Raw genomic sequence first — 66105 nt, 5'->3', positions numbered from 1 at the left:
ACAGAGCTTCTTTTCTCTTTTTTTCTGTTTATCAACTCCATTTCTACAGCCAAGGTGACTTCTTTTAAACACTCAGTGTCTCTCCTCTGAATTCTAGCACCATCCACCCCACCAGATGACCCTGTACAGTATCACCTGTTCAAAGATCCAGTCTAAGCACACCACACACAACACCACCCCATGTCGGCTATGTTTAAGATTATTGCCTGGCATGAGGAAATCTCACACTTCCTTCACTTAAGAATTATAAGGAGGCTGAGTGTGGTGGCACACGCCTGTAATCCCAGCACTTGGGGGGGGCAGAGACAGACGGATCACTGTGAGTTCGAGACCAGCCTGGTCTACGAATAGAGTCCAGGACAGTCTAGGCTACACAGAGAAAACAAAACCAACAAGGATGATGACAACATCACGAAGACAACGATCGTGATGATGATGATGATAATAAGGAGGCTGGAGAGACAGCTCGGTTGGTAAAGGACTTGCATTGCAAGCATAAGGTCAGTCCTCATAAAAGCCAACATGGTGGCCATGTGTTGTTGTAATCTCAGTTCTGGGGATTGGGTGATAGCCGGATCCCAGGGATCCCAGTCAGCCTAGCCAGTTGATGGAGCCTCGGGCCTTGGTGAGAGATCCTGTCCCCAAAGCCAAGATGGCTAGCTCTTCCGGTATGCCACTGAAGGACCAGAGCAAGCCTGACCAGATCTGTACTGTCCAACTCATGCTGTTGAATCCCCCCAACCTGAAGAACAGCTGGGACCAGGCCTGATCCCCAAAAGTCATCAGTTCCAGGAAAGACAATCCCCGCCCCCTCCCCCCACTCCCCACCCCCACCCTCAGAGGGGTAGCCAATCAGAGAAAAGGACAGCCAGGAGCAGGATAGCCACAGAAGCATGGAGAAATTGTACCCCAAGCCCGGCCATCTGTGCGTGGAACCCCTATGTGCTTTGGTATTTTATTTTGTGGTTAAACGACACAAGAATGCAGTGTGCTGGCCACCTGGACCCGGAGCAGGGGTCGGTTGACGCCTGTAACTGTCTTGCTGCCCTCCAATCAACATAAAGGTTACCTAGCTCTTGTTGGAATTCCCCTTTCTGGCTTTAAAAGGAGCCTGCAAGCTCCTCTGAGGGTAGCCATTTTGTAAGGGGGTGACCCCTGAATGCTGGAATTTTCTGTAGAGTAAGCAAACTTTGTTCTTGCATACTATGTGAGTCTGGGGTCTTTCTTCAGCAATTCTCAGACCCTTACAACATCTGAGACTGACCTCTGGCTGCCTCGTGCAAGTGCACATACATGTACGCACAGGCACATAAGTATTTGAGCACCCATGTACATGCAGGAGTACACGTGTGTGCGTGCTCGTTCATACACGTGCACATACATGCACATGCACGATGTACATGCACCGATTCTAAGATACCAGGGCAGGCTGAGCTCAGCGACCCTCAGGGCTGCTAATCATTTTTGGATATTTGCCAGGGACCAAACAGCCCGTGGCCGACCCCCACCCATTCAGCATCTGCAGCAAACATCCTGCTTGGCCACTCACACGCAAGGCATCCGGCTTAGCCCTGAGAAGAGAGCAATCCGATCCTGAGATAACCACAGAGACATCCTGCTTTGCCTCAACTAGGAAAACCCCTCCCCCTGCAGATGTTCCCGGGGCTCAACCCCAGAAGATTCTGTACTTTTCCATTACCCTCCTCGCTTACCCCCGCCCTCCCTAAAGCAGGTTTTAAAAAGCCTGCCCTCACCTTCAATAAACGGCTCTTGACAAGCTACGGTTTCCTAGAGCCCTGCGTCTCTCTCGCCCATTTTTTTATCCACAGGTTGCGACCCCCCTCGGCCCCCCAATAACTGACCAGCCGGACTGGTCGGATATTTAACGTTTACTAACCATAAATATTCTTTAAGCTGTCAGTGACTGAGTCCATATCTCCGTGTATGCCCACACTGTGTGTCTAATCATTGGATAATTTAAATGGTAATTATATTCACATAATTTATTCTTCCCTGGTTGGTTTATCAAACAACTTGAGAGCTTATTGATTGCCTAGTTTCTAATTTATCTTCCCTTTTTCATGAACTATGGCTTCTCTTCAATAGGGAAAAATTAGGGACTGCGAAGAGACTGATGAGATTCAGGAAACGCACTGAGAGTTGCATGTGTCTCGTGACTCTTTTAGGTCACCACGTCTGGGTACTTGACAGAGTGGATACTGAACATCTTCATAGACGCTACTTTACATCCCAGCAATATCTTAATACTTAAATCACATAAATCACAAGATTGTATCCTACCAAACACAAACAAAAGAGTCCACTGCTGTTTTCTTGCTTGCTCGAGCCCCAGAGCACTGGCCCACCTGGCGCCTCCTCCCCAGGAAAAGTTCCCTAGGAAAACTGAAGAGAAAGAGGTAGCAGTCTTAATCAATGGGGGCTGAAGTAACTTCGCACAACACACGGTCCTGTGAACACACTTCTAGAGAGGGCTGCCCCCTCAGTTTCCTATTGCCATGGTAACAACCCACCACAAACCCAACGTTAGAGCAATTGCATTAGTCATTTTACAGGTCAGGAGGCCAGAATCTATAGTGTTTTACCTGGCTAAAATCAAAGTGCTACATTCCTTTTAGAGGCTCCTCAGAGACTCCGTTTCCTTAACTTTTTCAGCTTCTAGAAGCAAGTTACATTAACCCAGCTTGCAGCCTTTCCTCTTTCGGGGATTTTGATGCCATCACTGCCGTAGAGGAATGTTAATTCAGAACATGGCTGCTCTGGCAAGAGATCACATCCAAAGATCTAGGTCTGTGTGATCCAGCTGGAATATAAACACACCTTTAATCCAGGAGACAAAGGCAAACAGATCTGAGTTCAAGGCCAGCCTGGTATAGAGCACATATCAGGTAAAGAAAAGCTTAGGTCCAGGGGTGGTGGTACATGCCTTCAATCCCAAACAAAGGTAAAGTTAGTTTGTAGAAGAAGCACCCATGTTTGAAAGTGATGTCTAATTGAGTGGCAGAAAAGGTGACGAATCAGAGAAGATTTGACAGAATAGGATTTGCCCAACTCTCAGGAGAACAGGAAAGGAAGCTACTTTTGGGGTAGTTTTACCAGGACAGTAATTGAGAGATGGATTGCAGAGAGAGAACTCAGGTGAAGACGGAATGAGCCAGAAAATGAGAAGAAGCCAGAAGATTAGAGCAGATGGCTGAGTTAGTTTGAGGCCAAGCAGAGCGATTCCAGACTAAGAGAGAAGTCAGATTGAGTAAGTCAGCTGGGAGAGGAGTTTGAGCCAGAACAGCTGAGTTGAACCAGCCAGGCAGAGCACAGAAAGAACAAGTAAGGATGAGCTCATTAAGCAGTAAGCCTCAGAGGCTGAGAACATTCTAGGCCTAGATTAGATTGTACAGAAGCTAGAAGCTTCCGGGACTAGGCCTAGGTTAGCAGAAGGAGGCAGTGAGCCTCCCAGGTAACAATTGGGCCGGGAGAATAAAAGCTACTTTTACAGGCCGCATCTTCTCTGACTTTGTCTGATGCCTCATAGCACCTGTGCTTACGGGGAACACACTTAGATGATCCAGATTGATCCCCACATCTCAAGACCTCTGTGCAGCCACGCTTGCAAAGCTCGCTTTCCTCTGAGTGAGGGCATTAGGTAGCATCTACAGTCACCCAGGAGGCAGGCCGCTGGGTCTGCCTGCAGAGGATTGTCCCCGCTACATTAGCTGAAGTGGGAAAATCCATCCACCCACTGTGGGTGGCACCTTTCCCAGTTTGTGACCTTGGCTTGTGTAGAGACAGAGACCTGAACAGAAGCAGGCATTTGCCCTCCACTTCCTGACCATGGGTGCCCCCTGACCAGTTGTCACACTCCTGCTGCTGCGACTTCCCTGCAAAGATGGCCTGTACTGTTGTACCATGAGCAAAAATAACCCCTTTATCTCCTACGTTTTCTTCCTCAGCTTATTTTATCACAGCGACAAAAGAAGCCAAGACACTATGCAAGGTGGCATGTTTGTAGGATCTGGGGACAGGGGGCATGCATGCATCTCCCAAAGACTGGCATCTTGTTTATTTTGAGGGGCTTGACTCTGTTTGTTTGTTGAGACAGGGTTTCTCTGTGTAGCCTTGGCTGTCCTGGACTCCCTTTGTAGACCAGGCTAGCTGCAAACTCACAGAGATCCGCCTGTCTCTGCCTCCCGAGTGCTGGGAATAAAGACGTGAGTCACCACGCCCGGCTGAGGGCCTTGAATCTTCTTTGTCTGTCTGTTTGTTTGTTTGTTTGTTTTTCAAGACAGGGCTTCTCTGTGTAGCCTTGCCTGTCCTGGAATCACTTTGTAGACCAGGCTGGCCTTTAACTCAAGGCGATCCACCTGCCTCTGCCTCTCTGAGTGCTCAGATGAAAAGGGTGTGCCACCATACCTGGCTTGGAGGCCTTAAATCTTAAATTTCACTCTAATCAGGAAAACATGCCTCTTTGTCTTCATTACTGACGATACATTTGGTTACAAATTCTGACTGGAAAAATTTTCTCTCAGAGGGATACCTGCAATTAGTTGCAACTGGAATAATGAAAACGAGGACCTTTTTCCACTGAGGGGGAAAAAAAAAGCAGTGATGCCTTTGGATAAATACTTATTCTGAGACTCAATATTTATTCTGAGGAGCGGGGGACCATGCGTGTATTCTGTGGGGGTGGCAAAGAACTGATCCATGTGGCCATCTTCGGCCTTGAGTTCCCAGCACTTCCACAGGAGTGCTGACCCACGGCTGTATCGCTTAGTGGTTCTCCACCTCAGGATCCTTAAAATCACCTGGGCCTAGGCAAGACCGACTCAAAGTTGCTCAGCAGCGGAGTATAGGCGGCTGTGGTTTTAGCTGCCCCAAGAATTCTAACCTGTAACCAGGGCTGGGTGGAGAACGCTGTGTTACACCTGAGCAAGGCAATGGGTAGAGGATTGCTCGGGGCGGGACTTCCGGTTTTCCTGAGCAAGGCAATGGGTAGAAGATTGCTCAGGGCGGGACTTCCGGTTTTCTCCTCAAGGAAAATTACAGTCTAGGCTGTGCTGACTAAGCCTTCCTACGTGGTCTCAGAAAAAGCAGAAGACTTTTTAAAATACTAGTTGGGGGGGGGGGGGACACTGCCCAGAAGAGCACAACCTAGTGGGAACCACTTCTCTGTGCAGAAAGAGATGTGTTCAGAGTGGGGGAGGTGTTGTAAAAACACTCAGGACTTGCAAATGAACAGACCCATCCTTAGCCAGGCACAGTGGCGCACACCTTTAATCCCAGCTCGCAGGAGGCAGAGGCAGGCGGATCTCTGTGAGTGTGAGGTCAGCCTGGTCCATACAGCGAGTTCCAGGACTGTGTCATTTTGTTGCTTGTAGTACTACAGAATGACCAGGAGGGGGAGACATGCTCCTGCAAAGCGTGCCTCCCACAGGCCTCACTTTCGTTAACCAGCTGTGAATCAATCAGGTTGTGTCAGGTATGAAGGTTTCTGGGTCCTCGGATATAAATAACCACTCGTCTGCACCCGAGCTGGACTCATCTCCATCCCCCAACACTGTGAAACACTTAAACCACAGGAAAACATATGTGCCAGGTAGCATCTTTTTGCAAAACTGGGGACAAATTCAAAGCCAAGAGAGTAGTGTTTTCTTCCAGGAACCAGGGCAAACTAGAAAGTGTCTCAAGCCAAAATTTCAAAATGAGAGCTATTTTCCTTGTTAATTACAAAATAAACATCTTGGAACTTGACTTTTTTTTTTTTTTTTTAATTTAGAACGATGCATGCGGCTGGAAGGCTGGGAAGGAGAGATTGTTTTCTTTGCCACCCAGAACATCCAGGCTTTCGCCCACAGTGGGAACGCCCACCCCACAGGAACGCAGCCAGCGCCTGGCACTAATTATCTTCCCTCCCATGGCCGCACGACAGCCTCGCTCTGCAAATCCTGCACAGGTGACTCAGGAGAAGCTGGGCTGTGGGGCGCACAACTACTGTACATGTTGATAACATAAAAGATCTGTTCTGGGGGCTTGCCTCCTGCAACAGCACCAGCTGCTCAGGAGGTAAGGAGCATCAACAACCAGCTACCTGCCACCCAAAATGCACCAGCCACAAACCTGCTGACCTGAATGCAATCCCCAGGACTTACCATGGCAGAAGGAAAGAATCGAGTCCAACATGTTCCTGAAAACTGGTGGTGCACTCATGCAATGCATGTGTATGCCTGTACGTACACACACACACACACACATACACGATGCAAAAATCATTTTGTTCATGTCACACACTGGTCCCTCTGAGGATTCTAGGAAGCCAAGCTCGGCTTGACTCTTCTCCATAGCTCCTGTCCTCGCTACTGTGTGGGCTGTGGATCTGGGTGTGGGGTGGCCTGGCAGGGGACAAGCTGGAGATGTGCCATGCCTCTGCCTATGCATGGTGTTTAATCCAACTGTGAAAAGACCTCTAGGGAGCAACGGCCTGTCCATCACTCTTCCCCACCTTACACACAAGAGCCTCTTTGGTTTAATTCTAAACTAGAGCCACTCTGGAGAGGAGATTCTGGAAAACACAGTTACCAACATAGCCAAACTGTCAAAAACACACGTGTGTTCTGACAGCTGATTTTTCAGATAAGAAAGCTGGGAGCATCCGGGTCAGAGAACTTGCCTAAAGTCCACAGGTAGCAGCCAGAAGCAGAAGCAGGTTCAGCATTCAGCTGAAGAAGCAATGAGGGTCAGAGCGGTTGCCTCCTGTCCTGCCACCCCCCATCCCTACCCCCCATGCACCCTCCCACCCCCTACCCCCTGTCCCCCACACCCCCAAACCCCTGCCCCTCTCCCCCTCCCCTGCACACTCACTTAGCCCCCCAAACCCCCACCCCTTACCCCCCACATCCCCTTATCCCCCACATCCATGCCTCCACCCCCAACTCCCCATCCCTGTCACCTTTGGTGGAACACGAATCTCCCCGGCGTTTCCAGCAGAAAATGTCGTCACACAGTACTTACAAAGCCCCTGCCCCGGCCTGAGGGGCTGCTGCACAAACCAGTGTTGCTCGATTCAGAAGCTCCCAGGGCCCGGCTGTAGGGGCCTTCCAGAAAGAACACAGAGACAGGAGCTCCTAGGCATCTGAAGTAGGCCCTTGCTGGGTATGTAGGTGTGTATAAACATGGATGTCTGAGCCCCTGAAGGAATGTTCTCCTGAAGAGGCCGTGTACCTCACTGAAAATGGTAACAAACCTTCTCACTGTAGAAGACGTTATCCTTCCTCCCTCCCTCCCTTCCCTCCTTCCTTCCTTCCTTCCCTCCTTAATAACTCATTAAGTACATTAGTACCTCAACAGCTCTGGGATACCAAGCATGGACCGTTATGGCTAGTTTCTGCGTGTGTGCCTGTGTGCGTGCACACGCGCGTGCACATTGATTCTGGAGTCACAGTCAGGTCCTTATGCTTGTGAAGCAAGCATTCCAGGTAAAGCCACCTACCCAGCACTTCTCTTCGATTTTATTTTCCAGATGTGCCCGAGAGCCAGGAGTGGCCTCGGCAAGTGGAAACAGGAAGGTGATGCACTTGAGTCCCACCTAAGCCAGGTCCTGAGACCCCGCCCCTTCTCAGAGTCCCAGCCTAGCTGAGGTGCTATTGGCATTGGATGACGGCTGGGAGAAAGTGTCCATTTGCTTAATAGTGTAATAGTGTGACTCCTGGGAAGCCAACCACCCTGCAGGGCAAGACCTAGATCCAAGACTAGTCCAGAAACACAAATCGGATGAGAGAGGGAAGAAGGGAGGGAGGGAGGGAGGGGGAGAGAGAGAGAGAGAGAGAGAGAGAGAGAGAGAGAGAGAGAGAGAGAGAGAGAAATACAAAGTTGGGTTTGCATATATAGAAGTGGGGTAGCTCTGAAAGGTAAATGTGACCAGAATATGTTGTATGAAATTTTCAAATATTTTTTATAAACTAACAACCACCGAAAGAAGACAAACTACTTCCCAGAAAGTCCGAACATCACTAGGCTTACACGTTATGAGAAACAGGCAAGAAAACATCATCAGAAAAGCTCGTGGTGAGGCTCCTCTCACCCCAAGTTTCCCTCTAACCCTTTAACCGTCCCCCTTCTTATGGTTGTGTTGGTTTGGGGCTTGTTACATCCAGGCACAGAAAAAGCTAAAGATTCCTGCTAGTGCCCCCCACCCCCACCCCCCACCAAAGTCCGCTCAGTCCACAGAGCAAGCAGCTGAGGAGAGTCCGACTGTCTGTGTTGTTAGAGAGTTTGCTTCATTCATCTCAGGGAGGAAGCTAGGCTCACCGTGAGGACTCCAACGGAACTGAAAATTTACCTCTCAACTCTCACCTTAACCTCAAAACAAACTCCTTGTAATTATTACACGGAAGCAGACACGCTTTCCCGTCTGGGCTGGCCTCAGCCCTGCTGCCCTGTGTTTCACTTCTATCCAGGCAGAACTGTGACCTCGCTGCCAGGGAGAAGTCTCGGTCTGTTCCCCTGAGACTCAGGACACACCGGACTCTCACCCCTATTTCTGCACGCACAAACCGACTGACACATCTTCAGAGCCCGTGTTCTGGGCCACAGAGAATGGGACTTCGGACTGTTTTATTGGGCAAGATGGGTCAGGAATGAGCATCCACTCTCAGCTTATGTATTTGTTGTAAGGCATCCAGAGTCAGAAGAGCCTTGCAGTGACTGCAGATGATTTTTAAAGAACCCCCCAAAGGAACACTGCACACCCACCTTCCAGCTCAGGAAGAACAATTAGCAAACATTCAAAAACTAATATTGTTTGGTTTGTATCATCCCCAATTCCATATCTTGCAATTTAATCACCAATGTGACAGGATCAAGGGTCAGGCGTTTAGGGAATGGTTAAGTCACATGGCAGAGGCCGGCTGAGTGAAATCATCAGAGCGTGAGGCGAGCAAGTCCCTTCGGAGGCGAGCAAGGCCCCCGGGAGAAGCAGCGAGCGCCCCACAACAGCTGCTGAAGTGTCAGGCCAGCTTCTAGAGCTGTGAAGAAGATGCACCCGAGTTTTATAGATTTTTTTCCAGCCTCTGGGATTTTCTTATATGAAAGAGAAACTTGTCAGCAAATTACAATTACAGTTCTATAAAGGTTGGGGCACTGCTGGGAGCAGTGGTGGGGCACGCCTTTAACCCCAGCACATGGGAGGCAGAGGCAGGTGGATCTCCGAATTTGAGGCCAGCCTGGTCTACAAAGTAAGTCCAGGATAGCCAGGGCTACCCAGAGAAACCCTGTCTTGAAAAATCAAAATAATAATAATAATAATAATAATAATAATAATAATAATAGTAGTAGTAGTAATAATAATAATAATGATAGTAAAAATAAAAGTTGGGGCACATGAGGCTGGAAGGCCATGGGTATGGAATAAATGGTTATAGTTTTTTCTAAGTTAACACAGCACATTTGGTTATTGTGCGAAAACACAACATACCCACCTTTTCCTTGACACTTCTTGCTCAAAGAGGACAGCAAGACTTGCTTCCTGCCCGGGGGCCCACTGGCTCAGACAACAGGGCTCCCCTCCACGGATGCCCACAATTGACTCAGTTCCCTTGCCCTTTTTTTATTCCAATTATACCTTTGTGAAATTTTCAAATTTAAGTTTACTAATGAGAGTTATTTTGGAATGTAAACCGAAGTTAAAAAAAAAAAATGCAGCTGGCCGTGGTGGCACACACCTTTAATTTCAGCACTAGGAGGCCGAGCAAGCAGACCTCTGTGAATGCCAGGCCAGTCTGATCTGTGTCGTGAGTCCCAGGTCAGTCAGGGCTACAAAGTGGGATTCAGTCTAAAGTTAAAAAAAAAAAGAAAAGAAAAGAAAAAGCCTAGCTTTAGAAATGCTATCTGTTGGGCAGTAGTGGTGCATGCTTTAAATCGCAGCTCTCACGAGGCAGGGTCAGGCAGCTCTCTGTGAGTTCGAGGACCGCGTGGTCTGCAGCGAGTTTCAGGACAGCCAGGGGTACAACAGTGAAACCCTATCTCAAAAACAAAACAACAAAAACAGAAGTGATGTTGGATAATGTAGTAATGTAGCTATGTCAGGAGAAAAAAAAAATGGCTGATGGCACCTTTTTTTTTTACCAGCTACAATTGTCCCTCAGGATCCATGGGGGCTAAAATCAATCCACAGGTGGCCACATCTTTTGTGGAAAGTGACATGCCATCGCATGCAACCTTAACTCCCTCTGGGTCGCATATTATAGCCAGTACAAAGCAAGGACAATCAGAAAGCCCCCTGCACTGTGTTTAGGGACGATGCTGAAAAAATCAAAGTCCGAACATGTTGAGGACCCGTGCGGTCGCCATGGATGAAGGTGGCATCTGTGGACCCAGACCACACAAAGGAGGGGAGCATGGGCCGTGCTCACCCGATGCCGTAGGTCGCCCCTTGAGAGCTGCTGAGAGCGCAAGCCTACCATATAAAGGCTTCTCCAGTGCTGAGGTGGCCCAGCGGTGGGATGTCAGTTCCGGGCCTGGTGGGGCTCACTCACAGCTCTCCCAGGGCCTGCAGCGCGCCTGACCAATCAGCAGTTGTGATTCCGAAGGAAGTGGACCTTCTAAACTCCTAGATGCTGGGGATCTGAATGCTTCGTAACACTTCTGGCTTTGTCTTTCTTAAATAAGGGACAAGTGCTGCGTGCAGATGACGCAGACGCTCGGGGCACAAGCCACAGAAGGAGGCTCTGTTTACGCAGCTGGGAAGCTAGCTGCCTTAGTGTAGCATGCATTGTTTTCTCTTTTCCTCTATGGACTCCCCTAACTTTTACTTAAAACTCTATGTGGTCTGTTTTAGATAAGAACTTGCTGGGTACCCAGGCTTGCCTTAAACTTAGAACCTTCCCGCTCGGTCCCCCAAGTGCTGGAGTTACAAACACCACACACGCAGCCTTCACCTGAAGCTCCGCCAGCGACGAGCAGCTTTGCTCGTTTCCTAAGCACCGTTCCCTCTCCAGCCACTGGCTGCTCTTCCCTTTGCCGAGTGGGTCCCCTCCCCTCCCAACTCTCTCCTCCTCCTTCAAGGTCTCTCTTCTTGGAGCTTGTCTGATAGCTCCACCTGCCCTCGGCGCAGGGGCCACCTTATAGTTTTGACATCAACTTCACATTTGCTGGGATGACTTACTCTCATGTGTTACGACTGAAACATAAAATGGACATCAGATAATTCTTTTAGCCTACAAAAGCAGCCATCTCAATCCAAAGTCTGTGTCGTAGTGTCTGAGATGGGCCCTGACTATTCTGTTGGACTCTGGTGGCGACCCCAACACACTAATGCGCCCCCTAGGGGCGATGCAGAATGTCTCTGCAGCGTTCCCACTGCAACCTAAACAAATTCAGATCTTTAACACCATATGGCTACGGGCATTGACTTATAGATAGGACATTAGAGTACTCATAGAGTCTACATTTCAAAAAAAATGCACACAGTTTTCGCTAGCAAACTTTGTATTCATCAGATTTTATATTTATTTCATAATTAGCTAACTCAGAAAAGAACATGGGGAAAGTACACCTTTACCTAGTTATTATTGCATACTTATCTTTCCCTCTTTATTTCGCTCTTAATTCCATACACAATTACGTTAGTTACTATGGTATACCTGAAGCCGTATAAGGAAGAAAATTGTGGGAAAATATGCATTTGTAAAGCTAAGAGCTTTATATTTGTCAACAGTGCAGGGCTATTGGTTTCCAAAGTAAAAATATTCAAGTTGGCATGATGCTTATTGGGTAAGATTCAATTTTATTTCTTTTTATTTCTGTGTCTGTGTGCCTGCCACATGTGTGTGGGTGCCAGGGAAGGCCAGAAGAGGGCGTTGGATCCTCTGGGGCTAGAGTTTCTGGTGGTTGTGAGCTGCCATGTGGGTTAAGGGAATTTAGTCCTCAGCAAAAGCAACCAGTGCCCTTAACCACTGAGCCATATTTCCAGGCCCAGAGTCCCGTCCTCCAATCATGGAGTACAGCCATACAGTGGGGGGGAGACTGAGGCCCAGCAGCCTGTGTACTCAGGGGCCGTCTGTGTTAGAAGAGGTGAGGAGGTGGGCCAGAACTTCACCACCTCTTCTTGCTCTCTGGTTGGGTCAGGGACGCCATATTCTCTTGAGCTGGTAGTCTACCTGAGTGCCCAGTGCATTCCTGTGACTTAGAACAAGTTTGGTGTTTGTTTTTTGTTTTTTTGTTTTTTGTTTTTGTTTTTGTTTTTTAAATCCCTGCAATCTCAGAACACACAAAAGGCCCCACAGAGACAGATACACATCTGTCTCAGAGGGAAACTAGAGCAAACCACCCACTGGTTGATTTGAACCTGCCACCTGCCACTTAAGCCAACTCCACAACTTCGGCTCCTACATCATTTTAATCCTGAGAGCTACAGAGTGCTGAAGTTAAGAGTGATGAACACCTCGATGTCAAAGTGAGAAGTCGAGAAATCCTGCACGTGGGACACCCATCCCCCACCATCCTGCCGGTGGGACGCCCATCCCACCCCCACCCCCCCCACCCCCCCCACAAACACCCTACACACACGGGCACTGTCTCAAGACAGTTTAAAAAGACAAGACTCCTTCAGAGACCTCCTTCCGTTAGGCTCCCCCAAACGCTGTCACCTTCAGCTTTCTTCGTCCTGCTTTTTCTCAGAAAATTAAAATAGTCTTTCTGTTGGAAAATAAACAGAGAGATGAGGAATATAAACCAAAGGAAGAAACTTCCATAATATCAACAAGAAAACCTTCAAGAAGGCTGAAGTAGTATCGAATGCTTGCAACTGTTTAAGCAAGGATTGCTTTAGAAGGTAACTTTATCCTGCTCTGGGGGGAGGCGCCCTTCTCGTGGGACGGAGGCCAGCGCCCCCTGCTGGCTTGCTCAGGAAGCTCTCTAGGCTCTGGAGCGTCACCCAGCCAACATTTACACTCCTGCCTGCCTTGTTCCCCGCAAAGGCTTTCAGAGTCATGTGAATTTCAGTTCTCCACTTCATCTTCTTGTGCGCAGAAACACAAACTTTTTAAAATATCGTGTAAAGCATTTTAAGAATATTTGCCTTCAGTACTTAATGAGCTATCAAAGCAAGCGTGCTTGTGTACATGTGTGTGCGTGTGTGTGCATGCATGTCTGTTAAGGTCAACATCAGATGTTTTCTTCAATCACTCTCCACTTTGTTTTGAGTCAGAGTCTCTCACTGAACGCGAAGCAAGTCCCTGGAGTCCCCCGGAAGCTCTGACCCCCTCGTGCTGGGATCGCATGTGCACACTATCACTCCCAGCTCTTACACAGGCCCCGTGTCTGCACAGCAAGTGCTTATGGACTGAGCTAACTTCTCTGAGCTAAGCCAGACTCTCTGCGGTGGAGCCAGCCAGCACTGGTTTCTTAGAATTCTCCAGAAGATTGATTCGGGAGGGCAGCCAAGGCTTAGATCCCAGAGGCTGACTATCAGCACGCTGTGGAAATGCTGGGCTGATAATCACCCACAGTTTGCAGATAAAGAAACTGAAGACTGGGGTACTTGTGATAAAGCTGACTTTCAGGGTCCTCACCGCAGCTCTGCTACACCCGTCTTTGTGGCAAAGACCAGGAGTCAGCCTTGTAGGTCACACCCCAGGGCCACCTGGCGGACACTTAGGGTTTGGGTCTGTCTGAACACACAGGGCAAAAACGACAGGTTAATTAGCTAGAGGGCTGTCATGAAAGAGAAAGGTTTGTGTATAAGGTTTTCTTTTTAACACTAAAAATTATTTTTATTTGTGCTGGAGAGATGGCTTGGTGATTAAGAGCACTGACTGCTGCTCTTCCAGAGGTCCTGAGTTCAATTCCCAGCAACCACAGGGTGCCTCACAACCATCTATAATGAGATCTGGTGCCCTCTTCTGGCCTGTGGCCCTCATCTGTGCAGACAGAGCACTGTATACATAATAATAAATAAATCTATTTTAAAACCCATTTTTTAAAAACATTATTTTTATTTTTAGTGCATGTTGCACACAGGCCAGCAGGGGCATGTGGTGAGGCCAGGGGACAACTCTGGGAAGTCAGCTTTCTGCTTTCACCTCGTTGCCTCACTGTGTACTCCAGGCAAGCTGGCCCTCGGGTTTCTGGGCAGTTCTCCCTTCTCACAGTGAAGTGCTGGGGTTGCAAATGTGTGAAACTAGATCCAGCCTTTGCACTTGTGATCCAAGGATCAAACCAGAATCAGTAGGCTTGAAAGGTCTTACTCTCTCAGCCACCTATCTCCCTGCCTTTCACAGCTACATTGTTTATTACTGCAACTGTTGTTGTTGTTGTTGTTGTTGTTGTTATTATTATTATTATTATTATTATTATTATTATTGTGTGAGTGCACACAGGCATGCATGTGGAGGTCAAAGGTCAAACTTCTCTCCTTCAACTGTAGGACCCAGGGATTGAACTCAGGCTGTGAGGTTGGAGGAGTGGGCATTTTTAACTGGGGAACCATGTCACTGGCACTGTGTTGTTTTCTGAAGAACAGTAACTTCGGTATTTACATATTTTAAGTGTCTGTTTCTGTGTGAGGCATCTCTATGCACACACCAGACCCCATTAGAACACTGTTTTCAGGGGGCCTGCCGTTATCTCATTTACCTGCATTGGAATTTGGACATAGAAGCATTGCAGGGTAATTAAGAGAACAGTCCTGGGGTGCTCCTCCGTTGATTTCTTTCGTTTGCTCTGTGCCCCCGTTCCCTCAGTGGGGAACTTACAGAACTGTGCTCACTGACACTGAGCGCTCACCAGGGTGACCTGCCAAGAGTCTTTCCTGCGCCACAGAAGCGACACGCAAGAGAACCTACAAACTTAAGAGCAGCTTTATGCTGCATACTGAGAGGTGCAGATAAGCCAAACTGCAGAAAGTAGAAGGAGCATTTTCCACAGTGCTCCGGATGAAGAAAACCACAAAGGAATGTTGTGTCCCCCTTGCTGAGGCCTGGAAGCAACTGCGGAAACAGGCGGCTCTGGGCCTGCCCCCCCTCCTGCCCCCCCCCCCCCGTGCCCCGTCTACACAGGGGCTTCTGGGAAGCAGCCAGCTCTCTAGCTTATGCTTGAGTGCCAATGACTGCCTACAGGAGAGAGGGTAACCGTATCCACTCCGATGATGTCATTATACTCACAGACCTGGCTTGCTTGGACCGGATGCTTCTTACTTCTGCCTTCTTCTGGAACCTCGATCTGCTAAACAGGTTAGTGAAATGTCAGCACAGCCCAGAGAAGCAAGCACAATAATCCATTAACTGACATGTTTCCCCCTCCACAACCATGCTCCTAATGATTCTTAAGCCGCTGGTTAGTGGGCACACATGCCTGGCATCTGCACACCTGCCTCACATCTGTGTATCCACCTCCCATCTGCACACCTGCCTCACATCTGCACACCTGCCTCACAGCTGTACACCTGCCTCACATCTACACACCTGCCTCACATCTGTGCATCCACCTCACATCTGCACACCTGCCTCATATCTTTGTATCCACCTCACATCTGCATGCCTGTCATCTACACACCTGCCTCACATCTGCACATCTGTCATCTGTGCACCCACCTCACATCTGCATACCTGCCTCACATCTGTGCATCCACCTCACATCTGCACACCTGTCATCTGCACACCTGCCTCACAACTGTACACCTGCCTCACATCTGTGCACCTGCCTCACATCTGTGCACCCACCTCACATCTGTGCATCCACCTCACATCTGCACACCTGCCTCACATCTGCACACCTGCCTCACATCCGTGCACCTACCTCACATCTGTACCTGCCTCACATCTGTGCACCTACCTCACATCTGCACACCTGCCTCACATCTGCACACCTGTCTCTCATCTGCTTGCTGCCCTTCCTGAGGCAGGAATGAAGTCACCAAAATGACAGGAAGCCTCAGACCTGGCACTGGTGGCTGCCTGTGGACCCTGTAACTTAACAGAGCCTTTAAAAGGATTTTTAAGGCAATAAAAGACACATCTTAATTCTGAGATCATCCATGCAGCTCTGATACGTGTGCTGAAACAAAGCCAGGCAGGGCTTTGTGCAGTCAAAAGGCACCATTCATCAAATCAGAAGCAGACTAAAGCTCTGGGCTGGTCTGCAAGTGCACAAGGTACAGCAGTTGGGGGCCTGAGGAGGCAGATGGCAACCTGGACTGAGGACAGGGTTTAGAATAATAATAAACGTTACTGCAGCCAGGCACAGTGGCATACCTCTCTTATCCCAGCACTCAAGAGGCAGGCGGATCTCCGTGAGTTCAAAGCCAGCCTGGTCTACAGAGCAAGTCTAGGACAGCCAGGGCTACACAGAGAAACCCTGTCTAAAAAAGAAAGAAAGAACAGCTACTGCATTGTTATCTGTACAGCTCATTCACGGTCTTGGGCAAGGCATATACTCTACCAGTGGACTCATCCTGAACCGTTAGCTTGTGTGTGTGTGTGTGTGTGTGTGTGTGTGTGTGTGTGTGTGTGTGTGTGACATGCCATACATATGGTCATCAGAGGGCAGCCCTGAGGAAACGGTTTTCTCTTCCACCATGTGACTCCTAGGGATGGAACTCAAGTCACTAGGCTTGGCAGCAAGCACCCTTCCTTCCCTACTGAGCCCTCTCGCTGGTCTAAATCCCTTACGCCTTTTGAGTCAGGGTCTCGCTATTTAACTTAGGCTGGTCTTGTACTCTGTATAGTTCAGGTCAGCCTGAGGCTCTCCCTCTTCCTGCCTAGAATTACAGAGTCCTGGGATGCCACACGCAGGGCTTTTCAAAGGAACCATCTATCTGCAGAGCGTTTGGGGGAGGGGAGGGGAGGAGGGGAGGGCTGAAGCAAATGAAGAGGTGAAGGGTTTCCTGCAGTGAAGGAGGTTGGGGTGGCTGCAGAAAAGGAGTGTGTGCCAGCTGTAGCCACCGAAACCAGACAGGGACACAACTGGAGAGACACACAGGACCTCTCTTCCCATGTGGTGGCTCATGGGAAGCCAAGTCATAGAGCATCCAGAGGTCCTCTGGGGAGCAAAGCAGGGTGGAGGAGTGCCTGGTACACCCAGTGAGTGTAACCTGGCTAGTCAGGACTTGGGGGCAGGCTTCTGGATGCTTCCCTCGTGGGAAAGAAACCAACTATTAAACAACCAGCGACCGGGCACACCTCCCCAACAAGGCAGGGGCCAGCTCTCCACTGTATTGACAATCTGAAGAATGACTCCTGTCCTTCAAGAAGATTCTCAGACGTCTCACACAGACTTCATGCATTGCCATGTGCCCGCCGTCAGCACTTGGCAGCTATAACCTTTAGCAGGGTGTCTTGTCTCCCCAAATAAAGCAGATGGACAGAGAGGATGACTCCAGCAGCCTCTGGGGTGACTGACTTCTGAGAGTCGCCCTGAAGTACGAGAGACATGTGTCACACTTGCCAGGTATGCGGTCTAAGAACGTGGACGTCATGGCTGCTACTCCGACAGCTGCACTAAGGAAGAGGTGGGCGTTCACACTGGAGACAGAAGAGCAGGAAGGCCTCTAACTACACTGTGGCACCACAGCCCAGCCCTAGATTAGGCCATCTCTCAGCTTCCTTTAGGTGAGAGAAGCATGCTTCTGTTTTGTTTAGGACACCTCATGTCCTGGTTGGGTTTGATTTTTTGTTTGTTTGCTTTCCCCACGGTCTTCCTGCCCCACCACATTCCTGCTGTGACCTCCCTCACAATGGACCCAAAGCTGTGCGAGGACATGAACCCTTTCCTCCTCAAGTTGCTTTTGGGTCAGTGTTTCATCACAACAATAGAAATATAATTAAAGCCAGGGGTGGTGGCGCACGCCTTTAATTCCAGCACTCCAAAGGCAGAGGCAGATAGATCTCTGTGAGTTGGAGGCCAGCCTGGTCTACAGAGTGAGTCCAGGACAGCCAGGGCTACACAGAGAAACCCTGTCTCAAAAAACAAAAACAAAAACAAACAAACAAACAAACAAAAATTAAAAAAGAAACATAACTAAGACACTTACTTTGTTTCCTGTTAAACTTTATCCTAACTCATATAATTTCTTCTAAAACAAAACATCAGTGTTTATTCTTTGTTTGTTTCTTTCGAGACATGGTTTCTCTGTGTAGCCTTGGCTGTCTTGGACTCACTTTGTAGACCAGGCTGGCTTCGAACTCACAAAGATCCACCTGCCTCTGCCTGAGTACTGGGATTAGGGGCGTGCGCCACCACACCTGGCTATAAAACATCTTTGTAATTCTGCTCTGGGTCTTCTTCCCCTTCCCAAGCCTTCGCACCCTGCTCATATATAAAGAGCAGCAAGTGTTAGCGAAACTTACCCAGGCCAGCACACACACACACCACCTCTCTGGCTTATGACAAATATATTGCCTGAACATTCTAAACAGCTGGGGCTGGGGATGGTTTCAAAGCACATGCTGCTCTGCAGAGGACCCGGGTTCAGTTCCCATCTCCCCCACGTGGTGGCTCGTCACCATCCGTCACTCCAGTTTCAGGTCTCCAGTGCCCTCTTCTGACCTCTGCAGGCACCAGGCACACGTGTAGTACACATACACACATGCATACAGGCAAAACATTCATATTTATACACACACACACATATACATATATATATATATATAAAGCAAATACGTCTTTTAAATTATGTAAATACTTCATGTGCTGTGTATTTTACGCTGCTCTTCACTAGAGCTGTTTGACTCGGATTTTAATGATGTCTGCGGTGGTGCAGATCTGCTATAATCCCAGTACTGGGGAAGTTAGGTAGCTCTAAGTTCAAGTCTAGCCTGGGGTAAAAATCTCTTAAAAACATTTCAAGGCTTACTTTTGTCGGTTTGGTTTTGTGTATGTGTTTATGTGTGCATATACATGCCTGTGTGTGTGCAGGCCTGTGGGGACCCAGGGCTGACGTCCACAGCGGTCCTCTTTATACACCGAGGCAGGGCCTCTCGCTGGACCGGGAGCATGCCACCTCAGCTAGTCTGGCAAGCCAGCTTGCTCGGAGGAGTCCTGCCTCCAACTTCTGTGCTGGGATGGCAGGAGGGTTGCCTCTCCCAACCAGCCTTCTCCACGGGGCCTGGGGAACCGAACTCACGGAGTTAACATCCTCTCTCCAGCCTCAGGTTTCTTTAAAATCATTGCATAAACTAACCAGACTAATGAACTTTGATTTGATACCAGGTGCCTTCGGTGTCTTCGCCCTCTCATTCCTTCTAAGTGGGAAAATGCGGCATTTCTGGGGACTGCTATTTAGTTAATCGTGGGGCTTATTTGGTTAATGTCCCTCAGGGTTTTCCCCTTTGCCCCAGAGTCTTCAAGATGATCAAAACCTTGGACTCAGAATCCACCTCGCCAGATAGAGACCTGTGTGCCTTAGTGCACAGAGGCGCTCTGTTCTTCCAAGTGTGTGTTTGTCGAGAGAGCAAGCAAATGTCACCGTCTCATAATTAGATGGCCACTTTAAAAATGACGTTAGCCCACTGTCCTCTGTGAAGATGCCCAGCACAGCTTCCACTGAGGGGTACCTTTCCCTCAAGGTTTTGTGGGGGGAAATTCAACCTGGAATGTGGTTTGTCTTTGAAGGCAATTTCTTTCCAAGAATCAGAATAAGTCATAACAAATAAATAAGATAAATGAAGAAATTGTGGGATTGAAACCTGTTGAATATTTATTGGCTAATGTGCCAATTCTGCTGCTCACTGAAATAAACGGTAAGTTTCAAGTGGTGTGCGGACCACAGGCGTGTGGCCTGCTCGGTTTTTTTTTCCAGCTAGTTCCTTAGCTAGACGCTGCCAAAGGACTTCCTGTGTCGAGTGGCTGCTGTTTCATGTGTCTGCGTCTGAGGGCACTTCTCTCTTTTAAAAAAAAGCCTCCTTTAGTTAATTACTTTTCTTTCTTCTTTTATACACATGTAATAATGGAAGCCGAAGGGAGACTTGCGTGCCTAAGAGGGTAGATCTTATTACTCTATTTTTAAAAAGCCTCCTGCACGGACTGCTCTCTAGTACAACTTAAATTGTTAAATCACCAGGAGACAGTGAATTTATTTCCCTGAAAAGATATTTTTAGATTGAGAAGAAAAAGAAATTAAGTCCAAAAGACATTTGGGTTCTTGGTGCAGAGGTTGGGGGGGGGGGGAGGCCAGGGGGTGGGGCGCTGTAAAAGACTAACATGAAAGTAACGATGGCACCCACCACTTATAAATAACCAAACCAAACTAAAAACAGTAGGGGAGGTATCCTAATGTCGTCTGTTGTGTGATTTTACAGATCACTGTGTGGGCCTGAGATGGCTCGGTGGTTAAATTCCTTTGTTGCTTTGAAGAGGACTGGGGCTCAGTTCCCAGCACCCCACGGTGGCTCACAAACTCTAACTCCAGTTCCATATGATTTAAGGCCCTCTCTTGGCCGCCATGGGCACCGGGCAGGCACACGATGCACATACGTACATGCAGGCGAACCACTCACACACATAGAATAAAATGAATAAATATTTTTAAAAGGATCGATGTAACATTCTGAAGAAATAATAAATTTACCAAGACAAATGTCCATCAGCCTGTCCTATCATAGCAGAAATGTGCTTCTATAATAAGATAATCAGCAAAGTCTAAAATCTCTTTCTTTTTTATTTCTATTTTTGTTTTGTTTTGTTTTTGTTTTCAAGACAGGGCTTCTCCTTTCTCTGTGTAGCCTTGACTGTCCTGGGTTTGCTTTGCAGACCAGGCTGGCCTCGAACTCACAGAGATCTGCCTGCCTCTGCCTCCTCAAGTACTGGGATTACAGACTTAGGCGCCCATCAAGTGTAGAATCTCAAAGTGGTTCTTGTTTTGTTTTACAGCTTATATGGCAAGACTTTCAGTAAGTTACCAGACCTTTGATGGATATATGTAGATCAGAAAAATAAAGATAATTTTGAGAAAACAAACTAGTGTCCTGAGTGTTCCTTTCACTCAGGAGCTTCCTGTTTGGTAGACAGGAAGTGCCAAGGGGCTATGACTTTCTTCTAGAGAAAACTCTAGAGATTGTTGAAGAGGCCCCCTGCTTTGTTGATGATCCCCTCAAAACCCTGACCTCAACACGAGCTGGGGAGAGGAAAAGGTCTGACAGGCATAGTACAGCACAAGATAGGAAAACTAGGGCTCAAGCCATAAGCAGGCCTGCAGGGGAGAACCCTGGGTGGATTAAGAAGAAACCAAGTATGAAAAAGCTCTACGAAGCTCACAACTGTTTATGCTAATTATATATATGCTAATTATATATATGCTAATTATATATATACATATTTATATTTCAAAGAAGAAAAGGAGCTGGAGTGGAGGTTCCTGCATGGATGGACAGGCTTTCCCCAGAGGATCTGGGGAATATAGCGCATGAAAATTTCCAGGTGAGGAGTGGTGTACCTCCCTGTGAGTTTGACAGGAAGGCCCAGAGTCCTCCAAAACAGCATAGGGCACTGCCGTTGCCCCTGGCTGCTCACCATGTGTAGGAGGTGAGACCCTATTGCTAAAGACTCAACAGACTTTGGTTGCGGGACATTAAGAAATAAACCTGGAACTGACCTCAAAACTTCCTCCTGGGTGGCTACTTTTCCTGGTGTCAGGAGGTGCTACATAGGCCACCAAGGGAAATGTCATCAGAGGACTTATCCCCAGGTGGACCTTGTGTCCACTGATAGAATAGTGACATGAAGCTGCTTTCTGGTTGGACTTGAGGCCTAGCTCTACCGGAAGGAATAAGTCTCCTTCGCCCATGTTTGTCTGTTCGCTTGGCCTGTTGGAGACAAGTGGCCCAGGCAGTTTGTCAGAGCTGCCAGGACCCTGGCACTCACCCTAACAACTCTGGTAACCAAGCTGGAGGTGACCACTGTGAGCTGTGGCTGCCTCCCTAGAGGCCACACCCCACAGATGTTGGGTCTTGGGGTGGATTTGGTCTTCACGTGTTGTCTGTCACACATGAGTTCTCACCATTTGTGGGTTCTCCTCAGCCAGCTTCGCCATCTTCTCTGAGACCATCTTCTTCAGGCAGCTACTCAGGAAAAATGCCTTTAAAACCCAGAAACAGGGGCAAGGTGTTGGCGCACGCCCTTGATCCCAGCACGCGTAGGCAGAGGCAGGAGGATCGCCACAAGGCCAGCCTGGTCTAAACACTGGGTTCCAGGCCAGCCAAGGCTCCATAATGAGACTCTGTCACAAACAAACAAACAAACAAACAAACGAACGCCAGGAACTGGAGAGATAGCTCAGCAGTTAAGAGCACTAGCTACTCTTCAGAGGACTTAGGTTTGAATTTCAGCACCCACATGGTGACTAACGACCGCCTGTGACTTTAATTTCAAGGTACCCGAGGCCCTCTTTCGACATCCTTGGGCCTTGCATGCGCATGCTACACAGACATACATGCAGATGAAACATCCATACACATAAAAAAAAATAATAAAAATAAATAAATAAATCAGCTGGGGTGTTGGCTCACTCTTTTAGTCCCAGCACTCAGGGAGGCAGAGGCAGGAGGATCACTGTGAGTTTGAGGCCAGCCTGGTCTACAAAGTGAGTCCAGGACAGCCAAGGTTACACAGAGAAACCCTGTCTCCAAACACCTCTCCCTAATAAAATAAAAATAAGTAAATAAATAATCTTTAAAGCCACAAAGCCCTCCCTCACCTCGAGGCCCTCTCTCTCTCTCTCTCCCTGCATGATGGAGGCTAAAACTCACCAGCACATGTTAAAAGAATTTTATCTTTAGCTTTCAGACATTTGCTTAAAATGCGATTAGGAAGCAAGTGTAAGTTTTCTCAATTATACCGATGTAGTGAGAATACATTTTAAGACAGATGAATAAAATGGCCAGAATCCCATTCCTAACAATTTTCCTTCTTAACTCCTCCTTCTATTCCATGTTTTTATTATGCATCGAGCAGCTTGTGTTTCATAAGCGATTAGCGACAAATGACTTACAATAGTCATCAAATAAGCAAATCTTCCATTTAATGGTGAAATAATTATTGAGAGACCCATCATTAGGCAAAAGGTACTAGCTTGTCTATTTGGAAGAAGATAGTAAACCTTTTGCTCTTGAGGAGTGTGTGTGTGTGTGTGGGGGGGGGTCCTTCTGTGTACCCTGGTTGTCCTGGAACTCTGTAGACCAGGCTGGCCTTGAACTCAGAGATCTACCTTTCTCTGCCTCCTGAGTGACTATGTCCCCTGCCTGGCTTACTGAAGGGTTTGTTGTTTTTTGTTTCTGATTCATATATTATTTATACACTATTCGGTCCACATGTGTGCCTGCAGGCCAGAAGAGGGCATCAGATTGCATTGTAGATGGTTGTGAGCCACCATGTGGTTGCTGGGAATTGAACTTAGGACCTTTGGAAAAACAGCCAGTGCTCTTAACCACTGAGCCATCCCTCTATCCCACCACACCACCCCCGCCATCTCTTCCTCTCTATCACTTCTTCCAGGAAAATGACCAGGCAGGAGTAACATTTATGAGTTGCAGCCTTTGACTTTGGTGCATCAAACTTAATAGAGCCAAACCAATATTTAAAAATTCAAGGCATAAAGAGAAGGGATTTGAGGGAAAGAAGCGCACTGGGGAGCCCAAGGGACCTTACATTTGGTACACATGGTACAGAAAAAGGAACCCCTTGCTTTCTGTAAGATACACAACCATCTATTGTTGTGTACCTTACACGGACACTGATGACTAAACCCCCAGGAAGCTATGGCTGTAGTGAGATTTAAAGATGCTCGGAAAACAAAGCAAAGATTGACAACGACTTTTAAATTTTTCAGTAAGCGGGCTGGAGAGATGGCTCAGCGCTGACTGCTCTTCCAAAGGACTGGGATTCCATTCCCAGCACCCACATGACAGCTCACAACTGTCTGTAACTCCAAGATCTGACACCCACACGCATACCTGCAGGCAAAACACCAACACACATAAAATAAAAATAATTTAAAAGTAAAGAAAGGACAACTAGGCTAGGAAAATGACCTGGGGCTCTCAGGGTCCCCGAGAGACAGCAAAATTACAGGGGATGAGGGTGGCCTGTGACTAACACCTGGCATAAGAAGAGTGAAATCTCCTCCAGGGGCGGGAAGAGGGAAGAGAGAAAAAGTGATTAAGGAAAAGAGGAATGGAGCTGAAGAGACGGCTCAGTGGTTAAGAGCACTGTCTGCTCTTCCAAAGGTCCTGAGTTCAATTCCCAGCAACCACATGGTGTCTCACAACCATCTATAATGAGATCTGGTGCCCTCTTTTGGCTTGCAGATGTATTACATGCAGGCAGAACAGTGTATACATAATAAATAAATCTTTAAGCATCAGCACATAGACGTAACTTTTACAAAATCAAGCTACACCTTAAAACAGTAAAACCCTGACCCGGAGCAGCTAGCTTTAGATGTTAAGTCATGTTCCTCAAGATACAGACTGATTCCCTTATTTTTCCTATGCCATGCAGACAAGCACATAGGCTAAGGTTGCTATCAACCAGATCAGGCTTGCTAGATACAAAAAACTCACTGAACTTATGTTTAAAGGCTCACGGAGAAGGTTTGTGCCGCAGCCCTCATCTGCTTTTGGAAGGCACAGAGTCCCATTCCTGCCTTCTGTAAAAAGCTGCCCTTTGGGTATCCACCAACTGCTTCCTCCTCCAAAGGAAATATGATCTCACTAGCAGCCCTTTAAAAATGTTCATCGCGTGTCTCTGCGGTGGCTGGAACTCATTTGCCGCTGGTCAGATTAAGACTATAGTACAATTTAACCACACAGCATTCTGAGGAGAGTGTGAAGGGTGTGTTCAAGTCTCTCTCTCTCCTTCCCAACTACCTGCGAGTTGCACAATTTCCTACCATCTCCATAAGTATGCTTCATACTGAAGGAGACCTGCTGTGCTCGCTAGCTTTATGTCAACTTGACCCACGCTGGAGTCATCACGGGGGGAGGGGGGGAAAGGGGACGGGGGGGGGGGGGGGCGGGCAGGGCACCTCAATTGAGAAACCGTCTCCATAAGATCAGTGAGATGTTTGACTTCCTGTCCTGATTTCCTTTGGGGATGAACAGCAATGTGGAAGTGTAAGATGAATTAACCCTTTCATCTCCAAGCTGCTTTCGGTCATGATGTTCTCGTCATAACAATAGTAGCCCAAACTAAGGCACCTAAGGAACATTCTTTCACTTAGGGTTGTGGCTCTTTTTGCATTTCAGAGGACACTGACATAGCCACAGCTGGATTAGAGGGTACGAAGGGGGCTTTGGTGACCAGAAACTAAAATTCTCCGTGGAACTAAGCAGGACTCAGGTTGAGTACAACATCAAATGAAGTTTACCTCAATGTTTTTATTAGAATTTAGGACACCTGAAGCCGGGCGGTGGTGGCGCACGCCTTTAATCCCAGCACTTGGGAGGCAGAGGCAGGCGGATCACTGTGAGTTCAAGGCCAGCCTGGTCTACAAAGCGAGTCCAGGACAGCCAAGGCTACACAGAGAAACCCTGTCTCGAAAAACCAAAAAAAAAAAAAAAGCAGGTGCCAGGCATGGTAGAATTTAGAACACCTGGATTATTTATTAATCTATTTTAAGATTTATTGTTTTGATTTATGATATGGGTTTTTTTTTGCCTGTATGCTGGTGCCCTTTAAGGCCAGAAGAGGGTGTTGGCTATCTTCGAAAATGCAGTTCAGATAGTTGTAAGCCACCGTGTGGATTTTAGGGATGGAACCCAGGTCCTTTGCAAGAGCAGTAAGTGTTCTTAACTGCTTAGCCATCTTTCCAGCTTCATCATCACCATTACCATCAACATCATCATCATTATTTTGATTTTTTAAGACAGGGTTTCTCTGTGTAGCCCTGGCTGTCCTGGAACTCACTCTGTAGACCAGGCTGGCCTCAAACTCAGAGATCCACCGCCTCTGTCTCCTGATTGACCCTTCATTATTTTTTATTAAGTTTTATTTTCACCTGGAGTTTAGGTTCCACCTTGAAACGGCTAAGCTAGGGGTTTTGTTGGAGATTGTCTTTTACTTTTGGGGGGGGGGTGTTCTTGTCAGTTTGATTAGACACTTTCAAGCTGGATGCTAGTTGTCAAACACTGCTGCTTGCTCTTCTGTACTAAGAGATCCCGGCTTTGTGTGGGGTCTCAGTGTCTGGCCCAAGCAATGACTTACTTACATCTGTTCTAACTCCATCATGAATTCTGTTCTTCCCATGCTATCTGTTTGGTTCCTAGACTCCTTTGAGCTAGGAGTAGCTGTGGACCCAATTCTGGTCAGTGAGACAAGCGCAAAGTCTCCTGGGAGGTGTTCACTTCTCAGGGAGGAGAGGCAAAATTTTATCATCTTGAGTAAAGCCAAGAAAATGTTGAAAATGCCAATCACCCACTTTTAGTATTCTTATCAAGTTAATAAAAATCTCTATGGTTTAAGCACAGGATCAGGAAAAACAATCCATCCCACTACTTGTTTTTCTTTTCTTTTCTTTGTTTGGACTCGGGCTAGCTTCAGACAGAAGCTGGTAGGGGCTAGCAGGGCCTGCTGGGAGGAAGTCAGTCACCGGAGGCAGGACCTTCGAGGAAATATTAGGACACGCCCCTCTTCGCTCTTTTTTTTCTTCCTACCATTGTGACCTGAAGCAGTCTGATCCACCAGGTTTCTCCCATGATGCTTTGCTTTGCCACAGGTGATGGGGCCAAGCCAACACCACCCGAAGATAACTAAAACAAACCTCTTAACTCAGAGCTGGCTGCCACATTAACTAAATCCTTTGAACTCACGGCCATGGTGACCAGGAAAATAAAGCAAAAAACCAAAGAAAATGAAACCACAACAAAGTATTTCAGTGCAATGCCAGGGAAGGACGGCCCCGCCCCGCCAGCTGGGCTAAAGTAGCGTGCTCGGTTCACAGCAGCCAGCAGGGCCTGCTCTAGGCTGACAACTCACCTGTTTGCTGTAAATAACCAACCAGTGGTGGCCACTGTCTTCACTGTACTGAAATCTCAGCTCTAAGTTCTGGTTGAGAGTTCGCTGGGGCCCATCGGTATCCAGCACAGTCCCCTGCAGAGGAAAGGGTACCGTGAGCGTGCCTTTGAACACACTGGGCATGACGTCAACAAAGCACCCGTTCCCCAAAGGCTGCGGGTCTCCCAGTCAGCACACTGCGATACCGAAGTGTTAAAGGAGGAAGAACAGGCGCTGCAGCCAGGCCAGGAGGGCAAAGGACAGCTTCCGGGAAGAAGGACCGTGAGGGCAGAAGCAGAAGCTCTCCAAGCGGCTTGGCGTTTTGCCATTGAGGGGAAGGGAGTGGTAACTCATGACAGAAGGAAGAGTGCGGTCAAACCCTTGAGGCATGGGGCAGGCTGGCAGGTTGGAGACACTGTGTCAGTGGCTTGGGCTCCAAACAAGGTGGGTGAGGAGGGGGCCTAGAGAGTCGGCATGGAAGACGGTTCCGAAGGCCTTGAGGTTCACACACAGCATCTGTCTCTGGTTCCTGCAGTGATGGAGCCTCCAGTTCTCCTAGGAAAGCCAACCTCTTCCACCACAGGCCAGCTGGGTAGAACCCTCAGAGAATGACGCCAGACGACGGCACATGGTCAAGCTTAGGTCAACTGGGCCAATGTTCTGTGCCTTTGTTTGACTCCAGAACTTAGACGCCCTAGTAGGAGGTCCTCCCACAGAGCTCCCGATGCCGGCAAAGCCAAGCTCTGTGGCTCCTTCCTCCTTTGGACACGTAAGCAACCAACACACATCCTTCCCCGGGGCCGTTGGTTTACTATAAGTGGCTGTGTAGGTGCCTAGTGCTCGATAACAAAGATCCTGGCTCTCGCGGCTTTATAAACCAAGCTGAGGCTTTCAGAACCCATCCTGAGGACCGTGGACACGCCCTCAGGGAATCAGGAAAGCTAGATGATAACGCAGTCTCACAGGAACGTCAGTCTCACAGCATCTGTGTGAAGAACAAGCTGGGCAGTCGCTGTGTTCAGGTGAGACAAGCCCCATGCTTACCCCGCTCCTCCAGGAGCCCAGGCTGGGAGGACCCAAAAGAAGACCGAGACCCTGCCGAGGTGAAAGGCAGAAGGTTAAGATGAAGAGTTCGGGGGCAGAACGCTAGGAGGGCGCCTGGAAAGTGTTTGGCTAAACAGTTACCCATGCACTCGGGGTGTGAGACTCTGAGACTAGTCCTGCATCTCCAAGATGAAGCACACAGGGAAAGGAGGAGGAGGAGAAGAAGAGGAGGGGGGCGAGAAGGAGGAAGAGGGTCTCTCTGTGTAGCCTTGGCTGTCCTGGACTTGCTTTGTAGACCAGGCTGGCTTCGAACTCACAGTGATCTGCCTGCCTCTGCCTCCCAAGTGCTGGGATTAAAGGCGTGCGCCACCACATCTGGCCCTGTTGGCTACAGTTTATTTATTTATTTATTTATTTTAGGTTTTTTTGAGACAGAGTTTCTCTGTGTAGCCTTGGCTGTCCTAGACTCACTTTGCAGTCCAGACTGGCCTCAAACTCATAGCGATCCACCTGCCTCTGCCTCCCCAGTGCTGGGACTAAAGGTGTGCGCCACCACGCCCAGCTGGCTATAATTCTTAAAGTCAGATTATGAATAAGAACTGGCAAGGTAGGGGGGAAAGCAGGGCCTTCAGACACAGTTCAAAGAGAATAAACCAGTTCAGCCACTCTGGCAAACAGGATGGCACATACTCTAAAAGTCAAACATAGAATTACCATCTGACCCTAGATGTAATTCTGTTCCTAGAGAGACACACCCAAGAGAACTGGGGGAGTAGAGGGGGTTGGGAGGGTGGGGGATGGGGGGGTGGAGGGGGAAGGGCCTACCCAGAGTCAGTCTGCAGATGTTCACAGCAGCACGGTTAATTACCGCCAACAGAGAGAAACACCCCAAGTGCCCGCCAACAGATAAATGGACCAACTGCGGGATATCCACACAGTGAGGCGTTCAGCCAGACACGAGCAATACACTAGTGACACTTGCTTCCACACAGGCCGACTCAGACCTTAGGTGCTGAGGGAAAAGATAAGGAAGGGCTGCATTTTATTGCCACGCATTGCTTTTAATAGGAAATTTCCAGAACAGGCCAACACAGTGCACAGAGATAGAAAGTAAACAAAGAGTTACTTAGGGCAGGTGGAGCCCAGGGTGGACGAGCACCACTAAGAGCTTTGTGGCTTCTTTTTGAAATGATAAAGGAAGTCCCTGGTGGTGGCTGAAGGGAGAATACCCTAAATTCTTCAAAGAACTGGGGTCTCACGCTCCGACAAAGGCCACAGTCATAGTTTAAAACCTGAAAATGAGAGGTCGTGCAGGAGATGAACATAAAACTCCAGCCTGTCCATCCTCAGATTACACTCAGAAACACCAACGTTTGACACCTACAGAGCTGTGGCTGAATTCCCAAAGAATCACGCCGTGAGAAATAAGTGAATTCCCAAACACCATACATAGCCCCTCGCCCAGGAGACACACGTGCAGCACTGGCCAAAGCCCATCACATTTGGGGCCACAGAATAAAGTTGCACAAGTGGGAAAGTAACAAAAAAAAAAACCACACAATGTATTTTCTCTGATCCTAAAGGGCTGAAAGGCTGAGGGGGGGGTTAGGAGGTGGAGAGGCACCGCTGGGTGGGGGACATGGAGAAGCAGCCATGAGTGTGAGGGAAAGAGAGCGATATGCAGGACAGCAAGATGGCAGGTGAGATGGTTCTTCATCAGCAACGAAGCGCAGAGGAAGAGCAGAGAGGAGAGTCTAAGGTATTGTCTGTGTTGGCGTGTGGCAGTTAGGTGCGTGGGAGACATGAGTCTGCAGTATCCGTGAAACACAGAGGAAGGTGGCCAACGGTGGGAGAGATGCTGGCCCGTGAGGAGAGTTGAATCTGATGTCAGAGACTGTAGAAAGATGCTGGAACGGGCCATTGGGACATGTCAGGTTTCAGAAAGCCCATGTCCAAGGGAGGAAAGAGAAAAGAAAAAAAAAATGGACCCGTGAGATGGCTCAGTGGGCAAAGCTTGCAGCACAAGCCTGGTGACCTGAGTTCAAACCCTGGAGAGAGGGGGCTCCACAAAGTTGTCCTCTGACCTGTGACATGTGACCCAAGACACCCCATATATGACCCCTCTCCCCCCTACTCTCTCTCTCCCTGTCTCTGTCTCACACACACACACACAGTACTTAACAATTTTTGTTTTGTTTTATTTTTGGTTTTTCATGAGAGACAGGGTCTCTCTGTGTAGCCTTGGCTGTTCTGGACTCACTTTGTAGACCAGGCTGGCCTCGAACTCACTGTCTATCTCTGCTGGGATTAAAGGTGTGTGCCACCACGGCCAGCTTTTTGTTTCGTTTTGTTTTGTTTTGTTTTGTAACAATTTTTAAAAGAAAAAAAGTCTGGCATTACTAAGTGCCCCAGAGAGAGGGTGAGCACTAGGTCCGAGCATGCTGTTGTAGCCTCCACGATTTAGCAGCTTTTGTCTTCTCCCACCGCTCTGTGTACACAGGACAGTCAGGGTTCCCTCACCGAGCACGAGCACTTGGCAGAATCCAGCTGACGTGCGCAGCACTCAGCTCAGTGGCCACTAATGCTAACGACATGTGCTTCAAAGGAAGTAGTCATACCAGCACAAACCAGGGCTCCTGCAGAAGGGCTGTGCTGGGCAGCATCCCATTTCTTGGTGACATTAAGCACATAGTAGGTGCTCAATAAATGCTATGAGTCGGCTCACCCTTCAAGCCACGAGGATGGGTGCTTCTCTTGCTCTGGGCAGGGAGTCTGCACGGACCGCAGGCCTAGGGTGCCATGCCTGACCACCAAGGTACTGACTCACCAGCAAGCCTGTCTCTCCCCCGCCCCGACTGTGACATCTAAGAGCGACAGGATTTTTCAGATCACAAGAGGAGACTTTGATATCTTTTTGGTCTTCTGAAACAGGGTTTCTCTGTCTAGTCCTGGCTGTCCTGGAATTCACTCTATAGACCAGGCTGCCCCCAAATTCAGAGACCTGCCTGCCTCTGTCGCCTGAGTGCTGGGACTAAGGTGTGCGCCACCACCCGCCACAGGAGGAGACTGTAAGTGACAGACAAAGCAGGGTGCCAGATACTCACAAGGAAAGTGACCTGCCAGCACTTTATTCTGCTCATCTGGAAAGCGATGTCCTGCGTCTGGCCATCAGGCAGGGTTACACAGCAGCTGATCTCGCTGTTGCCAATGGACAGCACAGCCTCACAGCCAGGTTCTGGGTGGTTGCAGGTACAGGGATCCAGCTGAATGTACCCATAGTGCCGGACCTCCTGGGACAGCTCCAAAAACTGCTCCGGGGCGGGGCGGGAGTAGAAGGAAGCAAAGAGACCACTTTTCACAGATACGGAGCTGGGGGGCGGGGTGGGGCGGGGCGGGGCGGGGTGGGGCGGGGCGGGGCGGGGCCTTCTGCTGTGCTGTGCTGGTGAAACTCACAGGGTGCGCTCATAGCAAACCCGCTTGGTTCTAGAACGTACAAATGAGGCCCCTAGTGTAGACAGTAAGCCCTGGGGGTCCACTGTGTCCCCCAGGTCAGGAGCTAGTCCTATCTCCTTTGCCAGTCTGACCCTGATCCTGTTTAGTACTTGAAGCCAAAATACTCAAGGAACGAAGAGTAGAGTTGAAAAAAAAAAAAAGAAACAAAAGATTAGAAGAGTTTTGCTTGCTTGCTTGTATGTGTGTGTGTGTGTGTGTGTGTGTGTGTGTGTCCGCGTGCGTGCGTGCGTGCGTGCGTGCGTGCGTGCGTGCATGTGCCCATGGAGGTGAGAAGAGCACATCCCATCTCCTGGGGAAGCTATGGATGGTTGTGAACCAGCATGCGAGTGGGTCCTCTGGAAGAGCAGCAAGTCCTCTTGACCACTGAGACATCTTTCAACACAATGCTTATCGCTCTTTTTTATTTCATATAAGGGCTGGGACAGTCCCGAGGCAAACCACTTGCCTGTGTGTATGAAACCTGAGCTCAATCCCCAGCACTGGAAAAAACAATAACCCCTTAGCTGTTGTGGATTAAAAGAAGTGAAAGGATTTAATTAAAAGTAAAGCTACACGTTGCCAAACAGTTAATGAATAAGCAATTTACTCAAAATGCTTGTTGGCATATGCCATTAACAAAGCGGCACTAACACATGGAAACCAGTGGAGAGAAGTCTGCTAGGATTATTCACTTGAAAACCTCATTCTTTTAAGAACGTTGGACCTGGGGCTGCAGAGATGGCTCAGTGGTTAAGAACACCTGCTGCCCTTGCAGGAAGGACCGGAATTCAGTTCCCAGCACCCACATCAGGCTGGTCACAGCTGTCTGAAACTCCAGCTCTGAAGAATCAGATGCCCTCTTCTGGCCTCTGTGAGCACTACACACACACACACACACACGCGCGCGCGCGTAGAACAAATCTTTTAAGTAAGACAAACTACCTTAAAAAGTCAAATCAATGCATATAGACATGGATAGCATGTTTGCCTGTTTCCACTTAGAGTTTCACAAACTCTTTTTGAGATTGTGGTTCGTGTGAGTGCTTGCCAGCATGGCTTTAGCGAGCCTACTGTCTCTACAGCCACCTCACACCTCTCTCACCGCAGCACAAAAATTACCTTAGACACACGTAAATAACTAAGTGCCTCTGTGTGCCAATAAAACTTTATTTATAACAACAGTGGCCCAAGAGCCATAGTGAACTCATCTCTGGTTTAGATCAAATTGCTTTGAGTCATTTCATGCATCTTCAGCTCAGTCTCCTTGCAAGCGCGCATGAGGTAAGGTGGCGCTGGCTAGCATGTTCATCCCAAAACCAGAAGTTCACACAGGAGGAGGAAATTTAAATTAGACACAGCTCTGGGCCTTGTAGTGCTTGCGGGCCAAGGGAGTCACAGCAGCAAAAGCCATTAACAGCTTGACTTCCAATAAAAGAAAACTGGCCAGCTAAAGGACAGCAGAACCACCGAGGAGAGTCCTCTGCGGTTATAGGATAAAGTGGAGGAGCCGTACTAGTTACCTTGGCCAAAGACTCCACGTGTGTTTTTAGAAACCTTACACAAGAAACGGGATTTGTGAATGAGAGCAGCAGCCCACTTCCAATGCGTGTCCGGAGCTCGCGTCCAAGGAACATCGCTTAGCACAATGCTTCTCTCACCTTTGCTTGGTTCTCCGTCTTCTGGAGCGCCTTTAATTCCTCCCTCTGAGCCTGTGTGGGCTTCACCCATTCTAATTCAATGTCCTGTACTGCCTTAAAACAACATAATTATATAATTGTCAACCTTCGTAGAAATAAACTCGTCTGTATAGAGGGCTTAAAAGCCTAGACCCAAGTGAAACCGCATAGTGATTTGACGGATTATAAAGATTGCCTTTTTTGTTGTTTTGTTTGGACACAGAGTCTTAAAGTTGAGCACTCTGTACGTAGATCAGGCTGGCGTCAAACCCATGATCTTCTTGCCTCAGCCTCCCATGTGCTGGATCGCCAGAAAGCATCACCGCAACTAGCTTAGGGAGTAGAAAAGGCTTGTTCTACAGTTTGGGACACTTAGAATACTTGGCAAAGAAACTCAGAGTCACTTCCATATTGTCCAGTCAGATAAGAGATTACAGTATTTAAAAAAAAAAAAGGCAGTGAAGTATGTGGGAGAGAGGGCTTAGCAGTTAATTGTGTGCTGCCCCTTAGAGGACCAGAGCTCAGTTCTTAACTCTCATGTGAGGTGGCTCACAGCCACTGTGATGGCAGCTCCAGGGGATCAGACACCTCTGGCTACCACAGGCACCAGCACGTCCACGCACAAACCCACATATGGGCATAGACACACACATATGGCTTTAAGAAGTGAGTCTTTTTTAAAAGTACACAACTAAAGATGAATATGTTTATCTTGATGGAAGGATTGTCTTTATAAAAACATGATGGCAGAATGCAGAAATAATCACATGTAATTATATGTAAATGCAGATTTCTGTACCCAGAACACCAGAAACGAAACTAGAAAGCGATGTTAAATGAGGCAAAGGGTGTTGACATTTACAGAAAACAATAAGACAAATGCAAAGTCACCAATAACGGACCCCAGACTGATGTCGACAACCGACCAAAAGGACATCCAAGTGGCGAACACAAACACACACAGCCTCACCCTAATCCGAGGGGCTTGCCTCAAACACACACGGCCTCACCCTAATCTGAGGGGCTTGCCTCCTAACTTGACAGGGCTGGAACACAGGTTTGGAGAAACGACATGCTGTGTAACGGAGAGGCAGAGTTCACTCACACGGTTTTCAGGAGGAAACTTGGCAATCCAAGTCCCAAATCACACACAAGCCTAAGGGGCAGGAAGGACACAGGGAGGCAGAGGCAGCTGGGCCTCTGTGAACCCAGAGCAGCCTGGTCTACGGAGCATCATCCAGGCCAGCCAAAGCTGTTACCGATACTGCTTAGAACATTAAGGTAATTTGACTTCTGGCTAGTAGCAAACACACACAAAGTCTGCACTCTGGGTCTGCGGGCTCCACATCCTCGGGTGAAATGAACTGTGAGCGAGTCTCAGGAACCGGTGCATCGGCACTGAGTGTGCACGGATCACATCGGCACTGAGTGTGCACGCATCTGTTTCTCATTGTTCCCTAAATGATGCCGTGTAACATGTACTTAATATGGCGTCTTCCCTGTACTCAGTGTTGTAAGTTATCGAGAGGTTGGAAGGCCGCAGGAGAAGGTGTGTGACTTCCGTGGGAATGCTATCCCATTTTATGGGAGGGCCCTGAGCATTCCTGGGGTCTGGTATCTGGTCGAGGGATGGTGTCGTGCTCCGTGGGCTGTACAGTAGTGAGTATGTGTCAGGTGGTAGTCTCACGCTTTCAACTCCAAACCTACAGCTACCCTGTGAGGTAGTGCACTATAAAATATTTCAAAATAGAAAGCCGAGTTGGTGTGTAATCAAATATTAGGTTATCCTAGCTTTCAAAGTTGTCTAGGATAATTAACAACATGAGGAAAACCCGCACCTATTTATTTATACACGAAAAGAATACTAAGTTATAAACAAACAGTAGCAGACTCCAGTTAAAACAGTCAGTCTTGGGGCTGGAGAGATGGCTCAGAGGTTAAGAGCACTGGCTGCTCTTCCAGAGGTCCTGAGTTCAATCCCCAGCAACCACATGGTGGCTCACAGCTATCTATGAGATCTGGTGCCCTCTTCTGGCCTGCAGGCGTACATGCAGATAGAGCATTCATACATAAAATAAATAAATCTTCAAAAAAATAAAAATAAAAAAACAAACAAAAAACAATCGGTCTCATGTATTCCTGGCTGGCCTTGAACTGTCACTTATGAAGCCAAAGATGACTCTGAGTTTCTAATTCTCCGGCCTCTGCCTCCCCAGTGCTAGGATTACAGGCCTGTGCTGCCACACCTGCTCTGTTTGTTCCTGTGCATGCATGTCATGTGTGCCTTGGTGTCCATGGAGACCAAAAAGGGTGTCAAACCCCACCATGTGGGTGCTGGGAACAACCTGGTTCTCCTGCAAGAGTGCAAGTGCTCTTGACGCCTGAGGCGTCTCTCCAGCCTCTGCGCTAACTGTCCTTAAGTGTACAATTGAGCGGTTTTATGCACATTTAACATTGTACAGCCACTGGCGCTGTTTACTCCCAAGCCTTTCATAGTTGCCGACAAAGACTCCAAACGGAAGGCTGAGGCAGATGAGTCATGAGTTCAAGGCCACCCTAGGCTCCAAAGTGAGACCCTGCTCCAAGAGTTCAAAGCCACCCTAGGCTCCATAGTGAGGCCCTGCTCCAAGAGTTCAAGGCCACCCTAGGCTCCATAGTGAGGCCCTGCTCCAAGAGTTCAAGGCCACCCTAGGCTCCATAAGGAAGCCCTGCTCCAAGCAATACAAACAAAACAAAACAACAATGACAACAAAAGAAAAAACCAACAAAACAAAACCCTGTGTACCCATTAACCAATAATTGTCCTTCTGCCCTACCCCCCAAGTTCCTGGAAACGTCTACTCTAGATTGCCCCCATGAGTTGCCTACTCAATACTAGGGAAATGCCACAGTTCCCACCGCAGCTGCCAGGGCCAACCTCACCTGCATGTACAGCAGGTCTCCAGCTGCCCTGCAGTCCATCAGCACAGAGTCCAGGGCCGGGTCCAGGTACCTGCACAAGCACAGGAGCCCATGTGACACACCTAAGGGCACGCCCAGGGGTACATGACACACCTAAGGGCACGCCCAGGGGTATATGCTCTGGAAAGGATGGTCCTCCGCCCTGGGAACTGGGTCCCCTTCTTTCATAAAACTACAGCACGATGCTTGCCTGGCCTTTGGCTCCTTCCTTTATCCCTTCCGGGCTCTATTCTCTCCATGTTGTGAGTTTTACCTGTGGGTTCTCTGTCTCTGTCTGTCTCTGTCTGTCTGTCTGTCTGTCTGTCTATCTGTCTGTCTGTCTCTCTCTCTCTCTCTCTCTCTCTCTCTCTCTCTCTCTCACACACACACACACACACACACACACACACACACACACAGTTCTAGGAGAATGGTGTGCCGCATTCCATTTACACTCAGCCAACAAGTCCCAGATTCTACTCGGGAGGCAGAGGCAGGCATCTGTGAGTTCGAGGCCAGCCTGGTCTACAAAGAGAGTCCAGGACAGCCAAGGCTACACACAGAAACCCTGTCTCAAAACACACACACACACACACACACACACACACACACACACACACACACACACACCAAGTCCTGGACTCTGTGTCGCGTTCCATAGCACCTGCCCCACACACGCCCATCGGCACTCACCACCCTGCGCCTGGCCCCCCTCTTCCACCTCTGGAGCTGCCCAGGAAGCACCTCACACTGGGCTTTCAGCTCCTTCCTCCTGCTTCCTGTTCCTCCCGGTGAGACTTTTCCTGAACAGCCCTTCAACTCTCAGGGTTGTGGGAAGCGGGTCATTTATGCTGCTCCTCATCTGAGGCACTTTGTGGCACACTTCTCCTTTCATTTCCCCACCCCGGCTCCATAGTCCAGCCCCTCTTCCTGTCCCCTCTTCTCCTCCTCCCTCTCTTTCCTACAAGGCCACCGCCTTGAGCCCTCCCTCCCCTGACTTATCCTTTCTCTGAAAGCCTGCTCTGCAGTACCCCTCTTCTCTGCAGACAAGCAGAGATCTGGTGAGTGTAACGCAGTGGTTCTCTGAGAGTGAGCAGATATAGAAAGGGCAAAGATGGATGGTGTACAACGCAGAAGACAGAGGCGAACAGCTACTGCGCTCAGAGGAACAGCGTGACTACACGGAGAATCAGACCCAGGAAGGGATGAGAATGGGGTTTGAAGGCCAAGCAAATCATGGCGGAGAGGAGCAACTGAAACATTCTGACTAACTTTGCCTTTAGCTTACATGTCCACACACTTCCGAAGCCCGTGTGCCTGAGAGTGGCCTCACGGTTGGACAGCCACAAGCAGGCTGGGGCTCTGTGCTGCCAGAGACAGCATCCTCTGGTCTAGAAGGGACCTTAACATCACTAGAGAGATGCACTCGGAAGTCCTGGATGAAGGGAAGTCCTTAAAACATCGGGTAGGCCCTTGTGAAAGGCCCGCCCATCGGAATCACGCAGCTGTTGCCGCTGGGAAGGCCTCCTCTGGAGAGAGGGCGAGACACACAGGCGTGTTCCAGTTCCCTTGACGCTGAGCTCTGATTACAACAGTGTGCCTCTTCTCCATGAGCAAAGCGGATAGGAGCTCGGGAAAGTGTGTGGACCGAAAAGTCTCAGGCGCAGGGACCCTCCATTGCTGCTGTTGTCCTTGACAGTAACAAACACGGCCAAAATCTATTAGTGTGTGGGGTTGCTTTAATCTTCACGATAACCCTAGGAGGATTATTCTCCTGTTTTACCAATAGCCGGGGCTAGCCCTTCAAAAGGCAAAGCTACAAGCTAGACCCAGCAAGATAGCCCTGAGTCACGTAAACCACTATCCCTGGATTTCAAGATGTTGGGTTTGTTGTTGTTGTTGTTGTTGTTGTTGTTGTTTCGGTTTTGGGTTTTTGTTTGGTTTTATTTATTTATTTGTTTGTTTGTTTAGTGTCCTCTGATTAAAGAATAACTGGCAGGGGCACCTTGAGTAGCTGCCCAACATAGTCACGGGAATAACGGCTGGGAGCTCAGATTGCCGGATGCGGCTGGGAAGGCAGGAAGCCCTTCGTTGTGACTTCCTGTTCGTTTGTTCTTGGTAGGGCTTCTCTTTCTTCTCTTTCCAGGAAAACAACAGCCATTTTCTAGAGAGACCCTTGTGTCCTTTTAGTCTAGGCCTGTGGGTGGCCCAGGCTCATATCCCTTAGGAATGTGAGCTGAATGCTTAAGGGATCAAATTCAGTGCAAATTGCCTGGGTCGCCCCCTCTGCCTTCCAGGAATACCACAGCTCAGCTGACGCCACCCCACCTGCCTCTCAAGCTGTGGTGAGGCTGGCAGCCACGTTCTGCCCCTCAGTGGCAAGGCTGGCAGCCACGTTCTGCATCCACAGTGGCGAGGCTGGCAGCCACGTTCTGCCCCACAGTTGCAAGGCTGGCAGACACATTCTGCCCCACAGTGGCAAGGCTGACAGCCACGTTCTGCCCCTCAGTGGTGAGGCTGGCAGCCATATTCTGCTTTACAGTGAATTCTGACAGCACAAGTACTTACCACTTTCTGAGTCCAATCTTACAATTTTCCACTTCAGAACTCTGAAGACTAGTGTAAGGCAGCTCAAAATCCGCCAGCTTCTTCACAACTAGGGAGGGGAAAGGCAGCATGGAGATCAGGCTTGCTGTGCTCTGAGATAGCCCACATTGTATAAAACCGTTCTTTCCAGGCTGTGTATTGGCCTTAGAAACTCCATTTTGTAGTTTTTTGTTGTTTTTTGTTTTTGTTTTTGTTTTTGTTTTTTTTTACTTTATTTTGAGGGTATTTTGAGGGTGTGGACCCACACACCCCACCATCTGTCTTACATTAGCCATCCAGCACAGACTTATTCTTCATGGGTAAATTAAATTTACATGGGTAAATTAAAATAATTTTAGGGAAACAAGGCTCCAAAACTTATTGGACACACCAGACTCCCTCGCGTGGGTCCATCAAGTGATTAATGCCTCCTGCGCTGTGATCGCATGGTCCCACACCCACCTGTCACCTGATGCCCTGTGTGTGTTGCAAGGGACACCCAGAGAACTACCAGCTAACTGTCCCCAAGCCTCCAGCATGCCTTGGCTCCCCCATGCTGACGGAGTCCACGCAGCTGCTGGCTGCCTGTCCTGTTCACCCTGGACCAGGACCTTCCGTTCTGCCTTTCCTTGTCTGCAGCCCACTGCATCTCTACCCTCAAGCGTGTTTCTCCTGAGGCCTGATCGCTACAGCAACAGTTTCCGCCCCGCTGCTGGTTTGCGTTTCTCATCTCAGTGTTTCTGTTACCCACTTGTGCAACCTCTGAAATCCCTTTGCCTTGTACTCATCATGGAAACCACATATAGAAAACTACATAGAGGGGGCTGGAGAGATGGCTCAGAGGTTAAGAGCACGGACTGCTCTTCCGAAGGTCCCGAGTTCAACTCCCAGCAACCACATGGTGGCTCACAACCATCTATAATGAGATCTGGTGCCCTCTCCTGAACATACAGGCAAAACACTATATACATAAAAGTAAATCATTAAAATAAATATTTTTTTAAAAGAAAAAAATACAAAGAGATGTATTAACTGTGGTCTATGTGACGTATGATATGAGTTAATATTAGCAATTAAGCGAAGGAATAACAGCCGGGCTACCCAGGTGGGCAGGATAATCTCGCAAAGTGCTACCACAGAAACTGCTGCCCCTTGTGAACTTAGTGTCATTCCATAAACTCTGACACTGTGGAAGGCACAGACGTGCCTGTCCGTCTATGTTTCTGGAGTAGTGCGCCCCTGACAGGCGTCTTACCTAGTTAAAAAGCACACAGTTTACAATCAGCTTTCAAAGAGAACGTAAGGCAATACTACCGAAGGTAGGGAGGAACAAAAATATTCTCTTGTACGTGTCTGTGTTTTTAACTTCCTGAAACTCATCCCTCAAAAAAGTCAACAATATTTTATTCTCATTAAATCCCAGCCCATTGGGTAGGATATCTTACCCTGGGGTTCAGATGAGAGATAGGTGCCTAGCGCCATGCCAGGACCTCCACAGCCTAGCACATTGCTTCATTCTTTGATGGATTCAAAATACAAAGACATCATAGAAAGGTGGAGGAAGTGGAGCCCTGAGCAGGTGTCTTTGTTTTGTTCTGTTCTTCTCGTCTTCTCCTTCTTCCTCCTCCTCCTCTCCACCCCACCCCATCTTTTCCTCTGTTTCCTGCAGTCTACTCCCTATCTGTCATGCCATGAACTGCTCTGCTCTGTGCTGCCCCCTGTCTGCCATGCCATGAATTGCTCTGCTCTGCACTGCCCCCTGTCTGCCATGCCGTGAACTACTCTGCTCTGCACTGCCCCCTATCTGCCATGCCATGAACTGCTCTGCTCTGCGCTGCCCCCTGTCTGCCGTGCTGTGAACTGCTCTGCTCTGTGCTGCCCCCTGTCTGCCATGCCATGAACTGCTCTGCTATGCACTGCCCCCTGTTGTGGAGAGTTTAATGTTTCTACCTCTCCATACTTTCCCTGTCATGGGAAAAAATGAATAATCCTTCCTTACGCAGTTTCTGTCAGGCATTACGTTACCATAACAGGAAGTTCAAATGACACGCTACCTCTCTGGGGACACCTGTCCCCACTCTCTGAATGACAGTCATTTATTCTCCAAATCATTTATTCATTTGTTTAACACAGGGCCTCACTGTGAAGTTCTGACTATCCTGGAATTCATTATGTAGACCAGGCTGTACTTGAACTCATGGACACCCGCCTGCCTCTGCCTCTGAATGCTGGGATTAACAGTGAGTACCACCGTGTCTGGCTACATTCTCTGAATCTTTGAGGACAGCAGTAGAGACCACAACCTCAAGGGTGGCCAGTCTCTCTGTGCATGGCTCCCATCCCTCAGGGCCAAGCATCTGATCACACCTGCCCATTTCCTGGGTTCCCCTCTTCTGCTTACCAGAGAGCTTGCCCTCTGGAAAACACCGGATGAGAAAAAGGCCGAAGTAGCCCAAGAGCTCTGGATGCAGTCCGAGTTTGTGCGCCACCACCTAGGCCAGAAACAAGCACAGGGGGACCGTTAGGCTAACTGCCGAGCTTCCAGGATGTGGTGGCAGGATGCTGACAGCAAGGGATTTTGCAGGCCAACAGACACCCAAGAAATGCTCTGGAATCGAAAAATGTCCTGTACTTGCTATGGTTTGAATCTGAAATGGTTTCCACAGCTCATGCCCTCTTGGTACCCCACAGTGTCTGCAGCTCGTGCATTTGGAGGTTGGTACCCAGCTGGCGGCGCTGCATTTGGAGGTTGGTGCCCGGCTGGTGACGCTGCATTTGGAGGTTGGTGCCCGGCTGGCGGCGCTGCATTCGGAGGTTATGAGAACTTTTGCACATGATGCCATTGTAAACTCACTCATGGGTCTGGGATGTGAAGGCTAGAGGTCTGTTTCGCTTCTGGCTCAAGATTCTCTGCTTCCGGGTGCACTGGGATGTGGGGAGTCGCAGCTGTACGTTCTGGTCATCATGAGTATCACCATGGCAGACGACACCCTCCCAAACCAAAATTAAGCCTTCCTCCCTAAAACGGTTTCTGTTGGGGGCATTGAGAAAATCATCTAATGAAACATTAATTCCAGAAATCTTAGGGAGATAGAAAATTTGAGTGACTAAAATCAACATCAGTGCCAGCTCAGTGGGCACACTGGGCTCCACTGGGCTGGTTGCCCTGTCTTGGGTTTGGGCATATGTCCTAGACTGTTCTAGTGTTTATTATCTGATGGATGGTGGCAGTGTTCTCCACAAACATCCGTTTTCTGGGGCATCTGGCCCTGAGGCTTGCACTCTCTGTGTGCACCAAGCAAACAGCATTCCTCGCTGCTCAAAGGCGTATAAAAGTGCAGGTGCTGGTGTCCCCCTGGGTGTCAAACCCAGGCCTGCTTCTCTCTGATGCCATGGTCAGGTGTAATTTGTTGTGACTTCAGTTCAGTGTAATCTTCAGATACCCTTCAGGGTAACGTACTAGAATCTTAGCTCCATGGAAACCACCAACTCCAGGTCCAGGATGCTCCTTCTTGACATCAACGTCTGTGGTTTCATGCTCACCACAAGATGGGGCCTCACAGAAAACATACCTCCACTCACGTTTCCTTAGCAGAGACCACAGGCCACTGCTCTCTCCTCCACCTAGTCCACCTTGGCTTGGAAAGGTGGCATTTCCCCTGCAGCGCAGGTGGGCAGAGGGATAAGCCCAGAAGGCAGAGCTGCTGATAACCACATCTGAAGCAGGGAGCATGCTCGGTCATCCTCAAAATGGCTCAAATTCGGGTCAGGCCCTTGGCGGGCAGCATCAGACCTCATGGGATGCGCTTACAGGGAGTCCTGTGTGTGTGAGAAGTCCTCAAAAACTCTCCTGCCAATCTCTGCCAGGCAGGACCCGTCGCTACCTACTTGGATATGGCCTGCCCCAGACTCCGCAGGGCACCACCCTCCTTCCCACTCCCATCCATGCCGCATCCTGAGCCTTCTGCCCATTGCCAGGGCCCAGCGGGACGAATGTCAGGGAAGTGGCACAGCCCTCAGAGGCCCCAGGAAGGGTGAAGCCCAGGAGGCTTCCCAGATGGGCTATACCTTGGCTTCCACCGTCATTTTCCCTTTTGGGGGTGATTTATATGCAGATGAATTATCCACAGAGCAAAAGAATTGTCAAGGGACTTCTGGGAAGGTCATCACATTGACGTCTCTGCCCCCCGAGACCCATTTCTGCATCTCCCGGAGCTGGAGCTAAGCAACGCTTACCTCAAGGACCCTTTCAGCCGTAGCCGATGTCAGAACGTCCACCTTAATGCTCCTTCCATTGGGCAGGAATACATCCAGAACGGCTTTCGTGGTGGTGACGTTCAGTGTGTGCTGTAAACAAAAGGACAGCCGTCAGTTTCCACACCCATCACCGTGAGGGCCAGCAGGCCCTGCCTGCTCCCACTGTGTGCAGGGAATGGTGCCTGGAGTGAGGACACAGCCTGTGCAGAGACTGAACGCAAGTCCCTCTGTGGACAGAGTTGAGGGAAAAGGAGTCTGGGAAGACTGAAGGCAGACCAATAGTGTGAGGTCTGCCTTCTTTGCAAATAAACAACAGAGCATTCATTTTGGAGGAGGAAAAATCTTTTGATAAAAATCATCCACTCCTTTAATCCCAGCACTGGGGAGGCAGAGGCAGGAGGATCTCTGTGAGTTCAAGGCCAACCTGGGCTACAGAATCCACAACGGCCAGGACTACAAGAGGAACCCTGTCTCAGAAAAAAACAAAACAAAACAAGAAAATAAACAGACAAACAAAATTCAACCACATCTTGCTGGGTAATCTCAGACTTAACTCACCTTAGATGCTTCTCAGCACCTTAAAGCTGGCTTTGTGGCACACCGGATGCGTGGGGCTTTTCCCCACAGCAGCCAGTTCCACCCTCACACCCACTTTCTCAAGACAGGGTCTTACTGTTTAGCTCTGGCTGTCCTGGAACTAATTATGTAAACCAGGCTGGCCTGGAACTCACAAAGATTTGCCTGCCTCTGCCTCTGAACGCTGCCATTAAAGGCGTGCGCCACCACAGCCAGCTCAATTTCCCAGTGCCTGAACACCAACCAGATGGCCACCCAGAAATTCAGCTCAGTTCTGGCTTGATTTGCCTGGCATTAGTATCAGACACTGGGAGCTAAAGTTTCAATGCAGCAGGATTGCCTATGGCTGACACCTGGGAAGGACAGGCTACCTGTCTTTCTTTCCGCTTATCACAAATTCTGGAGGGCCTCACGACTCACATTCCTTCTCCATAATTTGCTAAGAGGAGCTAAGAATGACTTGAAAAAAAATCCAGAAAACAGTTTCCTTACTATTGCCAGCATGTTATAAAGAAGATGGCTGAGGAAGAGCTAAATGGAAGAGACACATAGAGCAAGGTCTGTAGGGTTTTTCTGTCGTGCCAACACCTCCATGCCTCAGTATGATGGACGTTCTCTCAACTCCACTGTTTGGGGTGGGGGAGGGCGGTGTCTTGTGGAGGTTCAGCCATCCCTGCATGTGACCTTGTGTACCTCTCCTTCAGCTCTACAATAAGGGATATAATAGCATCCACCTCAGAGGACTGTGGTGAGGGCTCAGGAGGGGAAGCAGGAGGAACACGGGGTAGACTCATCATAGACATGCAGGTGCCACCTTTATTGCTTTCCTCTTGTTAGCAGTAGGAGCGAGGGAAAAGTTACACAGCTTTGATTTCACTTGGTGGCGACAGATATTAAGTAAAGGAGTTGCGACATCTCTACCCAATCAGTCGGCAGTGTTTCACTTAGAAGGCACAAGCTCTGGGTTTGAACCCACGGCTTCCCGGTGTCCCCAACAATAACACAATAGGGAAACCATCTAAATGAGTGAAGTCATCCTAAGCTCCCGGGCCGCAGGAGCCCCTCTTAATGCCTCCTTGTCTCTAACGTGTACATGGAACAAAATTCCAGAGCATTGTTAGCTGGGGAGTGAAATCTGGATACACAAGGCGGGGAAGAATATATGGAGGTACAGGGAGCTCTGTCCACCGGAAACGCCTGGCAGTACGAAGGACTAGGAGCTTCAAATCTATGCTGTGTGGGATTTGGATTCATATATTCTGCTTACTAGAACATGTCAACCCAAAAGAGTACCTTTCTCCACATGTCATGAGAAATAAAAGGGAACACGTAGCCCGGCACACAAAACATCTCTTTAGGGTCAAACCCCCTTTGGCCTTTGCGGCTGGGCTTTCGCTGTCCTCTATGGGACATTTCCCGCTCCCAGCTCCTGAGCCACAAAGGGTCCATACAATTATTTGGCACTAAGCACTGAGAGGCTGCAAGCACCACACTTATCCGATGCAGTGCAGCCATCCAGGTGGGTGCCCGCTCTGTGGGCACCTCCACGATCTGGCAGACCCACACACTCCTGCCTGTCACGGCTCTTCAGCATTCAGCAGCCCTGCAGGAGCAATCTCCTGACACGAGCTCAGCCACACGTTCTTCTCTGCACTGATGACAAGTGTGTGCTGCTAACCCATCACCCAGCATCAGTAGGAGGTCCGCCCATTAGCTGGGGCACAGCGAGAAGCAGACCCACCCTCCACGGGAACCAACTACTGCTTTTCTTTCACAAGAACCAGCCCGGAGCCCTCGCTGCCCCCCACCCCTTCCCCAGGAAACACACTCACTTCCAGATTCAGTTTGTTGTTTTTACCCCAATGAGAAAGGGAGCTGGAGAGTCTATACTCTGTCATGCCCGCCCTGGAAACCTTCACGACCAGCTTAGACATCACCTTCAAGGACCATCTTCTCAACCGTGGTCCCTCCTCACTCGGTCTCACATACCTCATAGACACGACAAAAACGTGTGGACTTCATTCATGTAAACGAGCAAAAGGAGGCTGGAGACAGCAGAGCCCTGCAGTGCTGCGCCAGGGGGTTGCTGCCTCTCCATCCAGGACTGTGGCCACGGGCCAGAGTGCTGGATCTAGGTCTGGATTCAGAGGACAATACAGTGCCGGTCCTGACACATTTATTTGTATGTCGAGAGATTTTTCTGTTGCCCCAAGTGATCAGAGTCCATGAGCCAGCTTGAGCATCATTTCCTGGTGTGTCCATATCTCCAGAGAAGGGCTGATTGACAACACCCCCTTAATGCATATATTTTGAATGTAGACCATATAATGAGATAAAACAAGACGTGGTGCAGAAGATGACAACCTTCGCAGTTCAAACGATTTTCTTTTCAAGTTTTTAATATAAATTTCCTTTAAAGACATCCTTCAGGGAGTGGGAGATTTAGCTCAGTGGTGGAGCACTTGCCCAGCAAGCGCAAGGCCCTGGGTTCTTTGGTGCTACCTCTGCCCTGATCTCCTTTGGAGTTAAGTTTAAGAAACAGTGAAATGAAAAGCCATCTTTGAGAACTGGAAAATAGTGCCAGGTATGAGCCCAAAGCACCCTGACCAGTCACGAGGATGCAATCCATTCTGTATAAGTTGTCTCTGGGTTCAGCCTAGCCAAGTGCGCAACTCAGGGACCATCACAAGAGCCGTGTGGTCACTCTGCAATCACTAAAGATGACCTTCCAGCAGGACCAGGAAGAGGAAACGGGCCTGGCATGAGCCACAAGAGTGCCAACCTACGTGGGCACTGCACCTCCCCCCCCCATGAGTGCCGGAGTGTCTTGGTTTTATCCTCAAAGCAACCCCGAGAGGCAGGAGCTCTGCTCCCCATTTTTTTCAGCTGAAGAAACTGATATGTAAAGAGGCTAAATAAACCCAGTGTTGTTGCCACACATAATCCCAGCCTTTGGGAGGCAGAAGTAAGAAGATTGCAAGTTCAAGGCCAGCCTGTGGTACACAGTGAGCCCTACCTATATCAAAGAGGGGGAAAGAATGAAGACTATAGAATGGAGAAGGGAGGAGGAATGGATGGAGGAAGCAGGAGGAGGAGAAGGGGAGGGAGAGGAAAAAGGGGAGGAAGGAAAGGGAAGGGAAGGGAAGGAGGAGACTCTGAACGCATCAGCCCAAGCCACGGAAATCAAAACCTGACCACGCAGCCGCACTCCTGAGCCAGGTGCACACTCACCAGGTGGGTCTGGGGCTGCTGGTCCAAGTGCACAGAAGCACTTGAAATGCTGGGACGCCGCTGCTGTAGGAGATGCTATGGCTTCTGCATCATCGCTAGACAGACCAGACTGTGCAGGTCATAGGACAGAGCATTAATGAGAAAAGGCTCAGAAACAAGATGTAAAAACGCAGAAAGAACTCAGACTCCAGTGACTCAATGACAGCCCCTCTCCAATGGTGTGAACTGGCCAGCAGCCAGTTCACTCCAGTGGTGTGCACCGGCCAGCAGCCAGCTCACTCCAGCGGTGTGCAGCAGCCAGCAGCCAGCTCACCCCAGTGGTGTGTAGCGGCCAGCAGCCAGCTTACTCCAGCGGTGTGTAGCGGCCAGCAGCCAGCTCACTCCAGCGGTGTACAGTGGCCAGCAGCCAGCTCACTCCAGCGGTGTGCAGTGGCCAGCAGCCGGCTCACTCCAGTGGTGTGCAGTGGCCAGCAGCCGGCTCACTCCAGCGGTGTGCAGTGGCCAGCAGCCAGCTCACTCCAGCGGTGTGCATCGGCCAGGAGTTAACTCAAGAAGACAGGGCCAATGCGCTGACAAGAACTGGGCTGTGAGCAATCAAAAGAAATACAAAGGAGACGCCATGCCCCACATGTGGCACACACGTGCAGAGGAAGTATGCACATGCGCACGCACACACCAAGCAGATAAAGATGGTGGTGGAAACAACTCATCTCCACATGAAGACAGAGAACAGCGAAAGGCTCTAGCTAAGAGGTGGTGAAGACGAATCCATGGGAAACCATGGAAGAGAGAAATAAAGTCATTAACAAAGTGAGCCCAGAAAAGAGACGCCAAAAGAGCAGCTGGTGAGAAACACGTTTAGATAAAACTGGAAAGTCAAAATACTGAAGACCTAGAAGGAGGCAAAAACTCTATAAAATTATTGGAAGAATTAATACAAAGCCAAACCCCACAACATTGATAGCCCACAAGAGATATTTTCTTAAAGGGGAAACGCAAAAGCTGTATGCGCCCCAAACGGACTGGTCAAACTCATCTTTCTATGGGCTGACATACAATGAGCCATAAGATTTCTGGCTTTAAAAACAAATTGTCTTGTCTTTAATTCTCTCTCTGTTAGAGGAGCAACCAATCTTAACCACTGAGTCGTCTCTCCAACCCCAGATTACAAGTTTTGAAAAGTAAGTTCTAAGGCGAGTAAGCCCGGCACATTGGCGCATGCCTGCGGTCCCAGAGTGCAGGCGGCTAAAGCACAAGTTTTAGAACATCACGGATTACATAAGGAGTTGAGAGGACACCATGGAACCCATGGTGAGACAATGTCCCAAAAAAAGAAAGTGTGCCTGCTATGTTCTTATTCATAAAATAAACGCATATCCACATCCTTGCATAAGCACAGACTACATAGAAAGACTACACACACTAAATTGAAAATAAGAGGTTCCCTGGGAAGGGAGGATGTGTGGAAAGAACTTTGCACTGCGCACACTCTTATGAATTATCCTACTGTCACATCAACAGTAGGAACAGTGTGTGTGCATACGTAAGCCACTGGGAGTACGTACAGGGGCGGCAGGCAGACCGCACAGTGCTTGCCTAGAGTGGGCAAGCATAATTGCTCAGATCCCCAGCATCATTAAAAAAAAAGAAAGAAAAGAAAAAGAGTGCTTACGGAATAAAGCCACTATACCATGGAATGCTCTAGAGACAGTTCTCTGCTCGAGTGGGTCTGTTCACACATGCACATCTGTGGCCCCGTGTTTGTAAAGCGTCCTCGAGGCTTTGTGACTCTTCCCCCTGCTAGAGATTAATACTGTGGTCTGGATCTGACAGGAGCCTTCGTACTTTCGCTTCCTGTTTGGGGGGAGGGGCCCTGTTTCAGGAGGCTGTGAACACTTTAGGAGGTGTGGCCTACCACTCGAGGTGGGGCCTTTGGGGTTTACAGTGCAGTCCGTGGTTCCTGTGTGCCCTCTGCATTCTATCTGCGGTGATAGGAGCAGCCGTTCCCCAACACACTCTCCTGATGCTGAGCCTTGCCCACCTTGATGGGCTGAAACCCTCTAAATCAGGAGCCAAAATAAACACTTCATCCTGTTTCTTTCAGGTGTTCTGGTCATAGCTGTGTGAAAGTAATTAATATAGCAATCTGATTGGATAATAAGTTACTGTGCACTTTTATTCCCTTCGTGTTTAGTCAAGGTCCCAAGTACAGGCACACAAATGCTTCCACATGGCAGCAGGAATGAAAGGCGTGCTAACTAAGTGGCTTGCCAAAGTTTCAGCCTAGGTGTTGAGGGACCAGTGGTTCCTTAGAGAGTTCTGGGAAGGGGGCTACCTTAGCCACTCTGTTCAAGCTGGGTCTTGTCCACGGACAATAAAGTTAGGAAGACAGGAGGGCAGCATCCGGCAGGGCCTGCTGCCCCGCTGCCTGCACGATGGTGCTCCTGGAGAGCTCAGCCACAGCCCTAGGGGCTCATCTCAACTCTGGCTCTTTCTCTGCCTTTCTTGGGACCAGCACTGGGACGTGCTGTACAGAGGCTACACAGAACAAGGTATCTGCTTAAACTGTAAGCCAAAGTCTGAGGCAACCTTCCTCTCCCCTGGAGGACCCGAACAGGCAGCATTTTTCAGATTTAAAAGGTAAAAGCGTCCATCCCTTGTGGAGAGAAAGAATAAGGCAAAAACACCCGCAACAAATGTAAAAAGCCAGGTATGAGATGCCTACGGTAATGCATAAACTGTAAAATAAAACGAGAGTTTATATAAAGTTTATTTAAGGCTTAAATAATGCCTTTTCTTTTGCTCAGGGCAACCGGCTTGTCTCTAAAACCGGATGCATTCTCTCAGGAAACACCTAGCGACTTAGCCTATATACATCAGGCGCCACGGAGCCTAGAGAAGGACATTTAGAAATAAAAAGTGAAAGCGTGCATCCCCTGTGGAGAGAAGGGATGAGGAAAAAACAGCAGCAATAGCCTCCAGCCCACTAGAATCTACTTCACCCAAGACCGGAAGGCACACCTGTGCGCTTGGGACACAGACAAGCTCTGCAAGGGATGACGCCTTCAGTAAGCAAGAGGGACTCACCAGCTGCAACCGTGTCAAAAAATCAATGAAGACGTCACTCCGCACCACATGAGGGTCTGCAGTTACTGAAAAACATGGAAAGCAAATCTAGTGAGCACGGCTAGGCCGGGGTCTGTCGGAAGGTAAGGGTGCGCTCTCAGCGCAGGATAATTGGCAGTGTGCCCCCTTGCGCTGGCCTTGTCAGCAGGAGCCCCTCAGGCCACTTCAGGAGCCTGGTGTTCCCAGCAGCCTTGCTTCACTCGAGCCTTCCACACTGCCCAGGAGCCACGTGACTACCCTCTGGAATGATGACGAAACTATCACAAGACTTAAAACTATGTCACAAGTTGGGTCTCAGCAGCCAGTTCCGTAAGATACCTACTAATCTGAATTTTTGCTTTAGTTTGGGTTTGGATGTTTGTTTGGTTTTGGTTTTGGGTTTTTGTTTGTTTGTTTGGCTGGTTGGTTGGTTGTTTTTCAAGACAGGGTTTCTCTGTGTAGCCTTGGCTGTCCTGGAGTCTCTTTGTAGACCAGGCTGGCCTCGAACTCACGGAGATCCACTGTCTCTGCCTCCCGAGTGCTGGGATTAGAGGTGTGCGCCACCAACACCTGGCAGGTAATCGGAAATGTTTGAGTCTGGCCAAAGCATCAGTTGAGAGTGTTTCATCAAGAGGCCACTCCAGAGTGACACGTGGCCTGGGATGTGGCTGGGTGGTAGAGTGCTTACGTAAGAGTGTGCACGGCTCAGGGGGTGGAGAGATGACAGAGGATAAGAACACTTGCTGCTCTTGTAGCATTCCCAGGTTCAGTTCCTAGCACCACATGGTGTCTCACACCATGCAGAGCACTAGTTACAGGAGAGCCGACACCCCCTACCTTCTCCCCATGCCCCCTCCAAGGGCACTAGGTATGGTGCACATATACATAAACAGGCAGAGAATAAAAATAATTCTGAAAAATACACTAAGCTATAAACAGTCAGATATATATATATATATTTGTTGTTGTTGTTGTTGTTTTGTTTTGTTTTTTTGGAAATAGCCCTGGGTGGCCTGGAACTTTATTTGTAGACATGGCTGGCCTGGAACTCACAGAGATCCACCTGCCTCTGCCTCTATGAGTACTGGGATTAAAGGCGCGCACTACCACACCCAGCTAGCAGCCAGAGAGATTTGAAATGTCTCATTCTTGACTTACACAAAATGTCCTTTCCTCCTCTTGGGTTTAAAGGTCTAGAAAGCAACAGACACATGGGGCCAAAGCAGAGCCGATGCAGGCTGAGTCCCCAAGTCCCCAAGTCCCCAAGGGACTAGCCTGCTTCCATCAGGCCATCTCCTGAGCCTACCTGAGCTAAATTTACATACTTCTACATTGCTCTAAACTTTCTTCTTTTCTTCTTTTTTTTTCCTTTTGCTGTTCATTTTACCAAAGAGCATTCAGTAGAGCTTGAAATCAACACAGAGCTGAACTGCGCTCTAAGACCATGTGTTCCCTGCAAGCTGAAAGAGGCGGAGTAAATAACAAGAAAAGACGTGTGTGTGTGTATGTGTGTGTGTGTGTGTGTGTGTGTGTGTGTGTGTGTGTCTGTCTGTCTGTCTGTCTGTCTGTCTGTCTGTCTGTCTGTCTGTCCAGCCTCAAGAAACTGTTTATAGAAGACATTACTGTCCTGGGGTGGTGGTATGTGTTGGCAGTCCTCATGTTTGGGAGGCAGAGGCTGGTGAATCATAGATCAGGACAGCCTGGGCTACGTAGCCAGACCTGATCTCACAAAAAGAAAAAACAAAAAACAAATCCTGAGGGATCAAATAAGGGGCGGGGCTAGCTATGGCATAGAGACAAACTAATTTTATATCCCTTAGCACGGATTCTTGGAGAGAGAGATCTGGACCCAGGGGGTCTGCTCAAGCTACTGCACCAACCAAGGACAATGCATGCAGTAAACATTGAACCCCTACTCAGATCTAGCTAATGGACAGGACATTATCCACAGTTGTGTGGAGAGCAGGCACTGACTCTGATATGAACTCTGGTGCCCCATATTTGACCACTTCCCCTCCGTAGGGAGGCCTGGTGGCACTCAGAGAAAGAATAGGAAGGATACCAGGATGAGACTTGATAGCCTATGACCATATAGTGGGGAAGGAGGTCCCCTTCTGTCACAGACCTAGGCGAGGGGAAAAGGGTGAAAGAGGGAGGGAGGGAGGAATGGAAGGATAAAAGTGAGGAGATGACATTTGTGCTGTAATCTGAATAAATTAATAAAAGAAAAAAAAGAAAAGCGAATGTGCCACCCAGCCCTCACTGCGCTACCATTTGGCACCGGGTGCTGGCCAGCTAAGTACCTTGTGTATTCTCTCATTTAATCTCCAGGACACACCATGGAGCTACTGCGGCCTCCAGCTCACAGGTAGACACCGAGACTCAGGGGACGTAAGTAACTTGTCTAAGGTCACACAGCAAAACTAGAATTTGCGTCTAGGTCTAACTTGAAAGTCTGAATTCTAGAGTTCTGACACCGAGCTGCACTGTGTCCTCACTTGACCGCGTCAGCCCCACTGGGGTCAGAGCATCTCCAGGCATGGTGGTGTCACTGAATGGCTCTGATAAGGACCAGGGTTGAGGTGCCAGGCCAGCACGAGATGCTGCATGCGTGCAGGGTTCGGCTTACTCCATCACTCTCTCTTAATTCTTCAGCTAAACCAGCATACGACACTCCAGGGTAGATCTAAATCTTAAACTGCCTTAAATACTCAATATAAAGAATACCATTGTAAAACCACACACACAGGAAATGCTCAGAATAAGTAAGGTAGGGAGAGTAGTGGTTTCCTGGGCCCCGTGCGAGGGGGCCAAGACCCTAAAACTGGACTACGGTGATGGGTCGCACAATTACGTAACTATGTTAAAAAGTCACCAAAGAGGGACTTTCAAACAGACGGCTTTTGTGACAAGGAACTTTGGCTGCAATAAAACTAAATAAATAAAAATAAGCCAGAGGTGAGCTGCATACCATGCTGCAGGTAGCGTTCCAACTGCGCCCTCCTCTCTTCCGCCATGGCAGTAGTCATCGCCAGGTAGTACTTTGGTGGGAAAGGGGGCAGGCAGTTTCCGAACACCCGCCTCAGCTGAAAGCCAAGACACAGTCAAAGTGAGACACCAACTTAAGCCCGATGAGACACAACACAAGCCCTGTCTTTTTTTTTTTTTTTTTTTCTTCCCGAGACAGGTTTCTCTGTGTAGCCTTGGCTGCCCGAGACTCACTTTTGTAGTCCAGGCTGGCCTCGAACTCACAGCAATCTGCCTGCCTCTGCCTCCCAAGTGCTGGGATTAAAGGTGTGCGCCACCACACCCGGCCACAAGTCCTGTCTTAGAGCACGTTATTTAAAAGGAAAGACAGGATGAGCCCTTGTTGGTGGCCACAGGGAGGGAAAGAGGGTCCCGCTGTCTTTAGGAAATGTGTCTTTCAGTGTGCACTCCACAGACCACTCACTCGCACCTTGCTCTGGTGAAGCTGAGGTACGTTTTTACATTTTTTTTTAAAGACTGCCACCCATAACACGCATTTCCTTACATTCTTTTCATATCTGAAAGATCAGAGATTATAGTCAGATTTTTTTCATTTTTCATTGGTCTCACTTTGTAGCCTGGGCTGTTCTGGAACTTACTGTGTAGACCAGGCCTCAAACTCACAGAGATCCTCAGTCTGCCTTCTAAGTCCGATTCAAGGTGTGCATCACCATTATTGGCTCTTTTTACTCTTAGTTAATGTAATATGTCCCTTTTGTGCCATTTCTATGCGATGGTGCTAATTACAGAACTCCTGTAAGGCTGACATAAAGTCCCACAAAATCCCAGGCAGGATCCTCCCTCCGACCCACCATACAGACCCCAAGACTATGATGACAGCCACTTTTATGGAAAATACATACAAATAACTTTTAGAGGCTGGAGAGGCACACACCTTAGGAATAGTCAACTGTTCTCACAGAAAACTCAAATTGCATTCCCAACACCATGCCAAGCAGCTCACAACTGCCTCTCCAGGAGGATGCAATGCCACTGGCCTCGAGGGCACCTACACTCATGTGGGCTCGCTGAGGCAAGAGCACATGCGCACGTGCGCGCGCGCGCACACACACACACACACACACACACACACACACGTAATAATAACTACTATTATTTTAGTAAAGGGAACCAGTTAGAACCCTAGTCAGGTGTTAGCATGCACGTGGGAGGCAGAGGGGCTGGAAGCTGTCGCCAGAGCCTGTGGCTGAGAGACTGTGAAGCCAGCTGCAAGAGGACAAGGCCTTACACTTTCACTTCCTTTTAGTTGCCTTTGCAGTGTGCACCTGGCAGTTCACATGGTCCCCAAGTTCAAAACCCACAGGAACCTGACCTTCCTCTCCCCTACACCACTGATGGGTGCCCCGCTGCCTTCTGTCTCCTGGGTTATAAGAGCAGCCTTCTAGGCGGTCCCTCTGTTTCTGCCTCTGACCTCCTGTTTCTAACACGGCGTCCTGGGTAATACTTCAAAAACGTAAGAGGAGCCATAGCACTGCCTTGATCAAAATCCTCTTGGTGCCTCACCCACCCAAGTCCCAACCATCTAGAACCTCGACACCTGTGTGGATGCAATTAGCCACTTGTAAGTAAATTTACACTCAATTACTGACATGAGATTTTTAAAATTTTTAAATCAATTTCTAAGTCATGCCAGCCATATTCCAAAGGTATGACGGACAGTGACAAGGGGCAAGTTACTTTTGGGCAAAGCATGTATACAGAACCTCTGTTGGCACAGAAATTTCTACTGACCAAATGTTGGCCTGAATATAGAAACGTTATTAACTGTCTCCTGTGTTCCACTATGAACAAATTATGGCTTCCTGCTGCTATTGCTTGGCTGTTGTTCAATTCTTAAAGAACCCGCATTTGATGCCAGCATTTGCTTTTGTGATTCTTAAGAGCATAACCTGCAGAGAATACAAAATATTATAGCCGTCTTAGAAGACAGTTTGGTAATTTCCTACAGTGTTAAGCATATAGAGTTTAGCAGTTACACTTGTGACAATTACTGAGCTTCTTTCAAGACTTTGTCCACACAAAACTGCATGTGCTCAGCTGTTCAGAGAGCTTGCTGGTCTTCCAGAGCACTCAATCCACTTCCTGTTACGTCAGGCAGTTCACAACTTCCTGTAACTCTAGCACCTGGGGCTCTGACAGCCTCTTCTGGCCTCCAAGGACACCTGTACATACATATCACCACACACACACACACACATACACACACACACACACACACACACACACACACACACATACACACACACACACACACACATAAAAATAAGTCTTTTAAAAATCTGCTTGTAACTGTGCAGTGGTGGCACATGCCTTTAATCCCAGGACTCAGTAGGCAGAGGCAGGCAGATGTCTGAGTTTAAGGCCAGCCTGGTCTACAGACAGCCAAGGCTACATAGAGAAACTCTGAATCAAAATGAACAACCCCCCCCACTGATTCTGCTTGTTTGTGCCCCCAAAATCTGATTGTTTGTGGCAGCTTTACCGGTAACCCTGCAAAGAAACCCTTCAAAAAATGAATGGATAAACAGTGACCTACTATTGTTCACCCATTAAAAGAAATCAACTATCTAGCCAAAAAAAGATACAGACGAACCTTCAGTGCATGTTGCTAAGTGAAATAAGCCAGTCTGAAAGAGCTACCGTATGATTTCAATTATATGACCATCTGAAAAGGTTAAAAATATAAATATAATAAAAGGATCACTTGTCACCAGACCTGTGGGACAGGAGAGCACATGGACATTTTAGGGCACAAGGCTTCCTGGGCCAGAATGCACACTTGTCCCTGCACGCTAAGCTTTACAGCACACGCTTAACATACGCAAACATCTGAAAAGTCATTAAGTAGTGTGGAGAACGTCTGGGTAGTTTACAGCATGTGACAGAACACTTGCCTTTCAAACACACTGTGCCACCTCAGGAGTGAGGGGAAAGTAGTGGCCTGAGAAAGGACAGGAATGTGTGACCTCCACAAGAGGAATTCACAACATTCAACCATGCACGCACCTTGCACTGTTGGCGACGTTGTTTCCATAGGCGTGTGAGCCAAGTCTCTCACTACTGTGCTGGGTACAGACTCAAACAAGCATAGGTGAGTGGCAGGCAGTTCAGATCTGCCCTAGTGAATTTACACACAGGAGCAGGGGCATAGAATGACCCATGTAAACGCTCCACTATGAACTCCTGTTTAGTGGAATAAACACACAGACGGTGCATGATTGGATGTGCAATGTCCCCCGTTGGCACCTGCGTTTGAGTACTTGGTCCCCAGCTAGAGGTAATTTTTATGAGGCCATTTGGGATATAGGGTCTAGCTGGCAGCAATACAGGGACTTAAGGAACAGGGACTTAAGGTTAGACGCCCTGTGGCTCAGGTCTGTCATCTCTCATTTAACCGGCTTCTGCTACCGGCAAATGCTATCACGCCATTGATTGTGCCCTCTGAAACTGTGAGCCAAAACAAGCCCTTCCTCACTTAAGATGTTTCTGTCAGAACTTTCATCACGGACATAAAAAAAAGTATCGAATACCAACGGACACGCCTGGAGGTCTGTGTAGGTAAGCCTGGGCTACTGCACATGGCGTACACGTCCTACCCCTGCAGGTGGAGGCCTAGACGCTGTAGGAGCAGTGAGTACACCTACACGCAGATCTTGGTGTCCTTCCTCAGTGAAAGCCACCACAGATCCACGAAGAAACTGCCCATTTTACGGCAGAGTCTGGAGCAGCTCGGAGCCCCAGAAACTATGGAAGTGTTCAACGGCTGAATGTAAAAGAGACAAGGGAGCCAAATGAAGCGCTCCTGTGGCCAAAGCCCAGACAACCGGACCAATAAAACAAAGAGGCCTTGATACATAGTCCAAAGCATAAATACCCAGGGCTGGAGAGATGGCTCAGAGGTTAAGAGCACTGACTGTTCTTCCAGAGGTTCTGCGTTCAATTCCCAGCACCCACATGGTGGCTCACAAACATCTGTAATGTGATCTGACGCCCTCTTCTGGCCTGCAGGTGTACAGGCGGGCAGAACACTGTATACATAATAATAAATAAATACATCTTTTTTTTTAAAAAAACATAAATACCCATCCTTCCATGGTGATCTGACTAAATCACTGAATAAGTGAACAGGAGAGGACAGGCTGGGGCTCCTGTGTAGAAGAATTGCAGATACTTTATAAAAACAGGAAACATAAGTCCCCATTCCTTAAGAATGAGAGGTGCACAGATGTCCTTCCAAGAGATCTCTATGGGGGGCTGGGGATGGGGGCGCCTTGCTGTGGGAAAACCAGACGGACACCCCCTCACCCAAGAGAAGGGCAACATCATCGGTGAGGGGCCATGCTCACAGCAGGCATCTGTGACAACGTACGTAGAACGTGTTTTACCACTGGGACCTTCACCCTCAAAACCTATAGCTTCATCGTGTGGGGTCATTAAAAACATGGAAAGTCTGAGAGAACTGTCACCGCCAGAGAGCTATAGGAGACGTGGCCGTGGAACGGAATGCTGCGGGGTCCTGAACAAAAGCTGGATATTTGACAAAATTAATCAAATCTGATAAACTATGAGTGCAGTTAACAATAATACGTCCTTGTTGTCTGGGTCGCGTCACAACTGTGAACACTAAAAGTGGTGTTAACAGAGAGGACTCGGCTGGAGAGATGGCTCAGCAGTTAGGAGCACCGGCTGTTGGTCCAGAGGCCCTGAGTTTGATTGCAAACCCCTACACGGTAGCTTACAACAGTTTGTAACTCCATTCCCAGAGGATCTGACAGCCTCTTCTGAACCCTGAGCGTCTGGCACACACATAGTACACATGCATCAAGCAAAACACTCATATGCACTTAAAACATTTTTAAAAATAAATCTTTAAGATATTTTGAAAAGAAAAAAAAAGAATAGAGGAAACTGGTGTGTGGGAAATATATATATTTACTACAAAAATTAAGCTTATTTAAAAAACAAAACCAGAAAACCCAATGCTCTGGGTTCTCTTTAGGAAATCAGAAGATCTGATAGTCCCCATCATGCCCCATGCCTCTTGCCTGCCTAACCCCTGCAGACACAGCTCTCATCTGTCCTCATGGCACTTATGTTCCCTTTAAGCCCAAGGAACTGTTCCTGCTGCAGCTCCCCCAGCCAGGGCCGCTCCCCCAGCCAGGGCCGCTCCCCCAGCCAGGGCCGCTCCCCCAGCCAGGGCCGCTCCCCCAGCCAGGGCCGCTCCCCCAGCCAGGGCCGCTCCCCCAGCCAGGGCTGCTCCCCCCCGCCAGGACGCTCTGACCCCTCCGCCTCTGCCCAGTTCACTCAATGAAGCAGACATTTGTCTTCTTTACCTGAAATCACTTCCTGGTTAGCTGATAGCTAATTAGGTGATGACAAAAAAGGGACCGGTTCTCTTTGACCGGTTCTCTTCGGTCTCCTTAAATGTCACAGACATTCCCTAATTGGCTCTAGTCACAGCAACCCTGAGACAACAGGACTGCCCAGACCACCCCTCTGCTGGGAAGCCCCTGCCCTGGGGCTGGGAGATGGAAGAAAGTAACATGGTGAGGAATCTAGGGCCGGTCACAGAGCAAAATACCTCCCAGCAGGTTTTACCGCAAGGACGGGTTGCTCAACAAATCTTTGGCATTTCATGTTGAATGCAGTTCTGAGTGGGGGGAGGGGGGTAAGAACTATTCAGTGAGCTGAGTAAATGCTGCTAAAAGTCAACCATCACCCCTATGGTCCAATTCTGCCAACACAGGCCTCTCACCGCTTTCAGCAGGGTTTGGCTGTTGCTGCCACTAGCATCACAAGACTGAGTTCAACTCAGTCTACACCAGAAGGGGACACAGCTCTCCTGTGGATGTTAGGCAGTGCATTGCTGTTTGAGGTTTTTCTTTTTTGTCTTGTTGTTTCTTTCTTTCTTTCCTAGACTGGCCTTGAGGCCTTGAACTCAGTATGTAACCGAGGATGGTCTTGAACTCTGCCTGTTTACAAAACACTGGGACCAAACCAAGGCCTTCAAATGTGCTGGGCTAGCATTCTACCAACTGAGCCACATCCTCAGTCTCAGGTGTGAATATGTGAGTGTGTGTGTGTGTTGAGTGTGTATGTGAGTGTGCAAGTGTGTTGTGGTGAGTGTGTGGTGAATATGAGTGTGTGTGTGAGTATGTGGGTGTGTGTTTGTGAGTGTGTGTGAGTGTGTAAGTGTGTGTATGGTGAGTGTGTGTGTGAGTGTGTATATGGTGAGTGTGTGGGTGTTGAGTGTGTGTTGAGTGTGCATGTGAGTGTGCAAGGGTGTTGTGGTGAGTGTATTGAATGTGTGTGGTGTGTGTAAGTGTGTGTGTGGTGAGTGTGTAAGTGTGTGTGTGGTGAGTGTGTAAGTGTGTGTGTGTGTGTGTGTGTGTGTGTCCTCTCTAAATCTGGAAAAAGTTGCTCCTTCTCTGCCCATTTTTTATTTTTCCTCCTTTGTTTTTCTTTTCTTTTTTACTTTGTTGAGTTTGTTTGTTTTGTTTCGTTTGAGAGAGGGTTTCTCTGTGGCCACCCTGGGATTCATTCTGTAGGCCAGGCTAGGCTCAGAGACCTGCCTGCCTCTGCCTCCTGAAAGTTAAGACTAAAGATGTGCTTCCACCACAGCCCTGCTTCCTACTTTTTTATTTTCGAGATAAGGTTTCTCTGTGTAGCCTTGGTTATCCTGGACTCATTTTGTAGACCAGGCTGGCCTCGAACTCACAACGATCCTCCTGCTTCTGCCTCCCAAGTGCTGGGATAAAAGTCGTGCTGGATGTAAATGGCTCCAAAATGTTTTTTTTTTTTAATGTTTTTTCATTTATTTGATCGTGGGGAAGGGACCCGTGTGTGAGGTCAGAGGACAGCTCACAGGAGCTGGTGATCGTCTACCATGTGAGTTCCTGGGACTGAATTCAGGTCAACATGCTTTGCAGCAAGTTCTGCTGAGCCATCTCGCCAGCCCCAAATTCTTAGTCTGACCAGATACATTAAAAAAAAGAATGGCTGTGTGCATGTAAGTGGGGAGTACAAGTTCCTTGCTGGTTTATTTTCTTAAGAGTTCTACAAGGGGCTGGAGAGATGGCTCAGTGGTTAAGAGCACTGCCTGCTCTTCCAAAGGTCCTGAGTTCAATACCCTGCAATCATATGGTGGCTCACAACCATCTGTAATTAGATCTGGTGCCCTCTTCTGGCCTGCAGGTGTACATGCAGATCGAACATTGTATACATAATAAATAAATCTTTTTTAAAAAGAGCTCTGCATGAACCTTTTATTATATGTGTATTATGTCAAATAAAGATTATAATTTTAGCCGCAATGGGCTTTATCTGTAAGAATTGAATTTAGCCAGGCATAATGACTCAAACTTTTGATCCCAGCACTTGGATCTCTCACAATGAGTTCCAGGACAGCCAGAGCTACATAGTAAGACCCTGTCTGAAAAGGAAAGAAAGAAAGAAAGAAAGAAAGAAAGAAAGAAAGAAAGAAAGAAAGAAAGAAAGAAAGAAGGAAAGAAAGAGGAGTTTAACTGAATTTTTATCCCACATATTGGACACCTGTAAGATTAAGAAGGGGTTCCTGTCCAGGTGATAAGACCTGAGCTCTTGTCAACCCAGGTAATTCATAAAAGACCACGTCTGGGAAAGGGAAGGCTGTGTCTCTGTGCCCTCTGACACTCGTCCGCAGCAGTCCTGTCCCCCAGCGAACCTTCCTCAGGGCTGGTGTTTACTTACCCTCTGCCGCTGAGCCCTGGTAGTGCCTGCTGTGAACGCTCTGGCCAGATCGGCTTTTTGTTCCTTTAGATAAATACATCCAGTTTGAGGACGCCTCTGTCCCCTTGCTGTGCTGCTGTCCCCAGCTCTGAAGAAGACTGTGGAGGCGGGATCAGCTTGTGGGAGCCCAGGGCTGCACAGAGTGCATGGGCAGGAGGGGGCCGCTGTACTGTGCCAACCTAGTCCTCATTGTGAGCTAATCTTGCTTTCCTACTGCTCACCCTTCTCATTTTGGTCTGGGACAAGTGTACATAGCCCAGGCTGGTTCTGAATTCTCTATCCCATCCCTCTGCCTCAGTCTCCCGTGGACTAGAACTACCGGGATGTACCACCCTGCCTGGCTTTTTATCTTCCCCTCTCCCTATTCACACTTTCTGCTCTCTGCCACTGTCACATCCTCTGCTTGAAAGGCTGCCCCTGGACAGGTCCCTTCTGAAGCCCCACTTCATCTAGAAATCCTTCACCTCCACCCCAACCCCCACCACACCCCCCACAGATTGCATAGATGCTTTTGAGTCTTGCATTTTCTGCTTGGGTGCCACAACCCAGTCTGCTTTAAGTGTGGCCCGTTAGCTCCCCAGTGTTAGGTTTGCTGACAAAGGGACTTAGGTGGTCCAGATGGGTCAGTGTTAGAGATAGACACCCACAAAAGACACCCTTCACAGCTCTGCTTGTCCCACTTGATTGCCCTGAGATAGGCCTTAAGGAGGTCTTAAGGGCTGTGAGTGCAGGAAGCCAAAGGTGGGTGGTCAGTATGGTCCTGTTCACGTCACAAGGCCTTCCTGACGTTGGAGATGTTGGTATAAGAGATTGCTCTGGGATTTAAAGAGTGAGGGTGCCTAAAAGTTCACAGATCAGCCTGTAGCCAGACATCTACCACCACAACCATCACACACACACACACACACACACACACACACACACACACACTATAATGTCTTTCCGAGTCACACAGCACAACCAAGCCCTTGGGCACATTTTCCCCACCAGGCTCACCTGTTCGTTCCAGCGGTGCAGCTGGCTATAGCGTACCTTGCAGAAGAGGAACCCATCCAGGTACACAGAGTACAGCTGAAAGCAGACGCCCGCCCGCGGTTATCCAAGGCGAGGATGGGCACGAGGGCAGGGGATGTGCAGGGTCACCGAGCCCCCCTCCCCCTTACTCAGCCTGCCCCCCTGGCTCCAACCCACCACGTAGCGGCCCCCTAGCGCGTCTGGCTGCTGTTGGGACACCGGAATGCAAAAGTGCATCTTCATGGCCCTGGCGATGATCAGGTGCGGCGTGGAGAGCTGGACTTGCTGCCTAGAGTTTGTGCTAGGTCCTGAGCTCCAGTTCCTGCACTGGGCCTGAGGGTGGGCGGGGTCTGGTGCTTGGCCCCACCTCCTTCTGGCCCTTGGCCCCACCCCCTCCCCAGCCTCCTCCAGGGACCTCAGCCTGGTTCCCAAGTGCCAGGCTGGACATTGGGGTACAGAGGGACCCTGAGGAGCATCAGAGCCTCTCAGGCGAGGCTAGAATTTTAAAGGCTTTTTAGGAAGAAAGTGTGCCTCTTTGGAGCGGGGAGTGAGAGCACTTAATTCTTTTTCAAAGGGCTTTTGAACCCACAAAAGAATCGTAGCTCTAGCCACTTGAATGTTGTGTACAGTTGCCAAAAAGCCGTTGACCCACCCTACCCTGCCCCAAGTCATCAGAGCCAGGCAGTTGGCCTGGGGAAACAGAGCTTCTCCAAGGGGCCATTTCAGAATCCAGGTCGAGCGTCTGTGACATTGTCCACTTGCAGAGAGGGGCGCATGAGGTAGCATTCAGGCCTACCTCACACGGGAAGTCTTGGCATTTTCTACAGAGGGAACTTTGATGATTTGGGAGTTTCCCATCACTCCAGCCTTGGCTACAGTGTACTGTGGATTGAGATTAGAAAGGGGAAAGCGGGGGAGGGGTACATCTTGAAGGTAGCCTCTGACCATCACAGTTGTATTAGGCTCAGGGGTTTGTTTTTGTCTTAACCTTGTTAAAATGTATCATGGTACGTATGCCTCTCATATGTAACACTGCTTTGGTGGGGTTTTTTGTTGTTTTGTTTTGTTTTTAAGGCTTTTATCCCCCTTAATAGGAAATCAAAAACATGGACGTTAGCCTGAGTCGTACCTGGGGAGACCCTGACCTCCACTAAACACCCCTCCCTGTAGCTGGCTCATATGAATCTTTGTTCCTAGGATCTTTCAGCCACTCCTTGGTTTTTCGCTGTTGATCCTGCTTAATATTAACTGTGAATATAGTTAAAATTGATTGTCACCTTGGTGGGATCTAAAATCACCTAAGAGCTAAACCTCCGGGTTGTCTGTTAACAGACCGGGCGGCGCCTTGCTCTGAACAGGCGCAGAGAGTCAGCTCCGCACCAGCGGTCCTTGGCGGCGCTCTGTCCCCTGACTTCAGGACTCGCAAGTGATCACGTAAGGAGAAGAAGCAAGCAGTCTGTGCTCCAGCCAGTGCCCCGAGACGTCCCTCTTCAAGGATCACAGTTGGAAAGCTGGAGAGATGGCTCAGTGTAAGAGCTTGGGTTCGATGCCCAGCACCCACATGGCACCTCACATCTCTGTGACTCCAGTTCCAGGGGATCTGATACCCTGGCACAGACAGTACATGCAGGTGAAACGCCCATATAGGTAAAATAATAAAATCATTTTTAAAAATAATCAAATTCGCACCATAACTTTTATAGGCACGCCTTCGGCACTTTTAATTCTTTTAAAGTTACATTTACTTATTTGTATGTGCATTCATTGGGGTGTAATAGGGGTCATGGAATGACTTGCAGAAGTCTGCTCTTTCCTTACATTCTGTGAGTCAGTCCCAGACTCAGGTCACCAAGTCCCTCCTGCCTCCCCCAGCACAAGCAACTACTCATCGGCTTGGTCACTGTGGATCAGTTTGTCTTTTTGAATATAAGAGAAATCGTGCAGTTTGGACTGTATGGCCTAGCTCCCTCTGCACAGCATGGTTAGTTAGAGGTTCCTCTGGATTATATGCAGAGTTTATACTTTTTTTTAAAATTTTCATTTATTTATTTTTGTTTAGTGGTGTTGCACTTCATAGTTCCCCTCCTTTTTCACTGCTGAGTAGTATTCCTCTGTGTAGCTATGCCACAAAATTTTTATCTAGACCTTTGATATGCTTATTTGGATTGCACACAATTTGGGGTTTATGATTAATATTTTACAACTATTTTAGGCTAAAAACTTCTTACAGCTTTATGGAAGTATACTATTCAATTTGTGATGAGATTAACTCCTCATAAGTCCGTGGTAAGCTGGGTAGTAACTAAATTACATAGCAAGTGGTTAATGCATTCAAAGTGTGCTTCTAACTTAGATGGCTGGCAGTAGAGGGTCGTGATCCAGCAGCTAGCTGCAAGCGTCTGCCGCCCATGGTCTCATGGGAGGGCTGGACCATGCCTTGGCAGCCAGTTGTGATGGTCAGTGTTCATTGCCAAGTTGGCAGAGACAGGCCTCTGAGCATGCCTGTGGGTACATTGGGAAGACCTGCGTGCCCTAGCTGGCATACGGGGCTGTGAAGATGTGGGGAGCAGGCTGCGCATGCGCGTACTCCATCTCTGTTTCCCCGAGTGTGGGTGCCACAGGATGAGGGATACGAGGCTGTGAAGATGTAGGGAGCAAGCTGCGCGTGCGCGTGCTCCATCTCTGTTTCCCCAAGTGTGGATGCCACAGGATGAGCTGCTTTACAATCCTGCTGGCTTGAATTTCCCACCATGACCACTGACCTGTCTCCTTTAAGTTGCTTTCCTTGAAGTAAATTGGGGGGAGGGGGGAAGCAGGGGGACTAAAACACCAAAAAATAATCAGCATTTTTTTTAATTACAGTGTGTTTCTACTGAATGCATATTGCTTTTGCACCACTGTAAATTAAAAAATAAATAAATAAATAAATAAAAGTTAGGTGGAACTTTTTAAAAAGTCTTCACATTAGGTCATGTGGCACCCAGCCAAGCCTATGATAGCAGGCGGGTTCTCTTCTGCTGGGGGGCAGAGGTGGGCCTAACAAGGACCTGCAGCCCTCAGGCAAGGTGTGCAGGGATGGGTTAGGACAGAGTGGAGGTGGGGGACCATGCCTGGTAGGTCTGCAGCCCCACGCTCCACCCACTGTCTTTCTGTCTGGTACAACCCACCGGCTGAGCCCGTGCCCCCATTCAGCTATGGCATTTTTGATTTGCGTTAAGTCCACATGAACTGGGTACAACCGGCCTTTCTGCATCTTCCGGCAGGGAGTGGTAGGGCAAGATGAAGGGTGGCTCCTTGTTGAGGTACCCGGAAGGTGGCCTGGCCTTCAGCCAAGAGGGGAGAGGTGATCTATGTAGTGTGTCTGGAATCTGGCCTGGGCTGTGGGCCCCACGGTGCACCTGCCAGACACTGTCCCGAACGTCTACAGACTCACAAGGAAGCCAGACAGAGCAGGGACAGGAAAGTTCATCAAAGCAAGGACACTTAACTCAGTACTGAAATGGGAGCCGGGTTAGCTGACCAGAGGAGAGCAGATGGTAAAAGAGCCTCTTGGAGAAGCAGAGACAAGGCTTGAGATTGAGCCGAGCCCGGCCTGATGGAGCCTGCCTGTAATTCCAACGCCGAGGAGGCTGGGGCAGGCTCCTTAACTCCAGGTCCTGGCCAGACTGGGCAGATAGTAAAACTCTATCTCAAAACTGAATAAGAAAACTGAAATACTGTGTGTAAGTCGCTAACTACAGGAAGATCAAGAGTCAAGGTCATCCTCGGATATTCCTCAAGTTCAAGGCCAGCCTGGATTGCAGGAGATCCTATCTCAAAACAAAACCGAAGGGTTGTTCAATAAATTTGGCTCGGGATTAAAGTAGAATTTCCAACAATTTCTGTAGCAGCCCAAAATATACTTCCGCCATATGTTTATGTTAATTAGTATTCTCACTGTGGACAATCAAAATTCAAAACATGCTAATGGTCTACATCCCACAGTATGAAATATTCAACTAAGGTTTAATTCCTTATGAAAAATAAGTACATCCACCTTAGGATACAAATTCACTTTCATCTTCAGTAATGAAAAACTGTATGCATATTAAATAATTATTAATATGTTTCTTATGATTTATTATCAGCAAAGGTCTGGTTGTGTATATATATATTGGGGGTTCCTAAAACCTTCAGTCAAAAGGGGATCATGGAAGGAGAAAATTAAGCGCTATACTGGACCATCTCTCAAATGCCCTTCCCCCACAATTCTATAATTTTGTGCATATGAAAAAATTCTGATTATAAAGATAAGAGTGCTAATCCCCTTGGGAATACCCCAGCAGTCACTCCAATTCTCACAGCGTGGCATAAGAAAGGGGGAACCTAGGAGGTCCAGGGG

The 66105-nt window shown here is 48.7% G+C and overlaps 1 protein-coding gene across 8 annotated transcripts; it reads right to left on the bottom strand.

Moving 5' to 3' along the window:
- Positions 1-12263: 12263 nt before the first annotated feature.
- Positions 12264-62036, bottom strand: SNX31 (sorting nexin 31). Of its 8 annotated transcripts, none has more exons than XM_084803070.1 (14): positions 61902-62036; positions 61707-61781; positions 52867-52981; positions 49878-49942; positions 42963-43073; positions 41128-41218; positions 38709-38796; positions 36123-36192; positions 33183-33275; positions 31137-31340; positions 26971-27084; positions 21998-22075; positions 15172-15228; positions 12264-12705 (listed from the first exon to the last, which is right to left on the bottom strand). In XM_084803070.1, the coding sequence occupies exons 1-14, from the start codon at positions 61965-61967 to the stop codon at positions 12613-12615; spliced, it is 1320 nt and encodes a 439-aa protein (XP_084659196.1). In that variant the 5' UTR covers positions 61968-62036; the 3' UTR covers positions 12264-12612. The 8 variants fall into 8 exon arrangements, with proteins under 8 accessions (XP_084659196.1, XP_084659197.1, XP_084659198.1 ...); XM_084803071.1 differs by having other exon boundaries at positions 12264-12702; XM_084803072.1 differs by having other exon boundaries at positions 15172-15225.
- Positions 62037-66105: the final 4069 nt, after the last annotated feature.

The sequence above is a fragment of the Acomys minous genome, assembly GCF_964271855.1.
Source record: "Acomys minous genome assembly, chromosome: 12".
Classification (NCBI taxonomy): Eukaryota; Metazoa; Chordata; class Mammalia; order Rodentia; family Muridae; genus Acomys; species Acomys minous.
The sequence above is the reverse complement of the archived record's forward strand: the minus strand, read 5'-3'. Positions and strand labels throughout refer to the sequence as shown.

Bases quoted from the DNA above. Each gene is read 5' to 3' on its own strand.
- SNX31 (XM_084803070.1), bottom strand. From the start codon at position 61,967: ATGAAGATGCACTTTTGCATTCCGGTGTCCCAACAGCAGCCAGACGCG. The intron at 61,782-61,901 runs GTGGGTTGGAGC...GTCTGCTTTCAG, and splicing joins CGCTAGGGGGCCGCTACGTG to CTGTACTCTGTGTACCTGGA. The intron at 27,085-31,136 runs GTGAGTATCTGG...TTTCCTCTGCAG, and splicing joins GCTGGCAGGTCACTTTCCTT to GGGACTGTGCTGGATACCGA.